Source organism: Rhamphochromis longiceps, linkage group LG4, assembly GCF_057381845.1.
Source record: "Rhamphochromis longiceps isolate RC_006_pf linkage group LG4, R_longiceps_female_GT1.1, whole genome shotgun sequence".
NCBI lineage: Eukaryota > Metazoa > Chordata > Actinopteri > Cichliformes > Cichlidae > Rhamphochromis > Rhamphochromis longiceps.
This window is the reverse complement of record NC_140560.1, coordinates 36876533-36945451: the sequence shown is the minus strand read 5'-3', so window position 1 is coordinate 36945451 and position 68919 is coordinate 36876533. Positions and strand designations below refer to the sequence as shown.

General features: G+C 44.6%; 6 protein-coding genes, 1 long non-coding RNA gene and 1 pseudogene across 14 annotated transcripts; 4 read left to right on the top strand and 4 right to left on the bottom strand.

Moving 5' to 3' along the window:
* The first annotated feature begins 5677 nt into the window (after window positions 1-5677).
* On the top strand, window positions 5678-14635 carry ubald2 (UBA-like domain containing 2). Its single transcript, XM_085404802.1, has 3 exons — window positions 5678-5944; window positions 11428-11484; window positions 13617-14635. The coding sequence occupies exons 1-3, from the start codon at window positions 5825-5827 to the stop codon at window positions 13962-13964; spliced, it is 525 nt and encodes a 174-aa protein (XP_085260928.1). The 5' UTR covers window positions 5678-5824; the 3' UTR covers window positions 13965-14635.
* Window positions 14636-19235: 4600 nt separating this feature from the next.
* On the bottom strand, window positions 19236-36574 carry LOC146672274 (glutamine-rich protein 2). 6 transcript variants are annotated; one of them, XM_085404801.1, is made up of 20 exons: window positions 36048-36574; window positions 32865-32945; window positions 31859-31936; window positions 31668-31730; window positions 30597-31005; window positions 29918-30006; window positions 29501-29808; window positions 28529-28610; window positions 27827-28111; window positions 27067-27189; window positions 25920-25988; window positions 25489-25653; window positions 22281-22399; window positions 21796-21861; window positions 21593-21694; window positions 21355-21519; window positions 20947-21094; window positions 20673-20784; window positions 20274-20384; window positions 19236-19986 (listed from the first exon to the last, which is right to left on the bottom strand). In XM_085404801.1, exons 1-20 carry the CDS (start codon window positions 36372-36374, stop codon window positions 19856-19858), a joined length of 3033 nt encoding a protein of 1010 aa, XP_085260927.1. In that variant the 5' UTR covers window positions 36375-36574; the 3' UTR covers window positions 19236-19855. The 6 variants fall into 6 exon arrangements, with proteins under 6 accessions (XP_085260927.1, XP_085260921.1, XP_085260923.1 ...); XM_085404795.1 differs by lacking the exons at window positions 21355-21519; window positions 28529-28610 and having other exon boundaries at window positions 29746-29808; XM_085404797.1 differs by lacking the exons at window positions 21355-21519; window positions 28529-28610 and having other exon boundaries at window positions 27842-28111; window positions 29746-29808.
* Window positions 36575-40073: 3499 nt separating this feature from the next.
* On the top strand, window positions 40074-43280 carry LOC146672273 (uncharacterized). 2 transcript variants are annotated; one of them, XR_014911542.1, is made up of 4 exons: window positions 40074-40211; window positions 40325-40605; window positions 40789-41217; window positions 41320-43280. It is a non-coding gene; the product is annotated as an uncharacterized LOC146672273 (long non-coding RNA). The 2 variants fall into 2 exon arrangements; XR_014911541.1 differs by having other exon boundaries at window positions 40325-41217.
* Window positions 40087-45536, bottom strand: mfsd11 (major facilitator superfamily domain containing 11). Its single transcript, XM_085404791.1, has 13 exons — window positions 45403-45536; window positions 45266-45321; window positions 44447-44554; window positions 44284-44363; window positions 44099-44195; window positions 43525-43583; window positions 43257-43416; window positions 41513-41556; window positions 41361-41426; window positions 41070-41195; window positions 40812-40986; window positions 40337-40472; window positions 40087-40250 (listed from the first exon to the last, which is right to left on the bottom strand). Exons 1-13 carry the CDS (start codon window positions 45496-45498, stop codon window positions 40089-40091), a joined length of 1365 nt encoding a protein of 454 aa, XP_085260917.1. The 5' UTR covers window positions 45499-45536; the 3' UTR covers window positions 40087-40088.
* Window positions 45537-48012: 2476 nt separating this feature from the next.
* On the top strand, window positions 48013-52406 carry srsf2b (serine and arginine rich splicing factor 2b). 2 transcript variants are annotated; one of them, XM_085404792.1, is made up of 3 exons: window positions 48013-48615; window positions 48944-49237; window positions 50580-52406. In XM_085404792.1, exons 1-2 carry the CDS (start codon window positions 48257-48259, stop codon window positions 49233-49235), a joined length of 651 nt encoding a protein of 216 aa, XP_085260918.1. In that variant the 5' UTR covers window positions 48013-48256; the 3' UTR covers window positions 49236-49237; window positions 50580-52406. The 2 variants fall into 2 exon arrangements, with proteins under 2 accessions (XP_085260918.1, XP_085260919.1); XM_085404793.1 differs by having other exon boundaries at window positions 48024-48615; window positions 48956-49237.
* Window positions 52407-54130: 1724 nt separating this feature from the next.
* Window positions 54131-55855, top strand: eif1 (eukaryotic translation initiation factor 1). The gene is made up of 4 exons (XM_085404794.1): window positions 54131-54316; window positions 54941-55104; window positions 55201-55302; window positions 55383-55855. The coding sequence occupies exons 1-4, from the start codon at window positions 54286-54288 to the stop codon at window positions 55425-55427; spliced, it is 342 nt and encodes a 113-aa protein (XP_085260920.1). The 5' UTR covers window positions 54131-54285; the 3' UTR covers window positions 55428-55855.
* Window positions 55856-58756: 2901 nt separating this feature from the next.
* On the bottom strand, window positions 58757-59831 carry LOC146672269 (uncharacterized; annotated as a pseudogene).
* A 1646-nt stretch (window positions 59832-61477) lies between these two features.
* LOC146672268 (serine protease 27-like) lies at window positions 61478-67190 on the bottom strand. The gene is made up of 6 exons (XM_085404822.1): window positions 66834-67190; window positions 64035-64055; window positions 63648-63810; window positions 63205-63473; window positions 62189-62331; window positions 61478-62102 (listed from the first exon to the last, which is right to left on the bottom strand). The coding sequence occupies exons 1-6, from the start codon at window positions 66961-66963 to the stop codon at window positions 61881-61883; spliced, it is 948 nt and encodes a 315-aa protein (XP_085260948.1). The 5' UTR covers window positions 66964-67190; the 3' UTR covers window positions 61478-61880.
* Between the last annotated feature and the right edge of the window lie 1729 nt (window positions 67191-68919).

Sequence of the window (68919 nt, the reverse complement as noted above, 5' to 3'; positions counted from 1 at the left end):
CTCATTTTTCTGTGGATGGTTGCAGTAACTGCTTTGAGCTGTGATCACACAGAGCGCAGTGAAGGTGGGAACTGTGCAGTAAAACTAAAGGATGAATCACCTCGTTTAAAAGGTGAGTTTGCTGTTCAGGGTGTAACTGAGTATTTCTGCAGTACTTGAGCACTTCCATCAATAATCATTGTGTTTTTGTAAATACTGAGCTGTGCAGACGGCTGTTAACCATTGACTCTCACAGACCCCCCCGCTCTTGCTGTGGTGGTGAGATGACCCCCAGCTGAACTTTTCTAACATTCAGCAGCAGCTCAGACGGGAACCATGAAGCACGAGCAGCTCCAGGAAGCAAGAAAAAGAAAAAAAGCAATGGTACAGAAAGCTTGATGTTCCCGTTTCATCAGAGACGACGGTGCATCGGGGGCCCTGCACGTCTCCAGCAGGCGGATAAAAGTGCATCTCGTCCTGCTGGATGAAATCCAAATGTGCTTTTGTTTTACTGCTCAGGTTCATTTTTAACATCCGCTCAGAGACAAACCCTCACCTATGAGCAAACATCCCCCACCGAGAATATAAGACAAGATAAGATAAGATAAGATAAGATAAGATAAGATAAGATAAGATAAGATAAGATAAGATAAGATAAGATAAAACTTTATTAATCCCTCGGGTGGGTTCCTCTGGGAAATTCGGTTTCCAAAAGCACAGCACCGACAGAAGTTACAGAGTTACAGAAGATTATACACACACACACACACACACACACACACACACACACACACACACACACACACACACACACACACACACACACACACACACACATACATATATAAATACAGAGACATATATAAATAAAATATACGAAGGGGATAAATAGAATAAATAGGAATAAAAATAAAAATACAAGTGAATTGCACATTTCAAGTATGGAGTCTATTGCACCGTTGACTATTTACAAAAAGTATTGCACAGTGAGGTGAAGAGGCACTACAGCTTAGTTGTTCCCCCCTCCTTTGATGAGTACAAGTTAAAGGTCAGGTCAGTTAGTGGCTGTGAGTCACTGAGAATTCAATAAATATGTTAACAGATGACAAATATTGCACCAGAGATAAATGCAGGTTAAAAAGTCTCCGCTCGCTGATAAAACATCACTTTTCACAACATTCGATTTAATTTCACTGCCCTGACGCCACTTCTGAAGAGAATTCCAAAGATCTGAGGAATATTTGCATTTGAAGGAATTATTCAGAGATAAGAACCGACACACTTTGTTTTGAACATGGTGTCGCCTCAGCCAGCGAATCAGGACACAAACAGCATGTTCACACAGTTCAAAGTGCTCCACAGATAAAAGACAGGCTGAGCACAACAAACACGAAACAAGCATCAGAAATAAAAATATTACAGAATAAGAGAATAAAAATAAAGAAAGGGACGTCGGCGTCTTTGCACTAAAATCATTTTTCGTGGACGCCCTGGCTCGATGTGCGCCAGGGGTCAGTTTGGGGACCAGCCTTGTTTCCTGTGTATATGCCCCCCTGTCTGTGTGTAATTGACACAATGAGGACTCACATGATCATCAGAGCTGAGTGCTCTTTGTCAAGTTTAAGACTGGACAGAAATAAAAGTTGAGGAATTCGGGCAGCAGCTGCAAACATCACACCACCAACTAACACGACCTGTCGTCTTTAAGTATCTCAAGGACACAAAGACTATCAGACCAGCGAAGCCTCCAGTGGGGGCCATCACAGTGGCTACATCCATCATTTATATACAGTCTTTGGACTAAATTATATGTATCCTCCCTCTCTGACATCACAGAGAGCCAAGATTAGAAAACACTGTGACCGACTGAGCGTTCAGAGCAGTCTGAATCCTGAGGATTACAGCACACACACTGACCTCATTAACTGAAACTTTGGCCATGTTTAATCTGCACATCCAGCTCCTGAACTGAGATACCTGACAGGTAATAAAGCAAAAGGAGAGCAGGTCCATCTGCTGTGATGTTCTCATGAGCAAACAGAACCACTAGACCTGCTGAAGCCTGTCAGGAGCTTTGTGTCCCTATAGTCTTCCTCTTTCCTCCAATAATACATAATAGATGCCCTCCTGTGCCACATGCTCCTTTACCTGCAGCAGGGCTGAATTATTCACCTGATGGCAGAAAGAGAGCCGGACAGCCTGCAGCCGAGAGCTGCTCTGCCCCGATAAGAAGATTATCAGTGTTCATCAGGAGAACCGTCACTGTGGGTCCTCTGGAGCTCAGCTCTGAGGGGACAGGCTGATAGTGTTTCGTGTCGAAGCCACGACGCTCATCCAAGCACAAACACTTGTTCCTTTTATCTGTAGCCCATCATGCAAAAGGCTTTTTAAATTTTAAAAGTGTTTGCAGAAAAATGCAGCATGTTACCAGTGGAAACCACAAACTGTATATCAAAGATGGATGTACCCCCTGTCAAGTCAAGTAGTCAAGTATTTATTTATTGTCATTGTCAAAGAACAATGAAATTGCGTTTGGGGCTTCCGTACAACCCGTAAAAAAAACCAAAAAAAAAAACAAAAACCCTTAAAACCCAAGTGTAAATATTTAACCCAGTGTGACTTCAGTGCAATGAGACAATCCTTAGCAACAACATGAGAACAAGACAGGTAATGTTCATAGGACATTCAGACAAAGACCTGAGAAACATGACAAAATGCAACAATGCAACCCGTTCAATATTATTGTACTGCGAGATATGATGGTTGTCTATTTAAGAAAGAGGGGGGGGGGGGGGGGGGGGGGAGAGAATAAAGATATGATGCACCAATGCAAACCAGTTCATTGCTATTAAGAAGTTGGATATGGTTATTGTCCGTGAGAGGGGGGCAGAGAGTTCAGGAGCCTCACAGCCTGTGGATACAGGCTGTTGGCCAGTCTGGATGTTCTGGCCTGTATAGACCTGTACCTTCTCCCTGAGGGCAGCAGATGGAAAAGGTGGCGCGCAGGGTGATGTTGGTCCCGCAGGATACTGTGCACCCTCCTCAGGCAGCGAGTGGGGAAGATATGTTGAGGAAGATAGACAATGTTGGATAACACCTCCCACCCACTCCATGACATGTTGGTCAGTCACAGGAGCTCGTTCAGTGAGAGACTGAGATTACCGAAAAGCACCACTGAACGACACAGGACATCATTCCTGCCTGTGGCCATCTCCCTGTACAACGCATCCACTTAACACACTGTTTGCTGCTACAACTACACATGTTTCTTTTCCAAATATTTATTTATAAGTGACTTATGTATGTATGTATGTATATATATGTATATATTGTACTATTCTTAGTTAGTGTATTGTCTGTCTTGTCTTAATGTTGGTTTAAAATGGAGCACTGTAACAAAAAATAATTTCCCCCAGGGATCAATAAAGTATTCTGATTCTGATTCTGATTCTGATATTGCTGATCTCTGGCAGAATTATTCTCTGGAACATGACTCTATGTTTGAAGTCTCTGTGTTAGAGTTTTAGCTGCAGCCATCTTGGTTTTTGAAGCCAGAAGTGACCATGTTTAGGTTAGATGTTGGAGTGCTAAGTTAGTGGTTAGTAAGATGCATCCACATATATCTGTGTAGGTTCTCAGTTATCCAGGTCACGGAAATCTAAGGAGCTTGGAAAGACTTTTTAAAATTCTGTGAAGACATTTTACCTGCTCAGTCATCCAGGTAAGTGAATCACTGTTGGTTCTGTTCATCTGGACGTAGCGAGACGGAAGAAGTCACTTGGATGAGTGACGAAACGTTTGAAAACTCTACATCCAGATGAACAGAATCAAACTTTGGGGATTTACTTACCTGGACGATTGATCATGAATCAAAACGGAATCTTTTGGGGTCTCAAGCAAAATGTATCTTCAGTGCTAAAACCAAATGGTGGAGGCGTTTAAAGTCTATGGGAGTTATCCCTTAAGAGGGTCGTTGACCCACTATTAGCATGAGCGAAGGTGTGAAAAAAGGGCGTGGGTCATTATCAACAGAGGTTTCGGGTGAATCCATTGTGAGACTTTCCCTCACACCATCATCATTGAGATCAACTGATGCAAAACGTGAGTGGAGGTTGAGGCACCTGGGAAGGGTCTCAAAACTGTTTTGTAGGTGGCAGACAGTTGGCGTTGTAACTTACAAATCCATCTTTGAACTGTTCACAGATGGAGATGCCACCATTTGGTTTTAGAAATGAAGAAGCTTCTCGGATGGGAAATCAAATGTCCTCACGAAAGCTACAGAAGTCCGGTCAGCTTTTTGACAGTGGATGTTGGAGGAACTACAGTCTGCCACCCTGGGGCCACACCATTTAAAAGTTTCTAGAAACGTCTCTGCAAGCTCATGTGGTGAAAAGGGGTCAGGATATCAATACAAAGATCAGTTTCATGTCCTTCTTTACATTCTCGCTGTCACGTTAGTGTTTAAATAGATTATGCTTCATCATTTATAAAGCAGCATGATTTATTTTTGATGTGCTCCTGAGATGTTAATTTTGGTTTATTGTCCAATAACAACAACAACTAAGATGTTTGTGAAGGCAAAATCAATTTCATTATTAGCTCCTTATTTCAGAAAAACATCAATGTAAGTCACGTTTATAGGATATGACATATTATATGGAGCATACACATTTAAGACATGTGTATGTGGTCAGAAAAAGAAAAAGTAGTGAAAAACTAGACATACATGAATAACAGACACGTACATATCAGTATTATTACTCATGCCCCCCCGACCCGGCCCCGGATAAAGCGGATGAAGATGGATGGATGAGTCTTATTATTGTTAATAGGCAAATTCAAGTTAGTTGGATTCCAACATGGATTTAATATTCTTTATATGAAAAATTTATTAATAAAAGCAATTAAATTATTTAAATCCTGGACTTTATGTACTAATAACAGAAAAATCTCTTACATCAAAACGTTTGTAAATTAACACATATCTTTAAAATACCCTGTAATTCTCATGAATATTCTGCATTACTGTGGAAACAAATTACTGAATAAATCGGTTGTGTTCGAAATGTGTTGTTTCATATTACTACAGTATATATTACAGTTTTGATAAATACAAAAGCAAACGCAAAGTAAACCTTCGTGTATTATGTAACACACTCCTTATAGTAGCCTATTTAATTTAAAATGTATTTTTGATATATCAGGTTTTTGTGGTGTATATGAGAAAAATATAGGCAGTCAGTTAAATAAATTATAAAATTAAATTTTAAAAATGTATTTAATTTATTATGTCTTTCTCGGGTTGACTCTATGAACGGGATATGTTTCAAAAAAATAAAAAAAAATATTTACAGTGTTTACACGTGTGAAGCTCGTGAGGAAGCAGCCAATCGGCTCTATGAGTTTACGGCAACTGGCCGATCGAACATTACGTCAGCGTAACGAACACAAATGAAAGCGCTTGTGTAACCCTACTCGACAAACACTGAGGGCGGCGTGGACGGTTTTCACTCACCCCTATTTAAGACTCCACCCACCGACACAGTCCTAACACTTAAAACCAGCGCACCGAAGAAATTTAAACTCGTTTCATCGATAGCCAATCAGCGCCTCTGTAGTACTCTCTCGCCGTGGAGTCGTCCAATCAGTGACGCGTTGCTCTTTGTTGTTGCGATGACATGAAAACATTGTTGTTGCTGCTGCGGAGACTCACGGACAGACGAGCAGGAAGGACGGAAGGTTCGCGGGGCTTCCTTCAGGTCCGGGTTTAGTTATTATCATTTTTTTTTATTTTTTAGAAAAAAAGGTGGCAGTTTTTGTCTGTAAAGGAGCCGCGGGAGCAGCCATGTCGGTCAATATGGAAGAACTGAGGCACCAAGTGATGATAAACCAGTTTGTTTTGACGGCTGGCTGCGCCGCGGATCAGGCGAAGCAGCTCCTCCAGGCGGCCCACTGGCAGTTCGAGGTGAGTGGGAGGTTTATTTACACGTTGAGTCCTTTTATTAACCCCCACGCGTGATTTGGTGTACAAAGAGGTGCCCGTGAACTCGCTGTGGTGATTGTTTTGAGGATTTCCCGTGCTGCCTCGCTGCCATGCGCTCCCGGGGCTAGCGTTAGCCGCCTAGCCGCGCTGAGGACGTGGTGTTCGATGCTTTTTGTTTACATTCTCCGTCGCCTCGCCGTTAAGCTAGCTGCTGTTAGCCGGGCAGAGCGGTAGTGCGCTCGGGTTGGACCAGGGCTGTGTAAGGCTAGAGTAGAGCGGTGTTTATTTTGGCGTGGAGATGCTGATAAGATAAGATGCGCTGTTTTTCATCCGCTCGCATTACTCACAGATCATAAACTACAGGTCAGGCTTGTTTACCGTCAGAGCTCGCGGGGTGATCTGATGGATCAGCCCCTCCCTGCCCAGCTCAAAAACAATCGTTTCATCACGTTTCCTGTGTGAGTTTCTGGAAGCACAGCGAGCGGCTCTCTGCGTGTTTGTGTCCGCTTCACGGAGCGGATAAAGAGGTCAGACCGTGCGTGCTCCCCGCTAAGCGCCCTGACATTGATCCCGGTGCTTCTCGGTTATATATAGACCGATTAAGATGCATTATCCTTCCAGCTGTTCCTATACACGGACCTCCGTGTGCCATTAACACCTATTAGAAGTTGAAGCTGGCTGGTGGAGGTCAGTTTGAGCTGTTTCTTCGCAGTTTTCCCAACGTGGCGCTCGTGTCTCTAACTATGATTAAAAGCCGAGAAGTCCTCCTCTAACAGGGCGAGGCAGGCCAGCGGATAACAGAAGACGAGCCTTTAGCTGCTCGTTGTGTTTAGTGGGAGTCATAAAATGCGTGGTTGAGCTGCTGGTTCTCCTCTTTTTCCCCTCTCATGAAGAAAGTGGGTCCCATGATATTAATCTGATACGCGTGCCGGGGACGTGACTGTTTACTGGGCCTGTGATGGTCAGGCTAATAATTCAACAAAGCGTACAGTGTAAATACACAGGCCAGCTGTAAGTCATTACAGAAGGCTCTGTGCTCACTGGAAAATGAAAAGTAGCCACTATTGATCAGATTTTGTTGAACAACAAACTTGGAAATTTCTATGAAGTGACAGTCAGGCTCCCTCTGCTCCTCACTGGTTTCCTCTTTCATTGCTAAACAGGCCTGAGCTTGTTTCCTTCATGTGCTGCAGCACAGAGCGCTGTATTTTCGCCAGCTTATGAAGAAAACACACTCGCACTCGTGTTTGAAATCCTCCTCAGCCTCTCTCTAACCACCGATCACAGATTGTGGATCGGATTAAGATTTGGGGATTTTCCTTTTCATGGATCCAAAATGTTAATTGAATGATCTCAGACTGGATCGCTGGAAGAAGCCTGACATTTTTATTTTGGCCCACCTTTAAAAAGCAGAAATGCACAGACTGTGCTGAGCCTGATAAGGCAGGATTGGCAGTCCATCAGCCATTCCTGAAAAGTTGTTTCACTACGGTTCTGTGCTGCGTCACCTCACAGCAATTTGTGAACGTTATTCTTATTCAATGAAATAAATAAAGGATAAAAAAAAAGATTTAGGTGTACCCAGGTCCTGTTTACAACTTCTGCTCCCATCTGTCTGCGTTTGTGTGGATGATTTCTCCTTGACCACCTCCCAGAACATCTGACATTTCATCAAACGCACCCATCCGCAGCATTGACCTGCTGAACAGCTAACGGTCACCTGAGCTTCCACACCTCTGTCTGTTGCAGCCAGGTGCTGCACCGGGAGGGGAGGAGGCGGTGGTGATGTTTGGAGTACTGTCAGGAGTTGGGGTTATGACTCTGATTGGCTGACTTGTTTATTTGGAAAAAGTGCTGTGCACTGCTACTTTGTGTGACTGGAAACTGGGATTAAGGAGTGTTGTTGTGTCTCTGGGGTGAGTCACTAACCTTCACGTTACCTGGACAACATAATACAGCTGAATCCTGGAAGACAACGCTGAGGGAGAAGCACGGGTTAGAGGCGCAACCTTGGTGTGAAGGATGTGGGCGTTCCTCGCGTCTGAGATGCCGGACTTGCAGTCAGACCTCAGTCCCACGCTAACATGTCCCCACAGCAGGCTGTTATTTTGTTTTGGTGTTTGCTGAATGAAGAGAATCGAGCTGCAGTTCCTCTAACGTCCACTGGAGGCTCCAGCAGTTAGTCAGTCCCCATAGACTCCCATGTTAGAGCATTCCAGCAGAAATCAACAGGTTTACAGCCTGATACACAAACTCGTTCAGTCTCTGTGGACAATTTCCTCTTTTAGAACAATCGTCCAGGTGTTTACGTTCACGCTGGATGTCCTGCTGACTCACAGGTCAAAAATAATCTGTATTTATCTTGCCTGTGTCACTTGCCTCTCACTGACATCATACAGACCCAAGAGTAGAAGTTTCAAAGTTTACATTTATGGGGAAAGATTGAATGATGTTAAGGAACCGCGTGACCACAGACCTTCAGCCGGCTGTGAAGAGACTAGGGCTGCCACAAACGATTATTTTGATAGTTGACTAGTCACCGATTATTTATGCGATTAGTCGACTAATCAGATCATCATCCATTGGACGTAAAACGTACAGCTTATTGCACCAGCAGCATCTGCTCTTATATAACTATCATTAGCTTACAGCTTTAAGTGTTTCAGGTCTGTGCTAACTAAAAATAAAGACAAGATGATAGTTTATTGAATTTTAATGAAATTTGCAGATTGTTTCGGTAAAGTTTAATAAACTCCTTGCTATCTAAAATATAACAGGACACCAGAGTAAATTCTCGAGCATCTCACACTTCTGATAATCAGCTGTCTGCTTGAGGTTTATTCAGCTGTGTAAAAACTATAACTTTAATCTCAGCCAAACCGATTTACTCAGGAACAAATAAAATACAAAAAAAAAAAAAAAGCCAAACAACAACATTTTTAAGTTATCTAAGTGACTCATATATCATGTTTAACCTGAGTCGCGAAAGACGGCGGTGGGTTTGAAAACAATTTGCCGGGAGTCCGGTGTTCTCACGGCGCTAGTGACCTAGCCCCCGGCTAGCTATCGAGCTAGTGGGTAACAGACGTCTCCGAAAACGTCGGAGCGCTTTTGAAAATATGCGGTGTCTTGATAAACTGAGCAGATATTTGAGGTTTACACAGCTACATTCTCGCCTGAAAATATGTTAAACGTTTATTTTGTGACCCAGAAAGAATTAATATTAAAACTAACTAGCTGCCGCCATTGTTGGAAACTAAGCTGGGCTTATTAGCTATGAATTCTGGGACACAGCTGCTTCTTCTTCGGGGTTTAACGGCAGCTGGCATCCTTGTACATGCAGTGCTGCCATCTTCTGTTTCAGTCCGTTATTACACTCTTAAATCCTGCTACTTATTCCTGCGTCTTTTGGGATCTTACAAAGCTTCAAATGACGCGTCGACTATTAAATCAGTCGTCGACGATTTTGATAGTCGATTAATCGTGGCAGCCCTAGAAGAGACGCACGGACCTTAAATAATCCTGAGATTTAACCTGTGGACGAGTAACTGGAGTAACGAAGTTGGTGGAAGAAGTTTGTTTGAGGGGAAAGAAAGCTTTTGAAAACAGACCCGAGCGCTGAGTGACGTTGGCAGGTCCAGATGAGTGTTTTGTGTTGATTATCATGTTGATGATGCTGACTGTGTTTGTACAGTGTTGACTCGTTCTGAGCGAACACAGTGACACGTGAGGAGCCTGAAGCAGGAAATGTGTTCATGCTGTTTTTGTAAAATTACTACAATGACAGTGAAAATAGCTGCTGATTAACTTCCTGTCGAACCGCCCGGTTTGCCCCTTTGCTGAAAGAGGAAGTTTCTTTTTCTGTTGGAGCTTCTGTTTTTTTTTGTCCTTGGTCATGAGGCACTAGAGTGAAAGTAAAAGCCGTCACGCCGCCGTGAACCGTTTTCCCTCTGCAAGGACTTTTAAAGACACTCGCAGGTTACGGAGTTTCCTGCAACAAACCAGAAAATTAAACGAGACGAGACAAAGAGCGGCTCTTTGCACAATAGCGGCCGAGCACTTTCGCTCTTTGAGATGGGTGTCACGTTGTACGGCAGACATTCCTGCGCCACCGCTGTTGTTAAACAACCACGGCTGGGGGGAGGGGGAGGGAAGGGCACGGCATTCATTCAAGTGTTGGGAACAAAAAAGAAGAAACTGAGCTGCAAAACAAGCTCACGCTCCCTGTTCAGACCACAGGAGCTCTGCAGTCCCACAGTTATTGCAGACATTGAACTCAGCAAACACCACATTCAGTGATTTTTATCTGTTATGCACGGTTAAATATTGTGCTGGTTTTAATGTTCCTGCACGTCGAAGATGCTGGGAACAGTGGAGCTCCGAGGCGTTCGAGTCCTTAGTGCAGAAACTGGCTGTCTCAGTTTTAAGTGTTGGGAATGGAAAGTCTAAAGTGGTCCCCTCCTGGTCAGTTCCCACCTGTGGGATGACTCCACCCCCCGCAACATTGCTGGGGGGGGGTCCCTTGGGTCCTCGGGAAATGTTTTGTAGCGTTGGGTCGGCCCGGTGTTTCTCCTTCTGCAATCACAGCGTGCGTTTGAGTTCACAACAAAGACGACAAAGAGACAAAGTACGTGAAGCCAACTCGTTTCCCTGTTTGCACAATCAGGAGACGCACTGTTTACATTTCAGGCTGCTGTGAGGGAAAGCTGGAAAAGTTCGACAAGTGCTCGTGTTTTGTCTTCTGAAAACTTGCAGACCTTCAGAGATACGAGCGTTTGAGTCAGTCCAACCCAGCTCAATGTCACACAGGACGAAACAGGAGACGCTGATGAGACTCTTTGTTTCTTACTTCACTGCCAGTGTTTCTGCGCCACAGCTGCTTAAATCCGAACACTTTCAGCGTGTTTCTGCAAACATGAAACTAAACGTCTTTTTGGGTTTTGTGAGGTTGTCTCTGGCGGTTAATGCCCCGAGACAGGAAATGAAAAATGATGTGACACATGAGTCCATGATCATAAATAAGTCAGTCCTTTTATAACTGATCAGTTTTCCTGTTTCAGTGATTATTGGGTATGTTATCAAAGCTTCCAGGCGCGATGACCTCGGCTGCTTCAGGTGGTTTGGCTGTGAAATAAGCTCGTTTTCGTTCCGTGGCTTTAAAAATGTTGTCAGCTCTGCAGGAAGCTGCAGATCATTTCTTCAGAAACAGAAAGTCTGGTTTTTGTTCGCCTCCCTCGAGGTTTCACTCCCAGCAGCTCTGCAGAAAAAAGAGTCTCTGCGGTCTGATGACTCAGTTTCAGGTCCCAGCGTGGAGATGATACGTTTAGCCCTTTGTGTTAACGATGGTGAAAGGTGGGGGTATGGGGCGGCCCTTCCTGTCTGAGGTTTTGGGGGAAATGAATGCGTCCTGCTTGCTCTCCATGTGGAAACGTAACTCGTCCTTCTGCCTCTCTTTCTGTCTGCAGACGGCCTTGAGCTCCTTCTTCCAGGAGGCCAACGTCCCCGGGCATCACCACCAGATGGTAAGTGCGTGAAAACGTTACTAAACACAACGATTTTATGAAAGTCTTCTGTGGTTGTGGTTGGATGGTTCAGCGTGGCGATCCACAGGCTGCCGTTCAGACATCAGGAAGCAGTTCGATGGTCCACGCCATTCCTTCTTCCTGCATCTGCCGGTTGGTTTAGTCACAGAGAGCAGCAGAAGGTGGAGGGCGAGCTGCTCGCACAGACGCTGTGTTTGTGTTTGAGCGCTGTTAGGACGACGGGCGTGTGCAGCCATAATAACTGTTTAATCTCCAACTGCAGCCCTGTAATTTAATAATTACCAGCTTATAAAGAGAAAATGTGCAGACCTGCGTCACAGTGAGCAGACAGGTGTGTGTGTGTGTGTGTGTGTGTGTGTGCGCGCGCGTGTGTGCGCGTGTGTGTGCGCGTGTGTGCGCGTGTGTGTGCGCGTGTGTGCGTGTGTGTGTGTGTGTGTGTGTGTGTGTGCGCGTGTGTCTTCTCATTAAATCTCCTGCCTCTGCCTCCCTGGATCTGATCCTCGGTCGTGCTGGGACGCCTGCAGCAGGCGTGTTTTGTTTTCATTCCTCCTCCTCTGGTTTGTGTGCACGCGTTGGGAGGGGGGGGCATGTTGAGGCAGCAGGCTGCTTTGTTGTTATTTTGGGTGACATCATCTTCATCATCTGCACTGAAGCAACTCAGCGCTCTGAGCGAGCATCAGCTGCCCAACTTCCTCCCGGGGTGCACAGGAGGAGGAGGGAGCAGCGATGTGGAGCCTTTATTGTGAAAGTAATGAGTTTGTTTGAGGCTCAGAAAATGGCAGAGTTTGGACTTTTTGCCGTAAGAACAAATATTGACAAATTTAGTGGAATATTTTAGAAAAATGTAAAAAATATTTTGAGTACAAACAGTTTTTCGGAGTATGGGGGAAATGGGAATCCACATGTGTGTCTGTAAAGTGGTGAACTATTAAAGATAACACTGAAGTCTTGAGGAAATAAAAAGCTCCGCGGGAACCAGCCGAGCGGCTTCTTCTCCTTCTTAGACGCCTCGGAGATTAATGAGAGAGCGTGTGTGCACGTGCAGCAGCGCCTCAGAGAGTTAATAAGAACCAATCAATCCTGTTCCTGAGGATCATTTTTGACTCGTAAGTAAAAGTTTGATTATTTGGCTCTGTGTGAGGTCACGTGGCGCCCGGCAAGCTGGTGTTGTTCTTGGTCCAACGTCATCGGTGCGATGCATCAACACGCAGCACACCACAGAACCGGTTCTCCGAGGCTCACGGGAAATCTACAGAGGCGAGGCCGTTTGTAACGAACACGCCGATCAGGCCTGAACAGCAGCAGGAAAATGCCCGCAGGTTTACCGCCTCTGCACGCCGTGCACCTCAGCGCTGAAACAACACACCCGGCTGTTTACGTCGGGAAGGAGGCCTTTCGCCGGCTCAACGTGAACATGTGAGAAGGCGGAGCTCCAACAGGCAGCGTAAAAGTCACTGTGGTCATCCCGCTGTTGTTTTGGTGACACAGATCTGTGGCTGCAGGCGCAACTCTGTTTGTTTCGGTGTGCTCCGAATTGACGTCGCTAAACATCACCTCATGAGATGGGCGTGTCGCACGCCGTAAAAGGAAGGGGAAGGGCTAAAAGGTCTGCACCTGAGACTCGGGTTCAACCATCTGTACCACATATGGAGGGTAATTAATGTCAGTTTTATCTCGGGCGCTGGTGGAGACTCCAGGAAGTTCCTGCGACCTGCCAACAGACGGTTATTGCCCCCCCAGTAAACCATAAACATAAAAAAATATATAAATATGGGTGCAGCCAGCGTGTCGTCGTGGCTCGGGTTTTGGTTCCACCGTGTTGGTTTATTGTCTGCAGACTCGCAGCTGCTGACCTCATTAGAACGAAGCTGTTTAATAATCTTATTTTCATTGAGCAGCATGTGTGGCTCCGCCTCCAGCAGCCTTAGAAAGTCTGGGTCATCCAATGGCCCTCTTGACTTTCCTTCGCTGTGTGTGTGTGTGTGTGTGTGTGTGTGTGTGTGTTCAGGTTTTTCTTCTTCTGACTTCACATTAAAGCATTTGAAGTTTTACAACAAGTCCTCCAGGCTTTTATTTTGAAACCATCCTCCCTCTCTCTCCTCTTCCTGCAGATGTGCACTCCCAGAAACACCCCCGCCACGCCACCCAACTTCCCCGATGCCATCACCATGTTCTCCAAACTGCGGGCGTCCGAGTGTGGCTCCGGCAGTGGGCCCTCCCAGGTGTCCATGGCGTGCTCTCCACCGACTCACTCCTCCACGGCGGGATTCGGCTCCTTCTGGGCGTCCTCGCCACCCAGCCACCAGCCGGCCTGGCTGCCCCCGTCATCGCCCACGGGCCACCACATGCATCACAATCACTACCACCACATGCAACAGACTCCTATGTGGCCCCCCGTCTCCCAGCCCAACGGCTCCCAGCAGCCCCCTGTTGTATCGGCACTTCATGGACAGAGATGAGGCTGAGCGGGCGGGCTGAGTGAGCTCGGGCAGGGCGGGAGGGTCTGGGGTTTTAGGGGCGGGAGGGGGGAGGATTTCTTGTTTCTCGTTTCTCTGAACTGAACACGAGCAGTTTGGCTTTGCTGCGAGCCGGAGGGCGACACTGGAGGGTCTCCGAGGACACTGAGAAACTGAACCCAGCCACGCTCTGAGCAGAACCCCAACAGAGCACTTACCGAGGATCGGAGCCATGAGATGTGATTTTTAGAGACTCTCTTTTCATTTGTCAGAAAAAAATCAGACAGGAAGTCGACAATAAACCAGCAGACCAAGAGGAGGACGAATCAGACGTGTGTGTGTTTGGAGTACAGATGTGCATCAACAGGTCAGCTACAAAGTTTCCGCCCGGGCTGCAGACACTAACGTGATGTCAGAGACGATCCCAGTTTGTGCTTCTCACTGAGTGCCGAGTTGTTTAAGGAGGTTTTTCTGAGCTGGATGGAAAAATGTTGAGTTTGCTGCACACCTGCCAGATGTGAACACAGCTGGAAGTGAGAAACTGTGCCTGAGGCAGAAAATTTAAAATAAATGTAATCTTGTTTATGTCCAATGATTCTTTTTTTTTTTTTTTGTCGTTCTCTTTGCTTCACGATTCCTCGTTTCCACCTCCTGAATCTACAGATTTTTAATTCCACTTACAAATAAATAAAACTAAACACCTGCTCTGATTCTTTCACATCTGCTGATGTGATGAAATAAACCGCAGATATGAGAAGGTTGGACAGAACGTGACGTCCTCAGTCTTCATCTGACAGTCAAAGCGTTACCTTTGTGCACAGCTGAGGTTCTTTCAGAATGATTCAGGCTTTTCTTTACTATTTAAATCAAAAATTGGACTTAAATCATCAAGTTTGTGTTTTGTCATGGAAACTGTAACACCATCATAGACTGTATATAAAAGATGGACATCACCCATTAATTTGAAACGTCCTGTTTTAAAACATTCAGTTGGCGACTTTTACTGAGTGACTTTGACCATAAACTTATCAGGAAAGTACAGCTGAGGTCAGAGGTCAAGTGAGCAGTAAGTAAAAGAGTCGCCCCCTGTTGGGCATTAGCAGGAATGCATCATTTTCAATGTTCATGCCCAGAAGCCACATCAGTCTTTCATGAGCAGTGCGTGCAAGTGCTTCGGGGCACAAATTAAAAAAACAAAACCTAAATATCTCCTCCTTTTTTAAAACATTTTTTTCGTATCTTTGTTTGGATTGAGATCTTTATTGTGCAGCAGATTTGATATTTTTTCATTGCACTGATCTAGATGCACCGATGTAGACGAGCTCAGTAATGTTCGCCAACGTCTGTGGGTGGGGTCAGCTGTGATGATGAGCTGAGTGCGGCGAATAAATGACAGAAGAAGAAGAAGAAGGTCAAAAATGAGCTGCTGATGTGAAGCCGGATTAGAGAGCAGAACTCGAGCGTCCACTTTTCTGGGTTGTAAATAAAAAGATTCCAGTTGAACTTCTGAGAGCGCTTCTATTTTTTTTTTAATGTCGGCTCCTCCGCCATGTGTCTGCGAGAGGTTAAAGGTCGACTCGGCAATTTCCACACAACCTTTCAGACAACCAAACGCTCCTACCTCCACCTGTGTGAGTGGGCGGGGCCCCGCGCTCGCTCTGAATGTACTCCGCAGGACTTCCTGTTTGACAAGTCCTGCATGCGTCACGGCGAGTAAAATAAAGTTGCGTTTACGTCACGAGGAAGAGGAGTGAGGAGTTTTCAGGTTTTGTTCTGACAATCAGCCGTTCGTGAACAGCGTTTATTCGCTGTAGGAGGGGCGTGTCGGTCTCTGACATCGGAGACTCTCAGATTTAAATGATGCGAGGGAACTCGAGCGCTGTGAGCTAACAGGCTAAACGCTCAGCTTTACGGCAACGCCTGCACGCTGTCAGACTTTAATGTGACGTAACGCTGTCCAAACGCTGTTTACGCCAAATTCCTTTTTACAAAGCGAGGACACTTTCAGCAGAACGTCGCGGCGCTGAAATGGTGGGAAAATTGTTGCCTGGGTTAATGCGATGGTGTCAGGTTGTAGCTGTTCGTCTCTGCAGAAATCCAACCCTCTGAGGAGCCCACGCGTTAACCCTGAAACTGAACTTTATGAAGAGATTTGCTTAAAATGAACTAAGAACAGATTCTTAATCAATCGTTAACAGTTTAATCGACACTGGTTCGATTGTTGGAGCCTCGATCGGCTCCACTGGTGGAAGCGTAACCGAGTATTTAGAGTTAAAGATGTAAATGTAACAGTCTTACAGCTGAATCGTTGGAAAAGTTTAAGCGTGAAACATTTGGACTGAAGATCAACTAATGATCGGCTGATCGATCCCTTTTAAAGTTTAATGATTTCCAGTCCATCATGTCAGTAAACGCAAGTTTGGCTTTAAAAAACTTGGAAAATCAGATTTTTTCCAAGTACAAAATTTCACATTTGCGACTGAACCCACCAAAGCTTTGGTTTATGGGCTCAGTCGTTGGTGGATCGCACAGCCGCCGCCAGCTTTTCCACAGTGAAACGCGGAGGTCAGTGGACGCCTTTCAGGGTCCAAGTTTTTAAAGAGACCTTTTCCTAAAAGTCTTATCTCTGATGATGCGTTCGCTGACCTCAGGGCAAATTTTTTCCAGTCTGAACTCGTTCTGGAGGAGTTGAGGCAAATGAGGAGCGGCTGGAAGGTGACCTCCCGCCTGGTTTGTTGTTGCCGACGATCCGCGGGGTTCGGAGGCTCTGTTTGAGATTCCCGCAGCGTGGATTAACCGGCCTGTCCACTCTGCTCCTACTCTTGTTTTTGCAACATATTTTAGGCCTTTCAAATCCAGCCGAGGACTTTACAAACTGATCGAAGGGTCATTAAAAGATGTTTTTAGCTCTGGTCACTTCCTCACAGACTCTGATCCACGACTCTGTTTTAGAGATTTCGCTCATGAACTTTTTTTTCACTTCCTTTGTTTAAATTTGTATTTATATGTTTAATAAAACAACTTCTGATGTGTACTTCCTCTGGGCTCTTCTGTCTTTCTTGGCAGTGTTTAGTCACGCCACACCTATTTTAGTTTTACTGTAAGAGCGAAAGAAAGACGGTTGTACTTCTTTGCATTTGAGTTTGAGGAAGGATGTGGTCGGGCCGGGTGTCAAACTGAAGAGTCAGTAAGAACCAAAGTAACGTGGATTAATGAGCCGCTGCTGAAAGTGAAGCGAACGCAGCTATGTGACACATGTAAATAAGGAAGGATACGCCATTACACGAACGGGACGAGATTTCAGGAACTTTTTACTGTTTGAGCGGCTCCAGTCTGACGAGTTCACAGCGTCCTCCGCTTGACTGATGTGAACTTTAAAGGCCTGCTTGGCCACATTTAATAACCCTGCTGGGCTCTTAGCCAGGCATCAGCCATAACCTTCAAATGATCAGTTATAAAATACATTTTTCCACATTATATCATCATGAAGCAGTCAGCCTACAGTGACCACAGTCTGCTCACACTGGTGCTGAAGACAAAATATTCACAGCATATTCTCAGTGGGTTTGGTGGAGAAGAGGACTGAATAGATGGTGGAACGGTGAAGGTGGAGTTTAAACACCTGGAGACCAGGTGGAGACGAGTGACGGGGTGGCAGCAGGAGGGAAAGGGCAGGTTGGTGTGAGACCGATGATGGCCGATGTTAGTTTCTCTCACGTTACACTGGCGACACGTGTTTATATTAAATGCTGCCAATGAAAATAAACGTATGTAAAAGAAATCTCAGTTGGCTTCCAGCACCCCGACTGAACGGAAACAGAACATCAGGGGCCACAACCAGGCTTGAGTGAGCTGAACGCCAGCATGTCCGTGTACGAACACTGACCCGGCTTCCTGAATCACACTGAACGTGCTGACACCTGAACTCAGCTTCTGATGCCACAGCCTCACCTGACAGCGCCTTTGATACGACGCCTGGATTTAAAGCCCAGTTAGTCACTCATGTGACTGGTAGTTTAAAAAGAAAGCACGAAAAAGTCAAAGTCAGTCTGCGTTAAAAGCTTCTGCACAGAGACTTTAATGCATGAAGGGAGTAAAAGTTTGGTTTCAGACACGATGTGTGTAAAACATCACTGAGGGGAAAGAAAAATCTGACCCTCATAAAGACTTTATGTTTACATTGTGTATTTACAGTGTTTTTTATTCAGGTCCTGATCTATAAACTTGGGGAGTTTTCCAGGACGGGAAAACAGTTTAGAGTTCCCAGGTTTTCCAGGCTGCCTGGAGTTGGACTGAAGCACAGACCTAATGTGTTGAAAGACAGGAAGCTTCAGGAGTTGTAACTGCACCTCTCCCTCCTGCTTTTGTATTTACTAGAAACTTTTAAAACCGCTCTTAAAACTCACCTCTTTTCATTGGCTTTTAGAAAGGTTTAATTTATTTGTTTTATATATTTTTATTTTATTTTTATCAGCGAGGTGTTATTACGAAATTGTGTTCTATTGTATTTTTATCTGTATTTACTGTACAGCACTTTGGTCAGCCTTGGTTGTTTTTAAATGTGCTCTATAAATAAACTTGACTTGACTTACTCATCAGCGTGTCCTTCCTGCTCGCGGCCTCGTGTTCCTGTTAACAGGAAGTACTTTTGCTGCTGGTAGTGATGATGTAATTCCCCACATGATGCAACAGCTGAGTCCTGAATGTGTGAATGATTGTGTATAGTGTAAAGCGCTATACAAATACACACCATTTACCATCCTCGGCTCGCTGACAGATCAACACGACAACAACACAACTCTTCTCTGGCCCACGAGGCTTTATGAGAGCTCTGCATGTTTAGATCAGTGTTTCTGATCCTTCTCACTATATATACACATATATATATATATATATACATATACACATATATACACATACATATACATATATATATATATATATATATATATATATATACACATATATACACATACATATACATATATATATATATATATATATATATATATATATATATACATACATATATATATATATATATATATATATATATATATACATACATATACATATATACATATACATATACATATACATATATATACATATACATATACATATATATATATACATATACATATATATATATATGTACATATACATATATATATATACATATACATATACATATACATATATATACATATACATATACATATACATATATATATATATGTACATATATATATATATATATATATATATCTACACACAAGGTTTTCTGAGGAGCTTTGAAAGAAAAGCGTCTGGACGTCTAAGTTTCCAGAAGCTTCTTCAGTTCTAAGAGCGACCGGTGGAGAGTCCCAGACTTTAAGTCCTATGGGACTGTCCCCATCTAATCACACGAGCTAAGGTGAGTAAATGGGTGTGGAGGTGAAAGAAAGGTAAAATAATTCTATACCTCCCCTGACCTTCTTGAAGCCTTTTAAAGACTATTGATTATTTCAGTAATCAATAGTTGATCAGGTGGTTTGATTAAGAGGGAATCCTCTGTTTTTCAAATAAACATACAAAGACCATGTTCAGACAGACTCGGTGACGTTTTACTGTGAATTACATCAAAAGGATCCTTTAAGATAAAACGTTAAACGTGGCTCACTTATGATAAATAACATCTGTTTGATGTTTAATATCTGATGTTCTAAAAAGTGATTAAATTCACACTAAAGTTTATTATCTGTTAACAACAATATTCAAAGTGAAAAAATAAGTACAGAGCCACATCACGGGGGGTTCTGGGATGTGTAGTCTGGTCGATAAGCAGGAGGAGGTTACCCGAACCTCTGTCTGCACTCGCAAACTAAACACAACATGGAGGCAGACGCTGCCCCCTACAGGTTGAGGGGCTCGTTGCTTGGAGGCTCTGCGGTGCTGTCAGCCGCAGCTGAACCCTGAGCGATGGAGCTCTGAGACGCACAGCCCAGAGCCGAGACGGGCCAATCACGACCGGAGCAGCTGGATGCTGGAGAGGAAGGAGAGGAGGAGGAGCCAGGTTTGTGTTTGCAGGACATTTAGACATCAGATGAATAAGCAACAGACACTCAGGCGCTCTGCTGTCGACACAGAAGGATTCACTTCAGTTTAAACTTTAAAGGTGGAGCAGAAACAACAGACACTCCCAGACCTCCCTCACCCCGGCCACCTCCTCCTGCTACTCTCCGGGGGAAGAGATCGAGGTGTTCCTCACCTTCTTAGCTTCTTTTGTTTTAACTGGTACTGATGACACCTTTACCTGCGTGAATGACTCACCCGAGCGGCTGCACGCTGCGCTCCTGGGACTGCAGGGCGGATGAAGAGGAGTGCTGGGTCCCACCTCCGGAGAGGCAGCAGGCTTGGCTTTGTCCTTACTCTTATACACGCCTGCAGACACGGAGCAGGTGGAACATGTGACCAAAGCGAAGAAGAACAAGCACTGCAAACCTGGAGTCACCATGACAACCAGGTGTCATTGTTGTGTGTTCACAGCAGCGCTGTCAGGCTGCTTCTTTTGGAATTTTTAACTTGAACTCCGTGCAAACGTCTGCTGGAGTCGAGCTTCAGGTGTTTGCTGGGGGTTGTGTTGTGTAGCCTGTGTGTTATTCAGATGTGAGTATTTTTCCCTCGGAGCGTGACGCAGCGTTAGTGACGTGTGATGGATTCAGAGTTTACCGTCTCTGGTGGGGATCGTTGGCAGTTTAGTTTCTGAGTTCCTGCAGGCCGGGACGTTCAGGCGCCCTTTGTAAATGCGCCCGTCCAGTCCAACGATATCCACCTCCTCCGACTGACCCACCCACCCACACACACCCACACACACACACACACACACACACACACACACACACACACACACACACACACACACACACACACACACACACTGTGAAACCTCAAACAGACCTTTAAGACCTCGCTGCAGTTTCAGGCCCGTTTTCCTCAGACGTACCTGCATCGCACCGTCCACCTCACCGTGGAGTTTTGTGTACTGCGGGCCGCCACGGCGCTGGCTGCCTGCAGCGTTGGTGTGGTGACTCCCGCCGCAGCTCCGCGCCGCAGCCAGGTGACCGTAATCCGTCAGCTCAGATATGCGCTCGCTGCCCGAGGCGTGAGGACAGAGAAATGGAACGGTGATCAACACAGAAATCACAGATCTGCTCACTGACCTCTAATGACGTCATCATCATGTACGTGCTGATTTTCTGTAGCTTCACCTCAGAAACGCTGCAGAACGGTAACGGCAGCACTGAGGTTCAAACTCAGTGATCGAGTGAACGCATGAAATTACAGTCTTGCTCTTTCCACGTTAACCCTGTAGCAACCGCAGACTTTAAGCTCCACCCCTGCCCTGACTCACTGCTGGCCTTGCGCTGTGTTCGTGCCATCGCCGTGCTGCGGCCGTCCCTGCATCTCTACGCTCTCTATCTGCCTGCACGCGGTGACGCGGCTCCTCTGAAGCCGCTCCCTGCTCCTGCACGCCTTAGCTGCCTCGTACCTGCAGCGGTTGGTGCCTGGCTGCTGGCTGAGGCGGTGACAGGGGCTCATCAGAACAGAAGACACTGAGGAGCCTCACCATGTGTGTGCAGGTAACTCACCTCCGGTAGTGCTGGCGTAACTGCTCCATGGTGTAAACGGTGAACGGCCGGATGGACTTGTGCGAGGGGAATGCAGGAAACGAGGGCAGCGTCACCAGATGCCTTTAACCCTCAAAGAAAAGGTACAAATGTAGGAGAGGGGAGGAGTTCAGACAGCAGCTCAGAGGTTTGGGTCACGTACTCTGTGAGAGGCGTTCACTCACGGTCCGGGCGTGTGCTTCACGATGGGCCGGTCGCAGGAGAGGCAGTGGAATCTCTCCACGAGCTGTCTGGAAATAAACACAAGAACAAATCTTCAGTGCTTCTCAGCCCTTCACCTGCTGCACATATTTAAAATGTTCTGAAGACATTCATAAAAAATGCTCCTCCTTCTTTGTTACCTCACGTGTCTGATTCAGACGAAATCTGAACAAACACTGTCTGCAGATGTTTCAGTCAGACGCTAATTATGGAACATTTAGCAACAAATGACATTCAGACCAAAGCCAATAATGTTAACAATAATAATAATGTTAGGGACATATATCGTCTGTCAGAGCAGCTGTGCGTGACTGACAGGTCAAAATAATCCTTCAATTCATCCTATCTCTGTTAGCCCCTCCCTAAAAGCCCTCTTTCTCCTGATTGGATCTCCTGGAAGCACCTGTGATCGTGAGCTGTACTGCGTGTAAGAGTGCAGTGTTCTCACTTCCTGATCCCGGCGGCGTCCTCGTACTCCGGCGCCGCCTGAGCCTGCAGCTTCTCGTGGATGCTCCTCCAGCGATCCTCCAGCTGCTTCTTCACAGAGTCCAGCTCGATCCGGTTCAGCTGCAGAGGGACCAGATCAGAACCATCAGATCAGAACCATGACTCTTATTTTAAAATCAATTCTAGAAAACTTCTAGCATTCATAGTTTCCAGTAAATTATAAAAATATTTCCACCTTCTTTTGGTTTTCTTAATAAAAACAACAACACCTTGACTTTGAGGTCACTGAGATTCAGATCTTTTTTTTTGTCCCGTTTGGATCTTTAGCCGTCAGAATCGTTGTCTGAAGGCCAAGAAAGATGCCAAGAGGATTTACTTTACCAAGTGGATCATCATGGCCTTGCCATATTGGTCCATTTGATTGACCTTTATTATAATTATGTATTTATTTTATTTTATTTTCAGTTGTTACAGACGGGACAGACATGACTGAGGGATAGGACAGGGAGAAAGAATGAAAGAAAGAGAGGGAGAGAAAGAAAACCAGAGGAGAGAAGAGACGGTGAGAAAGGGGGGAAGAAAGAAAAAGAAACAAAACAGCTGGATCACCTGTATGGAGAAAAAAAACCAGAAGAGAAAACAAACAACAAAGAGCAACATAATAAGGGAGGGGAGACAGGAGGACAAAGGAGGGGGGAACAACTACGCTGTAGTGCCTCTTCACCTCACTGTGCAATACTTTTGTTAATAGTCAACGGTGCAATAGACTCCATACTTGAAATGTGCAATTCACTTGTATTTTTATTTTTATTCCTATTTATTCTATTTATCCCCTTCGTATATTTTATTTATATATGTCTCTGTATTTATGTGTGTGTGTGTGTGTGTGTGTGTGTGTGTGTGTGTGTGTGTGTGTGTGTGTGTGTGTGTGTGTATAATATTCTGTTACTCTGTAACTTCTGTCGGTGCTGTGCTTTTGGAAACCGAATTTCCCAGAGGAACCCACCCGAGGGATTAATAAAGTTTTATCTTATCTTAATAAATACAGCACCATCACAATAAACTAGCTAACAGTAGATACTAAATATTACATGTTATTGTGCAAGATGGACACTGACATTTACTTAAAATTTTTGAGGCAACACTTTTACACTTAAAAATATTGAGTAGATTGGAAACCGGTCAAACCTGTTCAATATACTTGATCAATTGAATAACTAAAGCTTAAACATATTAAGTTGAAATGAATAATTGTAGTTTTACACAAACATGAAAAAATTGAGTAAATAACACTGACATGCTTGGTCATGTAACTGTAAATATAGATGTCAGTTAATCCAAAGTTTTGTTCCATTTACTTCATATTGTAAACTGAACGTGATCAAAATTGTACTTAATATTAAATATGGTAACTGGCCTGTATTTGTACAGCGCTTTACTTTGTCCCTATGGACCCCAAAGTGCTTCACACTACATCCACACATTCACAAGCTACACTGTAGCCACAGCCACCCTGGGGCGCACTGACAGAGGCGAGGCTGCCGGACACTGGCGCCACCGGGCCCTCTGACCACCACCAGTAGGCGACCGAGACTGTTGGTGCCGGGGCTCGAACTGGCAACCTTCTGATTACAAGATTCAAATATTCAAATATGAATGTTATTGTATTTCACTGGTAGTCTAAGTCTGAAAAACCAGACAAACTAATATGTAGTTGTGTTTTTCATAATACATGTATGAAAGATGACCACATGTTAGACATTTTTCCAAACAAAATTTAATTTTCATAAACATGGCAAAAAATCAAAATAAACAAGCACTAAAAAGACAAGAGCCTTTCCCCTTTCAGCTCAAAGCCTCACATACCTGAAGGATGAATGTCAAACCAGGAGCACAAACACAAACGCTCAGAGTATTTAAAAAACACAATGAACGAAACAATGGAAAAGGCTCATGGTACTCAATTACTCTACGTTATCATGTTTTACTTTTCAGTTGTAGTTGCTGACAATAAATAATATTGATTTGAATAATTAATGATTTTAGTACAAGATACTGATGAGTATAGATACATATTTCTCAAATATTTTGATTAAATGTTAAACAAAAATATTAAGCACATGTAAAGAAGGTATTCTGTGAACCACATACTGAATTTTTTGTCTGAGATAAATGTAAATAAATACCTTAATTTAACACAAACACATACGTTAATGTTTTAGACATTTATTTCAACTTATCAAACTCAAATAATTACTAAAAGGATATTCATAGATTTGATCAGGCTCATCTAACTTATATTTATAGTGATGTTTACTAAAAGCCTCTGAATTACTTTTTAGAGTGCAGCGCACAATGTGCTTTGAGGCAGCAGCCAAGAAAGGTGTAGTTTGTGTCTGCGAACACCTGTGTGGATCAGCATGCTTGTATTCCAAAGGTTTTCCATGCAACGATCTGCTAGGGAGTGTGGGGAGCCATAGCCCCGTCCCCCAGGGCATGAACCAGGTATGGAGGAGATCCAGGCCCCAGACATCCAGAGGCCCCCAGAGTACAAGGACCCAAGGAGGACCACCAGGGGGGCAACCGTGCCACCCTCCTGGGAAGAGCTGAGGAGAGCCCCAAACAAGAGGTCACCCAGCAGCCACGGAGCAGAGGCCAGAGGTGTTGCAGTGACGTGCCCGCGGGCTCTGCCAGCAGTGAGCTGAGCCAGAGAGGACTGAGCTTCAGGCCCAGAGGCCTGAGGGCACCCCACCCCCTGGAAGGGGCCCAGCCGGGCCACAGGCGCCAGGCCCCGCCAATCAGCCACCAGGAGTGAGTCGGTACATACATGAGCGCCCAGCCCCAGCCCCAGACACCAAGAACCACCAACACACCAACGTCTGAGGGCATCAGCCACCAGCAGGGAGTGTGGTGAGGGGAGATGGTTCCCAGAGAGGCGGAGTCTGAGACCCAAGCTGACATATAGACACAGTCTGAGATCTTTAACAGATGCTCCTGTGGTGTTAATTTGAAAACCCTACATCACACATGTGACGCCCCGGATCAGCCTGTTATGACCGAAGCGTAAAATCTCCAATACTGCAGCTTCTGTCACAGCTGTAGCAGAGACGTCGTCACGATTTAAAGACAAAATATGTTTTTAAATTTAAACCCATTACCCTTCCCTCTGATCTCGGATCAGTTTGAGTTTGCAGGCGTGGCTCTCCTACCTTACACTCCATCTCGGTGGAGAGCTTGCCCATGAGTTTGTGCCAGTCCTGCTCCTGACTCGTCACCTTGTTCAGCAGCTCGTGGAACATCCCGCTCAGCTGCTCCGTCACCGAGTCGAGCTGCAGCCGGCTCACTTTCCCCTCCAGGGCCGATTTGTCTGCTCTCTACGGGCACAGAGGGAGAATCGGGAGGTCAACGGCGAGAAGGCGGAGGCCGACAGGTGTCCTGAAACAGTCGCCTCACACACGTCTCAATCAATCAATCAATCAATCAATCAATCAATCAATCAATCAATCAATCAAGGCTTTATTCGCCACATGCAGGTTGCCCTGCAGTGAAATGGAGGGACAGATCACACCCAAACATCTGAAACTAAAGCAGGTGAGTCTGACTCCTCCCACAGGTGGGAGGTTAAAATGAGCCAACTCACGATTTCACTCTCGACCATCTGCTTGTCGGCCTTGTTCACCTCCAGCTCCTCCGTCGTCTTGTAGAGCTCCTGCAGAGACGAGAGTCCGTCAGCTCGTCTCCTCAGCTGTTCAATTCAACTTTTACATTTTTAGAAGAATGACAATAAAGACAAAATATGTACGGATGAAAAACTCTTTGGATAAAAGCAGTTTCGGGAGCAACCTGCAGTTTGAATCTTAAATGACTGTTTCAAGAACTCTTTCTTGCTGTCACGTGTCGCACACGGCGCAGCACCTCCTACCTCTGCGGTTTGTTCTGGTGGAGATGTTTGAGTGGAGCAGTAAGTAACACCGTGGTCTCACACTGGTTTCTTTTTGGTGCATTTACACCTTCAATTAAAAGTAAAAAGTGTCATCACAGTTCATATTAAGATGCTGGTTTTCTACACCGTTATATTTGTGCCACAAAACCAGCCAATCACAGACTTGGATGCACAAAAATCTGATTGGTTGTTTTGGTCTCCAATCAGCTCAAAATGACGAAATGCAATATCCCAGAATCCATGTCGTCCAGACATATCTTAAAGTTTATTTTGTGACCCAGACAGAGTAATATTTCAAACTCTGCCACTGCCTCGCTTGAGTTCTGGACGACATGGATTCTGGGATATTGCATTTCGTCATTTTGAGCTGATTGGAGACCAAAACAACCAATCAGATTTTTGTGCATCCAAGTCTGTGATTGGCTGGTTTTGTGGCACAAATATAACGGTGTAGAGAAAGAGTTGAGCGCGCACGGGCAGAAATGTTGAGAGCACGAGCGACACATTGCGAGCGAGCGCAAAAACTGAGCGAGAGGGGCTGCTGTGTGTGTGTGTGTGTGTGTGTGTGTGTGTGTGTGTGTGTGTGTGTGTGTGTGTGTGTGTGTGGATAATAGCAAACACTGAAATACATCTTTTGCACGCAGGAATGAATTTTGTTCACTCAAATTTAGCTTTTCTTTGCTCAAAATTTCTCCTCAAAATGCAACACTTGCACCTGCAAATGTTTTTTAAGTGCGCTCATAATAGTGGCACAAAAATAACGCCATCGTTTTTTTCCTGTTGTGTGATGCTGTGGTAGCTGAGACTGAATGACGTGCGACGAGGAACGCGCTGCATGTTTTACCTCGATGTGTCTCTGCTTGCGTTTGCTGTCTTCGTGCAGCGATCTCATCGTCTCGTTTAGCTTCTTACAGTCGGCCTGAAGCTGCAGCATCGCCTGCTGCACGCCGTTCACCAGCTCCACGTTCTGACACACACACACACACACACACACACACACACACACACACACACACACACACACACACACACACACACAGAAGGAATCAGAGATCTTCCTGCAGACAGCTTAACCCCGGTGTATTCTGTGTATATCGGAGCAGTGACGTTTAGTTTCCAGACGAGGTTCCAGGACTTTGACCTCCCCTTTAACATCATCTCCTGGAGCACCTCTGGGCCACTTCCACCACTGCTGCTATTTTTAGATCACTTCCTGGCAGTCCATCCAGACCTCGTACCCTGCACGCTCTGCGGTTTCATCAAAAACCTCAAACCCTGCAGACTTTTGATGCGTCTGCAACAATCTGCAGTTTACGGCATCTCAGGTGAGGACCGCATCGCTCACAGTGTTGAGCGTCACAAATCTGTCCACCAGGAAGAGCCAGCTAGAACTTCCTGTGGTGTCTGAGGAAGAACATCATGAGGAAAGTTGTGAGATTTTTAGCCACCTACAGTACTTAGACTGTGAGTTATGGAGAGATCTAAAAACAGCAGCCAAGGTAGGAGCAGCTTGGACGTGACCTTAAAAGGTAAAAATCAAAGTCAGGTGTTTTCAGCACTCTCTTAAACCCAGCGTGCAGATCTGAAATGTTCCCTAGCTTCACCCTGCTCTGGCTTGCCTCTCGGTCCTGCGGCGGCCCTTCTCTGGCTCCGCCCTGCTGCTGGATCAGTCTGTTCACCGCGTCCTGCAGCTGCTGGTAGTGCTCGAACAGAAAGCTGAGCTTCTCTCCAATGTTTGTTGTTCTGGCATTCAGAGCTGACCACTCTTCGCTCTGACGGACGCTCGGACCACCACTCTCCGCCTGCACGGCCTCATCGCATAGACTCGTGGACAGCTGAGATGTGAAGGACAAGATTGTGTCCTCCAGCGTTCCCCGCAGGTCGTCCAGCTGAGGTCGGAGGGCAAAGAACTGAGATTAGGCTGATGCATGTCGCCTGAAACACCAGGGCATCTTTGACTGTTTCTCTGTTTCCTCTGCTCGTGCTTTGTCTGGAATGTTTTCAGACTCACAATGTCATTCGAGACTTTTTTTACAGTGTGGAAATCTACATGATGTCTCCTGCATGACATTCAGGAAACAGACGCCACCTACAGGTAAACACCTGACACCGAAAACTAAAGACGCGGCTCCTTGACCAAAACAAACAACTTTTCTGATATTTTTTCTGATTGTTTTTTCCAAATGTGCCAAGCATAACAAAACTCCTAAATTATGACTTTGCTATTTACACGTGTGCTGCTGTTCCGTTCCCTCCCTGTAGGTGGCGCCAGTTTGCCTCCTGAGCTTCAGCACTTCCTGCCTGACCTGACGTTGTAGCTGTTGGTCTGCCGCTTTCTCCTCACACTGAGTCTGCTTCACGTCCTCCTCCAGCCACTGCACACGCGTCCTGGACACGAGGGCGCCATCATGAAAGCACAACGACTAAAGTGACCCGGGTGAATAAAACTCCTGACAAGTTTCGAAAGACTAAAAGGAGCCCTGATTCAGCGCGTTTAACGAGTTTCTCTCTGCAAGTTGGATCATTCTCTTCCAGGCAGCTCAAAAAATGATGTCAGAAGAAGAAGTGGCCAGAAATGCACGCAATGATGCTACAAACTGCATCCCACTAGTGTTTCCTCTGTGACAGGAAAGACTGATCGTGTTTACACGTGAACATGAAACCGACCTGATAACAAAGTCGGTGAATTCTTGTGAATTCATTATAAAATAACAGTTTTAGGTCTAGTTTCTGTCAGGCGCCATCATCGTTGTCACCACAACACCGCCCTCGTTTAGGCTGTAAAAAAATCTGTTTTATTTATAAAGCTCCAAATCCCAACAACAGTCGCCTCGAGGCGCTGCAGGAGTGCTGGTTCAGGAGCTCTTGGGTGATGAACTCGGTCTTAAAGGACACTGACATTTAACAACTCCGGCTGCAAAGGACGAAATAACTGCTGGTGATGCGAAGTGGGCGGGGCCAGAGTTAAACGCATACACAGATCCTCTCGCCTCCGTAGCTGCGACTGCCTTCGTGTTGCAGGGGCAGTTTGAGTAACATCCTCAGTTACATCACGTTCACGCTTCTCTCACTGCCCTCAGCTTCAAGCCAAGACTTCGAAATTTTTCAAACTTTTTTCTCCTAAATTTGCCATTTTTTCTCTAAACAGTTAAAGCGAGCTTAAAATAGCTGAGCTGGTGTTACTACAGGAAGCTGTATATGTATATTCATGGTCAGGGCTCCTTTTAAAACTTCTGTCGGGTGATGTAAAACTGGCTCTCCCTCCTGTGTGTCTTTACCTGAGGTGGGATATTTGCTCTCTGAGCTCTCGGTAACCTTCGCTGTCTGAACCCACTCTTCTGCAAACCTCTGACTCCGCCCTCTCCGAAGCTTCCTTTTGCTCCAGCCTCTCTGAATCTGCCTTTGACTTCACCCTCTCTGACACTTCTGGCTCCGCCCTCTCCGAAGCTTCTGACTCCGCCCTCTCTGAAGCTTCTGACTCCGCCCTCTCTGACACTTGTAACTCCGCCCTCTCGATAGTTACCTCGGAGGCGCTTTCTTTGTGTGGGCTCATCAGGCTCATGAGCATGTCCTCCAAGGCGTCCAGCTTCAGACGGACAAATTTAACCATCAGAGCAGACAGACAGGAAGTGACACGGCAGCGTTTGTGCTGATGTTTGAGGAGGAGAGGGTTGTTCCGGTTGGTTCTTACTCACCTTTCCTCGGTCGCTCATCAGGCGGTCTATCAAACCTCTCTGCTCATTTAGCTGATCCATCAGGTTACTGAACGCGTCTCCATGGGAACCTAAATGTTCAACATAACATCAGCATCGCAGTCTGGGAGCAGAAATCAGATGCTCTAAAAGTGCTGAAATTCTCATTCATTCCATGAAGTTTGAGCTGTAATATGTACAAATAATAGTTACAGGATAAATTACAGTAATTACTGTAAATACCTATAAAAGTTTACTTGAACTTTTACCACTGGGGGCAGTGTTTTACCAGGAGGGGTGTTACATTTTTGGGATGTGTGTGTTCTTTATACCCGCTCCCTCAAGAAGTGCTCTCGCTGACGTACTAGGTTAAAGAAAGACTGCACCACCTTGTGGTACAATTAGGCATTACACACAAGTGTGGCCACACAACAACAGATGTTTCGGGCACAAACTCATAGCAGCTGTTTCTTCACATTCTGCTGATAGATTTTTGGGAGGCTAAGACATTTTTAAACAAAATAATTTGTAAAAACATTTAAGAAAGATAAAATAAAATCAAAGGTTGGTGCAGCTCTAATATATTCTTCATGCTATGACTTCAGATCTCACACTGTGATCTGAACACTTTAAATGAGAGCTGTGTTCATGAGAGACTTTCTAACAGCTTGTATGGCGTCACCTTTGGTGGCGATGAGCTCTCTGAGCTGAGCCAGCTGACTCTGGTCTGCCTTTCCTTTCTCTAACACCGCTACGTGAGCTTCCACCTGGACGAGCCTCTCCTGCAGCTGGCTCACACTCCTCAGGGCCTCCACTGCCTCTGTGGATGGTGTGGAGCAGTTGGAATCTGAAGCTGGAGGTTTACCAGCAGAGTCTGCTTTAACACCAGCCTGTGGAGGCGGCCCTGACTGGACCGAAGAGCACTCGGATTTATTTGGAGAACTTGGAGCTGCTGGTCCAACGGTGACCTTGTTGGGGTGGGAGGAGGGAGGTGTGCTGCTTTGAGGAGGTTCGGTGAGGTCACTGCCGGAAGGCGAGGAGGTTTGTTTGGCTGCCACGAGCTGATTATCGACCCCTGAATCTCCAGGCTCCTGTGAGGAAGTCCGAGACAAACACTCTGAAACTGCAGACAAATATCAACACTGTACTCGAATCCATACCGCTGGTCAGGAACACAGCAGGGAAGGGCAGCCAATCAGAATCAAGCTGATTTAGTGGGAGTGGAGCTAAAAGAGCTTGTTTCAGGGAAAACTCTGGAGCTGCACCAAAGCTCGGGTGAGATTAAGAAGGATTATTATGAACCTCTTAATCACACAAAGCAGAGGCCAAGCATAAAAACATGGAGCTGGGAGTGAGCCGCAGAGGTTCTTCAATAATAAACAGACGGGTGAAGATCAAATTAACCCCAAAACAGAGACGTGTGATATGGATGGTTCGAATAAAAACAGCAGAGCTGGGATCTTTATTTTTTTCTCTTTGATGCCAAAGAGATCAGATTCCCATGAACATCTGCCCCAACTTAATCTAAATTTGATTAAAGAACCTTCTTTAAAAGCAAAATTTCATGTCACATCCGCCTGTTTGGCTTGTTGCCTCTTGTTTCTTGATAAATAATCACCTGCTGAGGCCTCAGCTCGGCTCTGCACACAAACATGGCTGCTTTCCTTGACACTAAAATAACTTTAGGACTCTAAACATCTGGCTGTAAGCTCGTCTGTTTCTGATGAAACACAAGTTTCTGTTTCTTTCTCACCTTCTGGAATTTTTCTGTCTCGCCCTCTCTGTTGCCGGGTAGAACTGCGTCCCTCAGAGATTTCTGTAACAACAGTGAAATCACGAGGTTTGGGCATGTCCTCATTAAACTGTCAGAATTACATTATTACACAGAAGCCAGTAGCCAACAGTTTAAACAGTGTCACATCCTCCCCTCAGACAAACCCTCACCACAGTTTCCTCCAGAGCGTCCACACGGTGGCAGCAGCTCTCCACCCGAGCGGCCGTCCCCAAAGCGTCACCGACCATCTGAACACAGGACAGAGGGAGAGATCAGAACATCCCACGAATCCACATCCAGCATCAGCTGAGCTCCATCGCCGAGGCCTGAGGGCGAGAAGACGCTGAAAATACGGCGTGGCTCAGAATCAGCGTGTTTCCCTGCAGAGCCACTAAAAGTCAAACATACATGAAATATTTGCTATGATGATGAGCTCTTTTCTTCAGCTGAACATTGACTGAGACTTTTGGACAGCAGAGAAACTTTCTGTGGTTCAGATTCATAAATCTATCCAGTCAGACCAGAACTTTTTTTCTGACAGTTTCTATTTATTGTTTTATTTCTAGTTGCAGGTTTCTATTATACTTTTTGTTTATGGAGCTTTATTATTCTGCGTATTTCATTTTTTCTGTTAAACTGGGCTCCTTTATTGTGTGTCATGTTTTACCACATTAAAATGTTTCATTTTGTTTATTTGAGTGATGCCGTTATAAGATGTGTCTAATATTACTTCTGTAGTAAATAAAGTATATCTAAATAAGTATAAAGTAGAAATAAAGTATATCAGGCTCTTTGAGTTTTCTGACTGACTGTTTGATTTCTGATTATTGAAAGTAGAAGCACTTCCATAAAACCTGGATCAGAGTTTCATAGAATAAGTTTGAAAAATTAAACATAATTAAAAATGTTTAATGAATTTGGCCCGATCTCACTCCAGATGGTCCTGCGGGCTGAAGAGGAGCGGGACCATCTGGTTTGTGGTCAGCAGCGTCCGTACGTGGAGCTTCATCAGAGCAGCTTGGAATCGGTGCAGGTGACAGAATCTGTCCCAGCGTTTGTGATTTTTTGTTTTTGCTCTAATTGACTGTAATCATTTGAAAACGTTTCAGTGTTATTTCTTTGTGCTGTTTGATCGGTCGTGGTGTTTGCGGTGTGTTTCGCTGTGCACGGCCCGACCTCGTGTTGCTGCCAGAGCTCCTCCATCTGCTCCTTCAGACGCTCGTTCTGCTCGTTCAGGTCCAGGATCAGCCTCGTCGACTGCAGACACAGCACACAGCTTCGAATCAGTACGCCGCACATTTTCACTACAAAAAAACTGCTTCTCATCCTGGAGGTGTGTAAAAGGTGACGCCTGGTGGTTTTCTGCTCACCGATTGGCAGAGGAGTTGTCACAGGAAGTCAGATGTGTGGGTGGGGGCGTGTCTGTTCTGCTGTTTCACTGATCTGGGAGATTTTTAAAACTGGTTTTTCTTTCTTATCTCGCATCTGGTCCTGCGATTTGTGCTGATGTATGGATTAGATATAGATTATGGATGATCTGGATGAATACTGGCGCTGTCACAGCAGCGGTTGCTGATGCCTGGGTTAGTGGTACAAGATGCTGGACTCATTTTCTGTGGATGTCCATGTGTGGCAGTGACGTACATTATGAAATAACTGCTGTAGTACAATAATTGTCCAATAATGAGAGAAATCATCAGAATAGGGAAGCTGATGTGCTCTGATGTTGTTATTTTTTTAATTTAATTTGATGGATGTAGCGTGAAGTGCGTTGGGTTGATGATCGGCTCTTTGACCTGCGGGTCATTTACACTTCCTGTGGGGGTGGCGTGAGGTGTGTTGCAGAGCAAACGGACACGGTTCGATCTGTCCTTTCACGCCGAAGCAAAGGAAATTCCTGAGCTGTGTGCGAGCTGCTGTTTAACTTGTGTCAAATGTGCCGAGTGATGCATGGCGACCCCCCACGGCTCGGGCCTCAGTGACTCAGAGCTGGTTAATGAGTGCAGCCTCACCTTGTGTCCGGGGTCATTGGGACGGTTCGAACACTTTAAAACAAATCACATTCCCATACAGCTAATCCGGATTCTTCATTACGCTTTGGGAAAACTCTCCCGCTGCTTGGTTCGCTTTCAGCACCAAAGCTACCTGCTCAGCTTTACGACGCTCATGCTTTGGTATAAAACACAGACTCTGATTCGCTGCTTTCTGGGATGACTTTTGGCTAACAAGGCTGCTGTGCAGTCCAACAAGTCTGAGCTCCAGTTTGGGTGAAATTTGAGGATTTTAATTGGATGTTACCGAGCACTGATCAGCAGGTATCCAAGTCAGTGTGATGCTCCTGTGCAGTCTCCCACGCTGCTCGCTCTGGAACAAATATGGTCTCTTCTGGCAAAAATGAGACCAAAACCAGCAGGTCACATTAGCTTTGTCCATCATTTATCTACAGTCTATGTTATGGCTGGTGGCGGCCTTTAACTCAGCACAACCAAAATGTTCAGAAAGCAAAAACTCAATCAGTAAATGGAGAACATTATGAAATCATCATTAGATGAAGTCCTATCACTTGCATATCCAAAATATTCATAACCGCTTCTCTAAATAACGAGAACCTGCTGATGTCTCTCAAACTGATTTAGGAAAAAGACTCGCCAACATGGCGGAACAGTTCTGTGAGGGCTCCGAGCTCCGTCTGTGTTCTGGTTACACTCCAGCCTCATTCAGATCAGTCACTCATTAACTAGAACCCCCCCCAACCCCGATGCACCAAAAGCCATGTTCAGGTAAACAGCTGTCTGTCAGATTAATGGGTGATGCCTGCCGTCCGGCCTTTCACATGGAGAACACACTGAGGTCATGCAGCCGGATGAAGAGGGCGCGCCAGCAGAAACAGCAGCTGACCCGGGCCGAGCCCACAGAGGACATGAATGATTCAGCCGCACCTCCGTGCACCTGCTCGGTGTCCCGCTCTTCACCTGAGAGCTATTCATCCCCTGACAACCAGAGGCATCTCTGCAGGGGACTAATTACCCCCTATCACGCAGAGAGGAGAGTGCAAGGCGGAGGAGGAGGGGAAGGGGGAGGCAGCAACGTGTGAACCACAAACACCTCCGACCTTTAACGTCCTCCACGCTGCATGACGTTTTTAAGATCAAAATGTTGCTGGGCGGCCTGATGATGATGTATGTGCTCATCTGCCGGCGGCAGCTCTGCAGAAACCTGAACGGGGACACTCCGGGGTCATTTGAGATGTCAGGGTGGCGCCCATCTCCCATTGTGCTCTGCTCTATCATCAGCGGCTTAGTAATATGCTGAAATGTTCACCACTGCAAGCCAGACATGGAAGAAGAGAAGAAGTCGCTGGGCCACGGTCAGGGGCAGCGTCATATAGTTATCTACAGTGTGTCGTCTTTACTGACGCTTTATTGTTTCTTTATTCTCACTTTGTGCAGGAAAACAATACCTATTCACTAAAAACAAACAAATGTAGTCTTTTAGCTCGTCTCTGAACATTACTGCATCACCCACCACATCAGGCAACAGCATTGGCACTGATGTTCGGTGTCTCGAAAAACAAGGATTTCTTTCTTTTTAAGATGCAAAAAAGGCGACAAAACCACCAAAGAAATCAGGCGCACGCACGTTTACAGGTGTCAGCGCAGTTAAAGCGGCCCAGAGCGCAAAAATGTGATGATTGTTTAATACATGGTACCAACAGGCAGACCACGACAGTAGTGTGGTGTCACCACATCATACTGCCTGTTAATCACTGTTACACGTCCACGCTGCAGATGTTAATAAAGTTGCGTTCTCAGCACTGCCAGAAAAGGAGCATAAACTGAGGAACTGTTGTTTTTTAAGCAGACAGTAATTTCTAACAATTCATCAAACACAGGACAGTGACTGCAGGTTATGGGTGTTACACTGGTGCCCAGCACACTGTGGGAACCATGGTTATTACTGGGTGGCCATTGGTTGTGAGGTCACTGAGGTCAACCTCGGTAATTTGATTTATTGGAAACGGGCACCAAACCTTTCTTTACTTCGAAAACTCTGTGTTCAGGTGGTTGGGATGACACATGACGAACGATAACTGGTTTGTTTAAGAGTGAATCAGAGCCACTGAGTGGGTGACTTTGCCTTCCTGCTCATTTAACTTCAGGTGAAGGAATATTTCTGTTTTATTATTTTGTTTTGTTTATGAACACAGTGTCATCGAGCACAAGGTTTCTCCATTTAAATGTATGAAGTGTATGAATTTATATTTAATCTTCCACTGATTGTATATCATCATACAGATTCTGATGTATTTCTCAGTGATCACAGGTGGTTTTTCTTTAAGGTGGTCTTTGAGTACTTCACCTTAGAGAGGCCGTCCTCACATGTCTGGATGCGGGAAAGGAGGTTCAGCTGGTCGGGGACCGGGCCCGGGCATGAGGGAGTCGCTGCCCGATTCTGGAAGTCTGTGTCCGGCTGAACCTCCACCTGAACCTCCTTCTCTGCCGCCGTGAGATCAGGGCTCCAATAACCCGGAGAGGAGTCCCTCCACCGGGTCTTCACCTCCCGGAGATTCAGCTGTTTCAGCATGGCGAGGAGCAGCGAGTGGAGGGCGCCGAAGTTCACGGAGGACTTCTGGGGGGTCCCGATGGATAGGTTCAGCAGGTCGTACAGACTCACCTCCTCCGACATGTTTGACGGACCGTTAAACCGTTACCGTGAAGCTAACGTTAGCTCAAACCTTAGCTACTCAAGACCCGGTATTTATAATAAAAACAATTACAAGTGTCAGTGGTCTTTCCCTAGAGTCGGTTTTCCGGTGTTTCAGCCAGACATCCCACCAGCGGCGGTAATCTCGGGTTTGTGCTGGAATCTCGTCACGTTCAACAGAAAACAGCAACCCCCACTTAACAAGCTAGCCATATTTGCCGGATGCACAAACGCTGACCTCTCAAAATAAAGTTTGAATACAAACTAAAACCCGTATTGTGGAAACAAAAATCTTAATCATGCTAACATGACCGGTTTTATTATGTAAATATGCAGATTAGCGCCACGTCTTTCGGCTCTGTTGTGAATCTTGCCAGCAATATTTACCAGTTATACTTTTATTGTTAAGACGGTAACCGGATGTGGTGTTGACCGTTTACTCTTACTTGACGTCGCGTCGCGCGGCAGTCCCACGTTGGAAAGCTCGTAGCGTTGATTGTTGCCAGGCAACAAGCAGCCCTAAGGCTGTGTTGAGGAAAAGCGGATTTCTGAGAGCTCTCGAATGGAAACGAAAGCACGTCCGGGACTATTTTAGGATGAGTTTATTTTTTTTAATCGTTTTTAGTTTACACTTCACTTTTATCTTCAGTTTCCAGCTTTACTTCGCTTCCACGGAGAAACTGATTGTTGAGTTTTTGGTTTGTTGAAAATGAGATTTAATCACTTGCATCAGGTTTTCGTATTCTTTTATGTGGCATGGGTAGGATTTGTCAGGGGAGCTATTTAATGAGTACCATAATAAAATGAACAATAAAAGGACATATTTGAAGGCAAATAACTCGCAGCCAAAGTCTCTATAAGTAGAGAAGAAAAACACAGACTCACATCATCACCGTCTGCTCTGAAATCACTGTGAAAATCATTCATATCACAGAGCTGATATAGCTCACAGATGTCTTATTCTTTTAGATTTTTTTCTTGAGTTTCAGTTTCCATCACCCTTGGAAACACATCAGCTCTCTCCCAGAACAGTTTGTGTATCAGGCAGTAAGCATGATTATTGCTGCTGCAGAGGTTTAACACAGGAGTCTGCGGGGACTGACTTACTGCTGGAGCCTCCTGTGGACATTAGAGGAACTTCTCTTTGGTTTAGCGTCACACACACAAATAACTCAAAAGTCAGTGAGGATCCAGGTGTGTTTGAAGTGACCGACGGCTCTGTTCAGATCATCTCGTGTTTCCGTCTTTAAAGCTGTGGAGCTCTCCATGTAAACACAATGAATGCAGAAAACAGTATTTTATTGACAAGAAAAACATGCAGGCAGAAGTTTGGGTGTCATTTTTAATTACATTCAAGTATAAAATCATCATCTTGGTACATTTCCCTTATTTATCCTTTGATTGCGTTCACTGCAGTAGCAACATGAACCAAAGTTGAGCAAACCCGACTCCCAGCAATAAATTAACTACAATAGTGTACGGCCATTCGTTGTTTGACACTTGGAACAGGAAAAAAAAGAAACTACAGCATGTCTGAAGTTGCTCCTCGTCACCATGGCAACATTACAAAAAGCATTAAGGCTCAAATGTCACGCTGTGTCTGTTTGGTGTCACATCAGTTTAAACCAGAGTGAAACTGTGAATCTGCACTGAGCAGCAGCCCAGACAGGCTTGACCTCAATAAAGATACCTTCTGTGATTACCCTGTGCACGCTGCAGACACTAGGTGGCAGTGTTTTCACGTGTTGAGCTACAGTCCACCATCATAAGTGAGAATAGATCATGATGATTTAACTGGTTAAAGGCTATACCAACTCACTGCACCATCTAACAGAACATCACAACTGCTTCGACTCATTTTGTGGCACTTTAACTATTTTTAAACAAGAATTTATCATTTGACTAAACCTGAACCAAAGGAACGATTAAGTTCAGTTCAAGACGGGCAGAGGGGAGTCAGATGACGAGTAGAAAGATGAACGAGGGCACAGTTTGTTATATTTGTGTTCTTTTAGTTTAATCATATTTTTAATCCCGATCATTAATATTAAATGGGGAAATTTTGAAGTTCATTTGGTTGAGTTAAAATGTGGTTTAAGGAAGTGAGCTGCACATGTAGGCATGACCACTCTACATACAGTCAGTGTAAAAAGTCTGCATTTCCTTAGACCACATTAATAAGTGCATGTCCTCTTATTATTGGCCATTTCATTTTTTTTTTTATTTCTAGAGTAAAAGCTGTTAAAAACAATCAGTTTTGGTGATTTTATTTTAGTGGAAGGACAGATTTTTCACCCCTATATGCAGGAAAACCCTGGATATCTCCCCATGATTGTTTCTCATGTTTTTGGTGGCACCTCCATCGTCACGTTTACCAAAAGTTATTCAAACTAAGTCAAATAGCACCCCCTAGTGGGCAAAAACTGCACAGGGTGCCTTTACGAGGAAGGGAAAAACAGTTCAGTGGATGTTGCATTATGGGATTTGTAGGAACAAGCATTTTTCCCTCTCTTTTTACTGTAGACACCTACCCGTGTGAGCCACCAAATGTTAGAGATACCAAATCACTGAGACGCCCCTTCAGGTCAAAGTCTGTGTAGCTTCAACTCTGTCCGCCACTATCAGCGCAGAAAAAAAACAAAAAACCCCAAAAACCCTGACTTTATTTTCTTTTTGTTAAACACGAAGAGGTGAGAAAAGCAGCAAAGATGAGGAAGAAAAAAAACAAAAACTTTTTCCTGTCCTTAGAGGCACGAACAGAACATCGTCTGCTCTGCAGTCTGAGCCGAGCGCCGTCAGCCACGCCTGATTCGGAGTTGCTTCCTGGACCGCAGAGATGCACTTTGACGACACGGATCTCATTACAGCGAAACCAGTCGTGTAAAAGAACAGAAGACGAGGGGTGAACGTGGATCTGACACCAGAAGAAGTGACTTCTTTTTGTTTCTCTTTAAATAAAAACGGCTTAATTTTAAAGCCGAACAGCCGAGAACAGTAAAACTGCCTCATGTGGCGTGAATTGCAGTCTGTGACCGCTTCACTCCAACATTAGAAGGAAGAAAATATTTATGAGACACCCATGAGTGACAACCCTTCAGTATTTGGCTGTAACCAGAGCTGGATTTGTGCAGATAGAGTATAGACGTTTAACTTAAACCTTTTTCTTCTTGTCAACAAATCCAGAAAAAACCCTACAAATATGTTTAACCTTTTAAAACTGCTCAGTGATTGGCTCAGTGATCTGGACGCCATTTTCCCCCTCAGGTGGGTGTGGTTTCCGTGGAGCTCTCCTGTATGTTTCTAACAGATGACCGAGGGCTTTTCACAGAATTTGTTGTCAAGATGGAAGTTGGTCCACTGAAGGAGGACTAACAGCGTGACGCCAACACGAGCAGTGGGATTATTACTCTCTTTGCCTTGAATAGAGTTTATTTACAGACCGAGTGCACAAGAAGGAGGAGTCTGGTTATGAAACTAAACGAGGTATATGAGGCGTGCACACCACCGTCACACATGCCGTTTGATTTAATTGGGTAAATGCTGAGATCAGGAGGAGCGTTTGGTCCCGGGTTCAGAATCTAAATGTACCACAGCTAGCATCAGTCTGTGGGCCGGTCGTCCCTGGGCGAGGTTTTTTTCCTTTCCAGCAGTGGAGAGCGAAAAAACTCCAGCTGTGCCCTCGTCATCCGGCCCGGCTCAGATACTGTCGTAGTCCGACTGCCGCCTGCTGGAGCTGGCCATGTGCTCCACCTTAAAGAAGGTTATCGTGCCCAGAAACCCCACCACGACCAGGATGAGCAGCTGCCAGTGCAACAGCAGGTAGTTACTGTAGTAGAAGGCCAGAGCGGCCATGATGGACTGCACAGGAAATGACAAACACAGGTTAATTCAAAATAAAACTCAGCTGTAAAACAATACACTCTCCTGTTCAGTGTTTGTGTCACCTGGATGAACTTGAAGACGGCAAAGGCGGGGGCGCTGTTGTCGTGGAACATGAAGCCGATGATGCTGAGGAGCTGCGTGTTGAAGCAGCTGTCACCCAGACCGAGCAGGAAGCTGCAGAACAAGGCCACGCCCACGCTGAGGCACACAAATGGTAACGTTAACCCGACAGCATCGTTTAAATAAGTTTAGAAAACCAAAGTCTGAACACAGTCAGAGGGCTCGTAACGGAGGCTCCGGGGAAAGAGAACAAGGCTTTTATTGTGAAAAGGTAACAACCATTCATTTGCATTATTTCAGTCATTTCGATTTTATTTTAAATGCACACACATTTATCAATAATCATATATTAAAATCTTTTTATATTTTTTCATCAACATCTCTCCTTTTTTATTAGTTTGATAACAAATTATTTTTTTAAAAGTCAATTTTGTCGTTATGACTCACACCTCAGCGCCTCACGTGATTTTTCTTTACCTGGGGGTGATGAAGGCCTCCAGATCTGTTCCTTCTTCCGGGGCCAGCGGAGCGTCGCTGGCGATGTTGAGGAAAATCAGGTAGAAGGCGATGATGTGGGTGACGAACCCGAGCAGAACGATGGGGTTCCTCCCAAAGCCGATGCGTTTGTTCAGTATCCCGAACACGCTACCACCTGACGGAGAGACCCGACACTCAGCTCGTCTCCTTGTTCTCGCCCTGCGGCGTTTTCCCTTCAGACGAATGAAGATGACTCACCTAATATCTCGCCCACGCCGATGCAGATCCCAGAGATCCCGATCAAACTCTTCGCATCCTGGCCGAACCTCATCATGGCGCCAATGCACGTGCCGTACACGCCGCTGTAGAAGGTCAGCTCCAAACCTGACGGAGCCGCAGGCATCGGGTCAGTTCGAGGGGCTTCAGTATCAGTCGTGTTTAAATGTGCACTGAGCAGCTTTTTTGCATTCAGTTATTTTCATAACACATATCTGATTGTGACTTAAAGGAGGAGACCGTCCTCTCCTCGCCCAGCTCGTCTCCACCCACCTGTGTATCCGATGGAGACGCCCAGCAGCAGCATTTCTCTGGTGATGAACAGCTTACACGCTTTGACTGCAGACAGGACGGCAGAGGTTAACACGCCGCTCGGGACGTTTCAGCTACAGCGAGAAAGCGAGGGTATTTTTTCAGAAACTCACCAAACGCGTCGAGCGCCTGAGAGCAGAGGTGAGAGCATCCCGAGCTGCAGAGAGGAGAGAGAGGGGGAGGTCCATCATGCTCATTTAAACAGTCACCGTGAAAGTTTCGGCCCCTCGACCTTCTAAGGTTCATATTTATATTTGAGCCCTCCTTCCTGAGCCGCCTTGGTATCCCGGAGACGGTGTCCCAAGAAATGCACAAAAGACCACAAAGGATGGTGTTTACAGTTAAAGGTCGCCCGTCTCATTTCCACAGTCCCTCTGAAATAATTATCCTTCCTCCCGTGGACCAGAGAACCACGGCACCCATCCAGCTTTTAAGGGGAAAGAAAGAAAAAGAATTTTCCTGAACATTAACAATCTACTTCCCATAATACACGGAGCTCTTATTTAAAACGCATCTCAATTTTAATTTTGAATGTACTTGTAACTCACGCAGCACACTGATCACCTGAATTATTAATGACTGAGAAAAAGTTTCCATACCCTCATTTTTCTCATTTTCTTTAAATTACGAATCATTTCACTGTTTGAGATCAGAGCTTCGTGTCTAAGTGAAGTGAAGCCATCCCAGGCCGTGTTTGAACGTGCAGCCAATCTGTGTGATTGGACAGTGATGAGCCAATGAGCTTGCAGTTTCACAGTCGGACCCGCCCACTCCACATCACAGCCTGTTTGTGTTTTAAACCACAACGACAGCAGTGAAAACGCTCAAAGCTTCCATATATTTGTCAGTGAGTGTAACATCGGGAGATGTGTTTCTGTAGCAGCCGTAAACACGTGAACGCTCGCCGGGTGGAGCAGGTGAGGCTGATGCAGAGGTGGGGTCTGAATCCACACCGGGGTCATTTCCCGCTAGCATCTACTCGACTCAGCTCTATTGCATTTCACTCATTTTCCATTCCAACTGGGTCATTAAGGCAAAGTGGGCAGAAAGTCCTGTGCCCTCATTTCAATGAGACACGAGCAACAATGGAGGACATCGAGCTAAGGGTCCACCTGCTGCTCGCTCTGCAGCTTTTTCCCAGGATGAAACACGAGAGCCCACGAAGGCGGCGGGCAGCGCGTGCACACACTTCCTTCACTGCTGGATTTTTTTTTCTTTTTTAAAAATGGAGCTTTGATGGCCCACTGATGACTCCTCTAGTCACGTCCCTCCCTGACCAATCAGTGGCTGAGCAGGCATTATAAAAAAAAAAAAATCCTGGTACCAGGAAGTCGAAGTAGGTCATAGTGAAAAAGAAAAAAAAGAAACGAAAAAGAAACGGTGTTACTGCGCGTCTTTCCCTGCCGCCTGTCCACCGTTCTGTCACAATAAAGTCTTAAAAAGCTGAATTATTTAAAATAAAACTGAATTTTGTTGAAATGCATCATTTCCAGGTCTTTAATAACAAAAAGCAACACGCAGAGACATCTCCATCTTTTCCTGAACTCAGTCACCCAAATGACATCCGTTCCATTCTTGAGCGATGGCCCTACGCCTGCAGACCACAGTCTGCATGTTGTAGCTGTTTTCTGTCAGCAGGGGGCAGTGAAGAGGCGCTCTAACAGAGCTGAAGGTTGAAACAACGAGAGTCCCGCTGCAGCGGCGTGTGCAGTCTCTCGTGATCTTTGAGCGTTTTTGGGGTTTTTTTTGCTCTGTTGTTGCTCCTCGTCCTGTTCCATCCAATCAGCGCCTGACCCACGAGGCTGCACACGCCTCTGCGTACACAGACACAAACCATAATGTCACCTGAGTGCTCACCTGGTTGCGGTGTTGTCGCAGGGTTCCTCCTGCAGCAGCGGCTCAGTCGCCTCAGCAGAGGAAGAGCATTCAGAATCAGGCTTCCTGAGGAGGAAGAAGAGGAAGCAGCCGACCAGGCTTATCACCGTCAGAGAGATGAACACCGTCTGCCGGTCCTTGTCTGAGAGGAACAGCATGAGTCAGACGCTTTTCATGAGACGACCACACAGGAAGTTAATGCTATAAAAGTGTGAGGCAGAGAGCTCAAAGAAAACGGCTGGATTCAGACCTGTGATGTGGACGTGTCCGTGCCAGGCGCAGTAGATGTAGAGGTTTCCAAAGAACAAGCTGCAGAGAGAGGGAGGGAGGGAGGATGTTTAAAAAGGCGTGCACAGAAATCATCATGTGACTGAACTTCCCACAGAGCGTCATGAGTTTCAGAATCCACCGTTCCTGTTCACGTGAGCCACTCACGGTGAGAGCTGTTCACGAGCACCACAGTATCATATTTACCAGCATGCTGCACTGAACATGCTCTGCCATAAAGCTCGCCATCGTTACCGTGGTTCCCGTACAGCTGGGTGACCTCTGACCTGTTCATAGTGACAGTAAGGCTTATATCCAATCAGATTTCTTATTACAGGCACAACAGTCGCCCCCGGCTGGACATCAGGCAGACCCCAAACCTACATCCATCTTTTATATACAGTCTATGGTCTGCCTGCTGACGTGGTAATTAGCAGAATCTGAAACGTTCTGAGGTTTATGGGAAAGTACGGCAGTGGTTTGGCTGTTAGACCGAACTGGGGACAACATGGAGTCATCGACGCTTATATCCTGACTATGTACTCCTGAAGGTTTACCTGAACTGCAGCAGCGCCCAGAATATACCACTGTTTCTTCCAATGGTGCTGTCCGTGGAGTTGATGGTGAGGACGTTCCCCTGAGCTGTCCACAGCACTAGAGTGCAGAAATCAAAATGTCAGATATGTGCACAGACCAAGCCTCTTTTCCAAATATCAGGGCTAGAGGGATGCTGCTGCTTTACCTGCTGCTGCTATTCCAACCAGCACGGACGCCGTGTAGAAGCTCCAGGTGTACGGGTAGATGAACATGGCGATGTACAGGCTGTGGAAGACGACAGTGCATGAATTAGGAGGTTTGCTTTCTATTGAAGGGGTGGAAAAGAGTGGATGCGAGTGTGCAGGTACCTGTACAAAAGCCCGCTGAAGAACATGGAGAGCTGGGGCCCGATGACCGCCACCACCGACGGGGCGATGAGGTTGGATGCAGAGAAAACGCCATAGATGATGGCCATGCTGCGAGAGGTAGAGCACAGTCAGGCACCTCGCTTTAATTGATGGATTTTTAAAATTTGAAGCCACGCGAAGTGCACAAAACCAAACTTTAAACCACCAGCACAGAAGAAAAACGAGCGGTTTAGGTTCCTGCTGACGGCCTTGCAGTGCTTTCCACCAATCAGCTGTTTTCAAGGCTGTGCCTCTGTTAACGTTACGTACTAACGAAGCCCTCTACTTCATCTAAATGCTCTTGAACTCTTTGGTCACAGAACACTGACAAACTCCGGATGATCTGCTTGATCCACTCATACGGCATCATGGGAAATGTGGTTGTAATCACATGGTTGGTAGTTAACAACTTCCTTCATTAGCTTGTTTTTTTTGGTGAAAGTTGTTTTTTGAGCCTTCTGCAGACATCTGAACGCTTTTCTGTTTTTTTTCTGCTGCTGGCACCGAATTGAAATGAGTATAGATTTAAAACAACAACAACAAAAACAGTGAAACGTCTCCGTTTTAAACTTTAATGTGACGTCTTTTCACTGTTTAAAATCAGCTGGAAGCTTTAAATAATTGACGGTGATTATGGTCTCCTCACTTCTTGGTTTCTGGAAGGTTCCTGAAAACTCTGACGGTTCAATAAGATTAACCTTAGATTGAATTAACCCCTCAGCGCTTTCTGGCCGCAACTGATTCGATTTGAGAAAGTGCCACCAGCCGACACTTGTTTACCTCGTGTATCCGCTCCCGTGGAACTCGGTGCTGTTGAAGCTCTTGATCACTGTTTGCTGTTAAGATAAAGAAAAAATGACTTATAATATGTAAAGTTTACTTAATTTTGACAGAAGTGCGGTCAGTGACAAACTTACCTCTATATTGCCACATGTCTGAAAGGCTGTGAACATGAACATAAAGCCGAAACCGAGGATGATGATGTTTAAAAGCTTCTTCCCTTCTGGACTCATTCTGGAGGTTATCTGAACTCCCAGAGGAAGTAAAAACCAAAAATAATAATAATAATAATAATAATAATAATAATAATCTACTGTTGGTGTGAAGAGCTCATCTGAGAATAGAAACAAAAGAAGTACATGTCAGAATATGTCTCTATGAAGCTTTAATCAGTCAACAGCAATAAAACTAAGCGACATTTAAATCCCGCCTGTTTTACCGCAAACACCCATTTTCTGCGTTTGTTTGATAAAGAATTAAGATAAAAAGCAACACTGCCTTCAAAGCAGTGTAGTGTGACTGATGTGATGTACGCCGAATTATAAAGAAGACCGTCTGGGGTGAATGAACACAGCTGTGTGCTCTCACTTGTGTGCTATCTTATTTTTATAGGAAAGAGCGTTTAATTTAGACATTTCTAAACGAGATTCGGTCTGCTGCTCGTTGCTAGAAATGCATAATGCGGAAATGCTCCAGACTATTTCCAATGACAAGAGACTATTTTTAGTTTTTTAAGTGTCACGCTTACAGAGCAGTTGTGCCCGGAAAATTAGCCGTGATCAGCTCACCAAATCTGCCGACGCTGCTGAGCTAACCTGCCCGCTTTTCTCCTCACTCAGTCGGTCAGCTCTTCGTGGGAACCCCCGCAGCCATTTATTATCACCGTTCGGATCCTAAACCAACTTTAACACCATGTTTCCGCCGTGGAAAGCTGGTTCCCGGAGCCCTTTCACAGCACCGATAAACAGGACTGACCTGAAACTAAAACGAGAGTCATGTGAGTGAAATCAGCTGACAGGCTAACAGGCGCTGCTACAAGGAAACGGCTAAAAACTTGCACATGCGCAGAAAGAAACTCACGCAACCCGCTCTTGTGGAACCCGCGAGCTAGGCGTTTCTCTTGGTTTCCGTTTCCGTTTTATTTCTTTTTAATATTACATCTATTATATTTAAACCGTCTGGGTTTCCTGTTCTGTAGGGGAGCTCTCGAGTTCGTCCAGAAGAATGATTAGGCGTCTGAGGAGCTGTAGAATAAAATGTTCGTAAAATACTTATATTTATACTTATATTATTTTTCTCACACACACACACACGCACACGCACGCACACACGCACGAAAAAACTGTATGTTTGCAACGTGGACATCACATTGTCCAGTTTACGACATCCGCCATCTTGATTTGGGGCATGAAGCCAGCAGTAGGTTGTGGCGGTTGAAGGTGTGGCATCATCAGCACCTACTGCTTTTTCTACACACAGGTAAGCTTCTGCTGTGGGCTAACCGCGCTTCTGAGTTTTTGTTGTTGTTGTTTTAATTTTTTAATATAGATCTTTATTCGAAGAAAGAACAAAGTGCAAACTCATTAACTTAAAATAAATACAATACAGTCATACTTATCAGAGCTTAAACACAAAAGAGACAAGTGCGTGAGTGGGAGCAGAAAACGAGGAAAATAGCAAAAACTGAAGAAGCTTTTGTATCAAGCATGAATGAATGAACTAATGTTTAGTTTAGTGAAGTTCTAACTGTGTCTTTAATTAGAAGTCTGATAGTGTTAAAACATAATTTCATTAGGGCTTATTAAATTAAAGTTGTGGACGTCCATCATAAAGGTGAGGAAATAAGGAAATAAGGTTTTCTGTTTAGAAATTTACATTTATGAATGTGAAAATAAAAAAAAGTTATATCCATCAAAGCTAAGCTTTTTTTTTTTTTTTTTTAATGAAACAGTTTTAATGACATTGTTATCAGAGTCAGACACTTTCAAAATGCACCTAGCCCAACTTCTCAATAGTTACACTGGCTTTTGTATTTATTAATTTCAGGGTTGTTGATTTTTTAAATTTTTACTCAAATACACAATTTATTATATTAGCTCAAACTATTACAAAAGTAATAAATATACATATAAATGTTGTAACTAATATATATCAAAGAGGACTGTCTCTGGGTTACGTCTGGTGTCAGCGCAGGACTTTGTAGTCTCACTGTTTTGTTTCTTCTTTACAGGCTTCAGTAACAGGGCTGCATGTATGTTGTGGGATACTTACAGCCTGTGATTACTGTTATATAAAAGATGTTGATAAACAGTTATAAGAGAGATATCAACACAATTAAAGGTGAACTTTAACTTATTTTGTTATTTTTTTATGCACTTTGCTTTTCTGGAAGTTGGGATAAGAGAGATAAGAGAAAATGCCATTCTGGAAGTTCTCAGGAATTATTTTGTGTTTTAGACAACAGTTTGAAATCAAATTTTCAACAACATAATTCACTACATAAATAATAATGGATTGGATTTATATAGCGCTTTTCAAGGCACCCAAAGCGCTTTATAATAACACTATTCATTCACTCTCGCATTCACACACTGGTGGGGGCAGCTACAGTTGTAGCTTTCCACTAAAAGGGTTGTTAAGTTATCAGAGAGAACATAACATCGTAGAATGACCCAATAAAAACATCTTGTTTTGTTTCCTCGTGTTTAGTGTAAAGACTGCAATCACCGCACCGTGGCGCTCGGGAGCGGATTACACTCCGTTTGTTTTCCGCGTGGAAGAAGAAGCTCTAGTCGCTGCTGGCTCGGCGCGGTTCGGAGAAATTTGTGGCGTGCTCTGTGTTTTTGGCGGCAGTAAACTGAGCCAGATCCGCGAGATTCTGCTTAAATCGCTCCGTTCTGTCTCTGCGTAGCGTTTTGAGCCGCGCAGGCGCAATCTGTGTTACTTTCCGGACTGTTCTGGGAGCTTCCCGGGCCTCTCGCGCCAGGCAGCATGAGTTACGGCAGGCCTCCGCCGGACGTCGACGGCATGACTTCCCTCAAAGTGGACAATCTAACGTACCGGACCTCTCCCGAAGCCCTCCGCCGGGTGTTTGAGAAGTACGGCCGGGTAGGGGACGTCTACATCCCGCGAGACCGCTACACCAAGGAAAGCCGGGGCTTCGCGTTTGTTCGGTTCCACGACAAACGGGACGCCGAAGACGCGATGGACGCCATGGACGGCGCGCTGCTGGACGGGCGGGAGCTGCGGGTCCAGATGGCCCGGTACGGCAGACCCCCCGACTCCCATTACGGCGGAGGACGGCGAGGAGGAGGACCGAGCCGGAGGTACAGCGGACGGCGGAGCAGAAGGTAAGGAGAGGCCGGATCTCTGGTGTGCAGAGCGAGCGTGACTGAATGTGGATCATTTACTTTCCCCACAACACTGTAATTAAGACTCCCACCATTTATCAATGATTGCATTTAATTATCCAGAAATTTGAGTTATTTGATTAAAATAAAGACCGGAAGTTTTCTTCAGACCAGCTGATTGGAGGCTCAGAGCTAACCAGGAGAACCAGATGGCTCCTGACTGCCAGCTCTGCTCACTGTAGCTCCAGCCCTGCAGCTCATGTTCTCCTCAGTTCAGATCCAGCTGTTTTTTTCTTTGACTGTAACTCAACCCACTGAATGTATCCAGCTGTTCCCCCAGCCCGAGACGCAGGAGACGGAGCAGATCCCGCAGCAGGAGCCGCACGCCTTCTCGAAGCCGGTCCCGCTACAGCAGATCCAGGTCCCGGTCCTACTCCAGGTCCAAGTCCCGCTCTCCCAGGACCAAGAAGACCAAGGCGCGCTCTCCTTCCAGGTCTAGGTCCCGGTCCCGATCCAGGTCCAGGTCCAGAAGCCGCACCCCTTCCTCCAAGAGAGGGTCCAGGTCGAGATCTAAAAGCCAGCCAAAGTCAGCAGCAGAAAATGGAAATGAAACCTCGTAGAGGTGAGTTTAAACGTTAGCGGCCATTTTATTAGATACACACATTTTTCCCTCAGATGATCAGCAGGGGATTTTTTTTCCCCAGTCTAACAAAAGTTTCTAAACTTTTCAGTAATAGAAGTTGTGTATTTAAAAAAACAAAATGTGGAATTCTCTCCTCCCCAAGCTGCGGTATCCTGTTTGCTAAGGTGGTGTTTGAGCTGAGCTGAGGCAGATTGAGCAGGTACAAGGTGTGTGGCGAGCTGCAGCAACAGGGTGGAGGCAGTCAGTGTTGGTTTGGTGGTGTTGAGGTATGTGTGTCTGCTGTTCTGACTGCGCACAAAGGAGCGGCGGTTTGTGGTGCTCGAAGGGTTGCATCACTTCCTCTTAGCTCCACCTCATTTGAATTTGTGCACATTAGATAGAGAAGGGTGACTTTACATGAGCTGGCCTCTCCAGGTGTATCTGGTGACTCTTGCTCTTATTTTGAAAGTTCGTGTGCTCATCCACACAGTCAGGGGCTCGCTGGAGAGTCAGATGTTTGTACTTGACGGTGCGCACGCCCACGCCTTCTGCAGTAGTATTCATGTTTTACTCCTGCGCAGATACTTCAAACACTTAGCTGTGCAGGCGACGCATGCTTGTGCTTGCAAAAGGAACTGCGCCACACTTGTGACCTGAACTTCATGCCATGCATATTAAAGCAATAATCGGCTCCCGTGGACGCTCGTTAACTGGTCCATCCTCTCCTGTTGCTGGCAGTCCTCATCATCCTCTGCAGACTCAGAGAACTCGATGATTTTCCAGCTGCTGCAGGTTTTGTTTGAGCAGAAGAAGAATTAGGTAACAGCAGCTGTGGTCTGAAGCGGTGCCATTGAAGTTTGCAGAGCTCGAGATAGCGGCCTGAGCAGGACGTCCTGCAGGGAAGTAAAATGAGATGTGAAGCACCAGAGCCAGCTGGTTCCAGCTGCCTGCAAGAAGGAGTAAAACCAGCTGCTGTGGTCCAAAGCAGTCCAGAATATTCAGAGCTCATGCAGCTGAGCAACAACGACCGCGAGCTGGTCCACAAGCAGGTGCCGAACTTTCAAAATAAGAGCAAGGGCTTCCTCCACATGTGTGCTGTGTTTTTCTCAGATGGGCATAAAGTAGCTAACCCTAAAATAAGTCGCCAAATATTTCTGCGTGATCACAGCCAGAGAGTAAAATGAGAGTTCGATGAACAGAAGGCGATCACGATCTCTGCTCCAGTGATCTGGATTTTACGTGTAAATTTGCATGTTTCTGATCAGCCTCGTATAAAATGCTTCTTTCTGTGTCAGCTGGTACTTTCTTTAACTTTTATTCCTGACGTTTCTTTGATTCACAGTTTCGGTTAAAGACGTGTGACCTCCCGGACCGGCTCCCACGCAAGCACCAGAGTCCAGCTGTGAAAGGTTATTTTGTCTTCTGTGCTTTGGTTCGTTTCCTTTTTTTCGCTGATTTATTGTGATTTTGTTTCCTTTTCATGTCCCGATTACGGTTTAAATGGTGTGTTCAGACCTGGATTTAAAAATGAAAGCTCATAAGATAGAATGTTCCACTCCTCTCATATTATCATCTCCTCTCTGGCCTGTATCACAAAGGTGTCATAACTGCAACACAGTCACATGTGTGAACTGATGAATTGTGTACTATTATTACAGACAAAACTCAGGCCTGATGGGTGAATCGCCTCAGTTTCTAATATTAATAAACCTTCTATAATAATACATCTGATGTTTTTCGTTGAGTTTGGACACAAAGGTCTGTCCTTTGTGTCCAAACTGTCCTTTATGATAACAGAAAACCTAATTTAAGCTTGAAATTAGCTGTAATCTCCCTTTGTGATACAGGCCCACAAAATAATGCTTAAAGGATAATTTATGTGTAGATCTTCTTGGGGGTGGGGCTACGGGAAAGCGTTTATACCTGAGCAAACACTGAGCTCCCTGCAGGTCCAGATTCAAACCCAGAGCTGCAGTCAGAACCACCACAGTCCAGTGATCGCTCTTTAAATCAGCATCTGAATTCACTGTTAAAACACCAAAGACTCACAAAGCAGGTTAAAGTGTCTGTGAGTTAAAATTCCAGTTTTTGTGAACGGAGCCTGGTGTAGTGTGGAAAGACGGCGTCCATTTCCACGACGAGCGCAGCGTGTTTGGTTCGGCAGTTTCACTTCCTGATGCAATTCCAGAGATGGCTGTGTTCACAGCTGTATGTGGACTTAGTCTGCGTGGGGGTGTGGCCTGCTGTTACACGCAGCAGGTGACACCTCAGATGAGCTCACCTTAAAGAAATACAGTGATTTAAATCAGCAGAAGGAAAACGGTGAAGTCCTTTACTGCGTTTCCTGGAAGCTGCAGCAGCTCCTGAGCGACACACAAAATACTTTTTTTTTTAATTACTTAATGTTTTCTTTATTTTAACCTTCGTGTACATCGCTTTGTGACTGCCTGTCTGCGAAAAGCGCTTAATAGATAAACTTTACCTACTTATCAACAAAATCAACATTTATATTGATGAGACGGCTTTAATGAAAATACGAGTCACACACAAGTCATTTTAAGTGTTCCAAAGGAAAGAACGGATCGGGAGCTTCTTCAGAAGCTGCAGGGAAGCTCAGGCCGTCCAGCGCTGCTCCTTAAATCCCCAAATCTCTGAAAAAGTGACGGAAATCCGCCCGAACCAAGCCAGAATTATACTTTAAGCATCCATTTGTTTTCTGTCGCACCTCCATCTGCTTTTCTTGTCTGATAAAGTGACATGAAACACTTTTACCCTGTAGAACTGTAGCTTCTTATTTTCAGTGTGTTTATTTAGCTTTTTCATTGAATTTCCGCATTTAAAAAAACACAAACTAGACATTTGTGCAGCTCAGTGTTTGTCAGGTTATTCCAACCTTTTCAGGACAGACACACACTGACTCCTTTGTTCTTTTTTTAATGCTAACCCTGCTCGTGTGTTTCTTTGTGCACTAGGCGCAGTTGTGTAGCAGTTGAGTTTTGCTGGTTAGCTGTTAAGGTGGCGTGTTGTGCCGACGTGTCCGTGTTCTCCTGATTGGTCCTGTGACCGCGGCGCTAACGACTGCTTCAGTCTCGGCTTCTGTACAAAGACACGGTTTTTCTCTTGTACACAAATGTGACTTTCAATAAAGATTTGATGTTTTGTGTATAAAGTTGTCCTCTCATCATTCGGCTGTACGTGTGGTGTGGAGATTTCACACAGGAGTCATCCTCACTGTCGTTTTAGTTTCCAAAGGAATCCAAACAAGTCAAAGTTATGGATGTGAATTTCTGCACAGCAAAGACGAAGACTTGGATAAAAACTGCAAGACATTTTAAGTAACTATTGTAAGTGTGGTATTTTGTCCCAGCATCATCCCAACAGTTGGGAAATTCCAGAGTTGTAGCAGCTGGAACATGAAATACGGCCTGTGACTAAATCTCTTAAATAGATGGGTTACTAATAAAGGAATAGGTATGTCTAAAATGTTTTTCTTTTCAACATGAACAATGCACTAACACGGCTCTATTGTTGATGGATTCATTTACATCATCGTAAATTGTTCAAATGGGATCAGTCCGGGCGGGTGAATGACCACCTCCGGTGCGATTGTTCAGCAGGATGCTGGTAGAAACTGTTGGCTGTAGGAGAATATGCAGAAGAGGAAAAATGAAGGAGGGGCACAGTAGGCCAATCCTCACCTCCTCCAGTCCACCTGTTCACAGGTGACTGAGCCACAGGTTGGCTCTGATGTGTCAGCTGAGTGAGTGTTAGATCAAAGAACTATAGGATACTATACTACTGACTTTTGGATATCTTCTCCTTTTTGGCTTTATAAAAAAATAAAATTTGAATTTCAGTGCAGTTTAAGTAAAACGAGAGAAAGTATGGAAGGAGGGTCAAACTATTACATTCACAAACTTGAATACCTGAGAATCCATACTCTGAGGAGGGAGACACAGTAGTCTGATTTATCCAGTCATACAGAAAAAGACAACAATGGATGGAGTGAAAGAAACAACATATACGAATGTTACAACCAACCAAACGAGACCGAGCTGATGTAGGTTTTGTTTAAGTTCACTTCCCACCCCTGTGTCGAGTAGATTTCCCAGCTCTTAGATCAGTTAAGTGCACTTTATTAATGGATTGGATTTATATAGCGCTTTTCAAGGCACCCAAAGCGCTTTACAATGCCACTATTCATTCACTCTCACATTCACACACTGGTGGAGGCAGCTACGGTGTTATCCTTATGTTATCCTTTATTTATTTATTTTATTTTTAAATGAACAAATTATAATCAGAATTTTAATGAATGAATAATAAAGACACTACAACTTGAAATAATCTAAGAAATGTAATTCTATTTATTAACTATGACAATAAGATACAAAACAAAGGAAAAACATTTCTGATTAAATGAAATTGAAGTCACAACAAATATGAGAGAAATATTAAAGTTTTTAGAACTCAAAACCGTAAAAAATCATTTTATTTATTAAGCTAAACTGAAAAAAAGAGACTGGCCTCTCTTGGATTAATATAAGCACCTTGGGTGTATTCAACACAACTGCCTCATGTTTTAAAGTTAAGTGAGTTAATTTAACTCAATTGTTTAAGTTGCTGCCAAAACAAAACATCTGTGTACAACCAATGTCCACTTTCGAATTATATATTTGTGTGTGTGTGTGTATACGTTTTTAAATATAATTATATGTTTATTTGTAATTTTCCAGTTGCCAATTTGACTGAAATCTAACGACATGACGTCACCCTTCCGGTAAAGTTGAGAAAGAGTTCTGGGCGTGGCTGCCTGCGACGTGCCGTTCTTAGTCAAAGACGTGCTGACGCCAGTTTCGGGGCGGAGCTATAAAGGGTTGTTTTCCAGCACTGCCAACCTTACGCGATCTCCATTTTGTGAAAGCTGCCGAGGCCGAGCCGTGTGTCGTCCCCAAGAACCTCAGAAGACACGAACAAAAGAGTCTAAAGCAGCCGACGGACCGCTAGCTGACCAAGTTATTATCCGAAAGGAAAGCAAATCTTATCGTATGTCCGCTATCCAGAACCTCCAAACTTTTGGTGAGTGGTTTTTGATCGAAGAGAGCAGTCGCAGAGGGTGGGGGAAGGGCGAGAGCTCACGGTGCTAACGTCCAGCTTCAGCTTGGGGCCGAGGCTTATTTCCTGTGGCGTAGTTTCATTTACCTGCTTTTTACCTAACTAATTCGATCAAAATAAAGCGTGAAACTGGAGAAAATAAATGGGAAATGTCTGCCCGGATGTGTTAACTTTGTGGAAAAACGCTGTTTAGCGGCCTTGCTAACGTCAAAACGGCCGCCATTAGGCCCAAAAGCCGCTTCGAGCTACATATTTGTTTTCTTAGAAACCTTTGCCGCCTTTTTTTCTTCTTCTTTTGTTTATTTACTGGTGGCGTTAAAATATCGGATAAATGTCTCGGGTGTGATATACCGCGGGCTCGGTGGTGCCGCTGAAGTCACCCTGCCATGACTCTGCTGTTATTTGGCAATGGTTAAGAGCTTGCTAGCCCGACCTGCTGCATCTGTGCAGCTCTTCATTTGAAATATGAACCCCCAGTGGTAAACACGGGCAGGATTTGGCAGCAGGACAGCCAATCTGTATGTAAATCAGCCGGGTGAGCTGCCAGCCTTATGTGTTCATAATTCCATTGTGTTCTGCTCTTTCCAGACCCCTTTGCTGATGCAACTAAGGGTGATGACCGCCTCCCAGCCGGGACAGAGGACTACATCCACATAAGAATCCAACAGCGGAACGGGAGGAAGACCCTCACCACTGTCCAGGGCATCTCTGCCGACTATGACAAGAAGAAGCTAGTCAAGGCCTTCAAGAAGGTACAGCCACAGCGCTGCTTTGTTCTGAGTTTGGAGGTGGTTCTGGTTGTTGCTGCTGCAGCGTTTTTGCTGATTGACATGTTTTTGTCTCCACAGAAATTTGCCTGCAATGGGACAGTGATTGAGCACCCAGAGTATGGTGAAGTGATCCAGCTTCAGGGAGACCAGCGCAAGAATATCTGCCAGTTCCTCATTGAGGTAGGTCTTCGTCCAGATGTTGCCCCTGATGTTTGTTCTCAAAGTTGCTGAGTGTAATTGGATCCCTTTGTCTTCTGTAGATCGACTTGGCCAAGGAGGAGCAGCTCAAAGTCCACGGCTTCTAGGAGCTGCTCTCGACCCACCCCCCCTCTCCTCAAAGGCCATTAAACTCCCCACCCCCGCTACATCTCTACCCCCTCCTATGTGCTGCTGTTGCTCTTCCTCCCCCCTCCCCTCTTTGCAATCCCACCAGCTCCTGTTAGCTAACACGTGAATTACCTCTGAAACAAACATGGGACTCTGTAACACCACCGCCCCCCTACAACACCAGGGGGCAGGCTCACTCTCACAAAGACACACCACTGCAGCTCCACACAACATCAGGGATGAGTGGTGATGACCCTCCCACACACTTCCACCTCCTCGTCCCTTTTGTTTATTTCCTTTTAAATTTTTTCTTTTAGGTCTTGTGCCACAGTACGGCGGCACAGTCTCATGTAACGTTTTTGTTTTGTACTCTTAAGGTGTTTCAATAAAACGATGAGTCTCCATATTTTGGAGTCGAGTGGTGTCATGGGGAACGGGGTGGGGGCTGGGTGTGCAGGAGGGTCCCAGTGTTTGCAGGTCGGAGGAGGTGCTGAGGATGTCTGTTAAAAGCAGAAAGGGGTTTCTGTAGTTGGCCAGCTCCAGATCTTTACCTCCTCTCGTCCTGCCTCATAAGTTGCCATTGTTTACATCCATCTGAGTGGAGAGCATTTAAGTGACCATCTTCACCACCATCCAGCAGATTTGGGCTTCTTGTTGGGTGCATTTTCTTCTCTTTGCCAATCCAAGTATCACACTTTGACTGACGCGAGGCCTGTAAGGAAGGTGGAGTCTGTTCACTGTGATCAGATGGCAAAGTTACACCAGGGTGGGAAATTTAGTCCAAGCTGGTTTCATTTCTTTTGGGATTCATTAGTGAGGGTTTCCTGCTCTGGTCCTCAACCAGCTTTCTGGTTCAGCCCCACAGCAAATTTGGTACTGAACCTGTGGTTTATGGACACTTGAATCTATTAATTTCCTGCAATGCAATAATTTATAAACAAGTTCAGATGTAGTGATGCTGAAATAATAATGGTTTAAAACGAACACAAAGCCATGGCCAGGTCGCACTGTGCTACTGTGATGGAGTGTTTTGCAAGTTCCACATTTGGTTCAATAAAATTTCTGCAGTTGATAAGCCTGTCATGTGTGGGTGCTTTTACTACTTCAGTTTGCAGCAGCTCTGAGGTGGAGAACACATCTGTGGACATGTTTAATGTGTAAAATAAGGATATGCTACTTTGGTGCTTTATTTCTGTAACTGCACAGCTGTTTAAAGTAGACTCGTCAAAGTATTTAATAAAAACAAGCATATTTGCCTCGTGAAGCGTTTCAGCACATTCCCCGAACTTCGATACTGTCGACAGTGTTGCTGTTTTGCTCCATACTGACACCTGCTGGACCTTAAATGTCATTGCAGGCAACTTACTTGAGACTCTCAACTAGGGGTGGGTTTTTATAATCGATTCATCGATTAAAATCGATTCTGGCTTGGATAACGTAAAATCGATTCATTAAAATCCTGAATCGATTTTTTAATATAAATTTATTTTGTCCGAAATGCCAGAATCTCTGGTGACATCTCACAAAATTTCAAGAACCACCAAACAGTAAATGAGAGCAGGTACAGGGATTCTGCACATAGACTTAAACACACAGCGCGACCCGCGGATCAGAATCAGTGAGATGTCGCCTTTCTCACAGTCGGGGCTGAAAGCCGACAGCTCGCTGATCCGGGTCCGCGCTTTGTGTTCACGCCCTTTATGCGCTGATTCTAAAGCTGTTAGTTTGATCTCTCTCCAAACAATATTGACCGAACCAGCAGCAAAAGAAGATCCAAACGCTTCACATAAACATCGTCATGAATTCACTCTTTTACTGTTTTGCTTCCATTGCGATGCGCAGCTCTCTCTCTCTCGAACAGTTTCGCTTTCTTCATTATTCGCTTGCTTGTTACGCACAAGTCTACCGCTGTTTACAGGCTGTCGGCTGCTGTTTTTTTCCCTTTTACATTCTTCCGAAAAGAAAGCCTCATTTCTGCTGTTCAATACTGAACAAATTTAAACTTTTTAATATTATTCAAAATGCAAAATGCTTAGCCGTGTGTCTAATAAAACCGCTGTAACGTCAGAGGTAATGTTCATTAATTAATGGTTTTCTTTCGTTTTTGATGTACTGCAGAATATTTTTATAAAATCCCAGAACAGGAAAATCACCTTCATGTTTTTCTGTGTTTTATCTTCAGCTACTTTGACACAAAGGCATCTGCTGTGATGCTCACACCTTGGATAAAGTCTTGCGAGTGTCAGCTTCCTTTTTATAGATACAAAAATATGTAAATGTTCTGATCTGAATTATACTTCTGACTGTCAAAATTTCCCAGATTTAAATCGAATCGAATCGAATTAAATCGAATCGTGGATCGAATCGATTTGGGACCTTGTGAATCGGAATTGAATCGATTCTAGAAATCAGTGACGATACCCAGCCCTACCAACAGACACTGATTCAATGACCTAGTCATACTTGTATACACTGTAAGGTACTTTCCATGGAATCATTTTATATCTTTTACATTTCAAATGTTGTAGACATCTTTAAAATATGTTGCGAATGACATTAAGTGAAAATTTAAATGAAAGTATTGTGAATGTAATATTACCCATTTAAATGTAATTGACTGGAGAGTTTATTATAAATTTCTATTCAGAAAAATAAGTTGTTTTTACATTCAGCCTATTGCATTTTTTTGACACCATTTCCCCAGCTTTGGAAAACACGCTCACAGGGCACAGATGAAGCTGGGGTACAAAAACTGTAAAGCCAGGTGGGAAAGGTTCGGATAAGATGTCTTCCTATTCCTCCAGTACCTTAAAGGATCCTCTGATCTTGGAATGTTTCTCTCCGCCAAGTAGCGCTGGACCTCAGTAATGGAGTCTGCTGTTGGGTTGTTGGGTTGTCTGCCAACTTCTCCATTGAGCCGCTGCCACAGGTATAATAAAAAATGCATGGCTGTTTTAGTTTTTGTCATCTACCCCAAATTAGCACACATTAGTATCAAAATAAATGTACGAATAAACTGATAATACTGAACTTGCCTGGAACAGGTGACTGCTCTGATGAAGGTCCAGGCTGTGGCTCAGATGTTGTGCAGGCAATTACTGCAGCACACTCCACTTTCATGCGATTGACTTCCTCACTACACTTGGAGGAAATATGAAATCCGAGTGTTTTAAATCTGGGGTCTAAAAGTGTTGATAGGGTCAACACACTTAATGACTCCAGATTAGAAGCGGTGTCTGTGACACGACACCTCAGTTGGTCATGGAGATGGGTGGCTGTTTGTGTGTGTAGATGTAAAGAGTTCTGCTCAAGTGCACAATATAGCATTTTCATCATCATCACCTTTGATCCTGAACCTCTCCTCAGACAACTCCACTGTAGCCTGGTGGAAAGGGACCAACACAAGAAGTGCTTCTGTTACGATGTCACACTCATCAGCCGTAAGTGGAGTTAAATCTGTTGGAAGAGAAGCAACAGATTCCCAGCCTGCTTCTTTCTCATCATGAAGCCGTGACAGCATCTGATATGTGCTGTTCCAACGTGTTGGTACCTCGTTGATAAGTTTCAAGACGGGCCGTCCCACCTGCTGCTGCACTTGAGCAAGCTTTTCTTTGGCTGCAGTGCTGGATCTGAAGAATGATACGATCTGTCTAGATTTGTCTCTTATGGATGAAAGTTCAGGGATTTGATCACGTGATTTCTTGACTAATACATTGCGTTTGTGTGCAATGTGAACTGAAAGTCGAATTTGGAGAGTTCTTGTTGCTGCAGTCATGTTTGGTGCTGCGTTGGTCAGAAGACACCTTATTTGTGATGGCCCAGTCATCCATCATGACCGTTTTGAATTGGGCCAAATTGTCTGCAGTGTGACTTTGTGGAAAGTGTTTCACACCCAACACAGATGCGCACAACTGCATATTCTCATTAATGTAGAACCCGTCACTCTCCACAATACTAAGGGGTTGGCAGCCATTTATAATAAAATCCAGGACTGCCTGGTGCAGAACAGTCATCCTAGATGCTTGATTTCAAAATAATAGAACACATATTAATGAAAAATGACAATAAAGCTGTTCAGTGTCTGTATAGGCCGACCTGTGTTCATTCTCGGTGTGCTTGTCTCCTCATTTTCATGTTTGGCTCTGTAACGCCTAAACACTGAGGAGGTGCTTTTGTTTGTGTAAGAAAGCTCCGCAGAACAGATGCGACATTTAACCTGCATAACATGAAATAAATATTTTACACTGCAGGTCACGTTGCTGTTGTTCCTATTCTGATAGATTACACTGAAACAACGACAGACAAACAGTTACCTTATTTGCAGTGAAAAGATCAAAATGATCCCACACAGCAGAAATCTTTCTTTTTCTTTTGGGCTGCATTTTGTTATAGAGAGATATGTTTTTTTTAATCTTTGCGAGAGCCTTCTGTCACAGAGCACTTCTGACACTTGTCTCGACTCTCAATTTAAAACATTTAAAACTACAGGCTGAAGTCTTTCAGGTGTGTAAAACAGGCAGGTGTCACAATTCCTCTGATGGTGTAAAATTAACGAAAGGTCTGTGGCTGCTCCACACCGCTCCAGAGAATCATCCACTGGTGCTCCGTACTCCTCCAGCTGCTCATCACCGATGCGTCCAACCATGTAGTCAGAGTTTAAGCTGCATCTCTGCGGTTCATAAAAGAAGCCAGCACGGCGACACCGAGATCCAAAACTACGCTTCTCTTACAGTCGTGACACACCGAGGCTGCAGCTGTCAGCAGCTGTTTGTTGGTCAGTCACTGCTCTTAGTTTATCCACAGGAAACGAGTTTATGTTTGAAGGTCTCACTCTGCACATGCACGTATCTGCCAGGAGGGGGTGCTAAAAGATCTGCTTTCACACTGCACACAGTGTGTGTCATTTCCCTGAGGTCCACAGGACAAGCACTTTCAGCTTTTTAATTTCCCCAACATTTAGTAACATTTTGACAATAATCAAATAAAGTGTTATAACAAGCACAAAATCAGACCTGCTCTTTATTTCTTTATGTTAGGTGTCGTGATGATGTTGTGATAAGTGTAATTTGAATCTTCTTTCTCTTCTCTCCTTTGGTCACCTGCTGCTTTTGAGACTGTATGCTTCTGAGTTTTATTTATTTACTATAAATAATAAATAATGTTCAGCTGTAATGATGTAATACGTTAGCACTGCTGCCTGGGTTTGAATCCCCCATCTGGCTGGAGCCTTTCTCTATAAACCTCCATGACATTTACACCAGGATAAAGAAACAATAATATTATGAAGTGGTTACTGAAATCACGATAATGACAAGAAGAATCAGAGAAAGAGCTTGCATCCATGAGCTAATGAGAACATCGTCGTAACCAGGCGAGCAACACGGCGAGCGCTTGGTGTGTGTGCTGCTGACAAAGACAGTTCAGTTCAAACTCCAGCTCTCATTTCAAATCCACAAACATGTTAAATGATTCTACTTTTTTCATCTCAACAAAAGAAAGAAAAAACAACAAAAGGTTATTTGAATTTCTTTTATATTTCAAATCAGTCCAAGAGGGATGATCATTGCCGCTGTGTTCCCGAGATCCCCAAAATATATTTCTTTAACTCCAACTGATAAATATTAGAGGCGATTTTATGAAAGCAAATCGATTCAGTCCTGTGGGCACTGTGGTTGTGGTTGTTTTAGGGGTGGTGGTTGGCATTGGTGGCAGTCCTTTGCAGGTGACACTGAGGTCAGGGTTAGGGGTTTGTAGCTTAAACCTATTCGCTGGAACGTTGAAGACAATGTAATTACACAGCAAAGCAAGACACGAGTAGGCAAAGTTCTTCATGTTTCTCGTGCACGGGAGAGAACCGGACAGGCGCCGTTCCTTCGCTTGACCCCAGTCGCTCTCGTCCGCTCCCCCGTAACACTGCTCTTTTATTGAGGTTACATGAATATACATAGGTGCATTAACATATGACGTCTACATACAAACAAAGAGTACCTTGCCTGTGTGTGTGTGTGTGTGCGTGTGTGTGTGTGTGTGTGTGTGTGTGTGTGTGTGTGTGTGTGTGTGTGTGTGTGTGTGTGTGTGACCCCATGAACGACTTCCCTAAACCTGCTGGTCTGGAAGTCCAGCAGTTCATCTAAACAAAAGGCACTTAACCTAAAACAGACGTAGATACGTTAATCCATAAAACAATAAGAGAAGGTACGAGCTCTCCCACGCTCCCAGAGTGCTCTGGAATACACACAAAGTTTGCAGACTATTAAGGATCAAACCTCTACCAATCTACAACTAATTATAAAACTCTAAGAATATATAAGTAGATATTTCTAAGCACAAATGATAATCAACAATACAAAACCTGACACGTTTTGTGTGTGCGTGTGGGGAGGTTAGCCTGGGGCACCAAGCAGGCTAGGACCGTCCCTGGGAGGCAGTCCTCAGCAGGTGACACTGAGGTCACTGTTGGTCCCAGTGGACGTGAACGTCATGAAGCCCGGCTGGTTGGAGGAGATCTGGGTCCTGATCCAGGTCTGGTACTGGGATACTCTGGCGTAGACTCCTGGAAGATTCGGCCTGGCACAACCTTCCCCAAAACTGACGACTCCCGCCTGAATCCAGCGACCGCTCTGCTTGATCACCATTGGACCTCCTGAATCCCCCTTTGAGAGCAGAAACATTTACTGTTAGCTGAGGAGAAGAAACTGTAGAAGGTGAAAATGTGCCAAACACAGGTAACAACAATCACCTGACAGGAGTCCTTTCCTCCTGCACTTAACCCGGCACAGATCATGTTGCCAGTGATTGATCCCACTCCATAGTTACAGTTACACTTCCTGTTTCCCACAACAGGAACCTCCACCTCCATCAGGTTGGGTGAAGGAGCGGACGCTAAGGCAAAAAAGTATAAAGCAGAAAAAGTAAAGTAGATGAAAGGTCTCCCTCATTTGATACCAGGATTATTGTGTGGCTGTAATTCCTTCCGTATCAAAAATATTTTTCTTGTCTAGTGATATTTTAACACTGGGGAATGACGCTTTGGCTGTGAAATGGAGAAACAACACCAGTATTCACATGGCGAGACAAAAATTGGAAAGATTCTAACGTAAAATTGGCCAAAAAATGAGGTGAGTGGTCAGGTTGGATGCACTCCTTTTGCAGGCCTGTTGACTGCAGTGGCTTGTTTTATCTCAAACAGCTAACAGATCAACTGCAGAGGAATGGCTTATTTGAAGGTCTCTATCACGGTTCTGGGTCATTTTGACGCAGCATTTTCAGTTTCTTGCATTTTGGTATTATTCTCTATGATTTATGTTCTGATTCTCTGGTTGTGCTGTTTTGATTGTTATTATTCTATGTTTCAGTTTAATCCTGGCTATGAGTTTAGTTCTTGTTCTTGTTCCCTCGTGTTTAGTGTAGGTGTCATGTCTGTGCCTATTGTGTGCTTCCTGTTTTACTTTGAAAATCTGTGTCTCATGTCAGTGTTTCCAATTTTGCTTCCCTTGTCTCGTTAGGTCTAATTCCTCCCAGCTGTGCTTCCCTCCTGTCTCCAATTCCCGGATTACTCGACTGGGTACTTAAGCCCTTTTAAAACATTTAAAAAAACAATGTGTTCCCAGTCATCAAACTCAGATTTAGAACGTTTTAGCTTGCAGAAGAATTTTATTGCTTGAAGTATTTCTGAGCCATCTGAGAAAGCACACTTATTTCTTTCAGTGTGGAGATTTTTTACTCTAAAAGTAATCTGGTGTTTTTATGACCCACCTCCTTCTCTAGTACTTCCCCAGCCGGTGACCCAGCTGTTAACACCGCTGTAGAAGATGCTGTTTGAAGCTGCCAGGCAGACGGGAGAAATGTAGTTGTTGAAAGTCACCGGTGAGGAGAGCTGCAGGAGGCAGATGTCGTTGTCGTAGGTACCAGAGTTGTATTTTGGATGTTTGATGATCTTTGTTACAGTTCGAGATACTGCATTGGGATTGGATCCCTGTAGACTCTGAAGGCCCAGATTCACAGTCAGTCCTCTCAGGTTGGTGCTGAGATCATCAAGGAGCACAAAACAGCATGCAGTTATTACGATGGCTAAAAAGAAATATTATTGATTCCTACTCTGTTAAATATTTATCCTGTTACACCCTCACCCCCTGATTACAACCTTTTATAATCTCTTTAAATCTTGTTTAGAGTGCAGCTTCAGCCTCATCACTCACGTTTCAAAGCAGTGAGCAGCAGTCAGCACCCACTGACTGTTAATGAGGGATCCTCCACAGAAGTGGGACCCAGATCTTTGCAGACTGACCTGCCAGGGCCAGCTGCCAGCGCGGGCCGCCTGTCCTCCTACAATCCTGGTGTTGAGCTTTGGCTGACCACAAACTGAAGACCGACATTAAAACACAGAGTGAGCATTACTGTAGGAGCTGTAAACTCTCAGCACTACAAACTGCTGAGTGAGGACACAGTGATCCTGGACTAACAGCAGTAAAAAGTAATCTGATTTCAGGAGTTCACTGCGTTGCAAGTCTAGAGTCCAGTCAGAAACTAATATTCATCCTCATGATGTATTAAACATTACAAGTTAAAAGGAAACTTTATCTTACCATTCAGCTGTGACTCAGACTCTGAAAAACAGGAAAACATTTTGGTTAGTGTCACCTCAGCTATTTTGAGTCTTCAAACTGGACGTCTGGACTTTTGGTGCAATTCAAGCCTTTTGGAGCATTTTTAAAGACATCATCTGATCAATAACAGCGCTGCTGTGGTTTCAAGTCTTTGGTGTCTGGGAGTCCACGAACACATGATCTGCAGTTACATCATAAGTTTAAAGCTTATGGACGTGCTGCACATGATTACTACATGATTACAACGACCAAGAATTATTTTTAGGGGCTTGTTTATATTAAATAAAACATGATACAGAGCATCGCAGCACATTAAAAAGACAACAGCCTTAATTAACGCAGTGGACGATTGGACCCAAAAGTTGGGTTGATACGTCATCACTTATGTTACGATTCGATGTTGTCAGTGTTTTGTTTTAGGCGTGACTGTTATGGGTTTCCTGTTTTACTTTGAAGGTCTGTCTTATCTCAGTGTGTTCAGTTTAAGCTTCCTTGTCTCGTCAGTTCTGATTTGCCCCAGCTGTGTTTCCCTCCTGTTGTCCATTCCCTGATTGCTCGCTCTATGTATTTAAGCCCTGTGTTTCAGTTTGTCATGGTCGTGATCTCCCCCCGTGTTGTAAATAGTTTGTTGTATATAGATGTAAATAGTTGTCGATACTGTTTTTACTCGGTAGCTGTAGGGGTGAGAAGCCATTTTTCTTTGGGAACCTTTTCTCCTGTTTTTGGTTAGAGAGGCAGGTAAGACACCTGTAATATTTGTTTGGGGTTTTCTGTGAAGGTAAGCCAGCTGCATTTCATTTCTAGAGTTTTTGTTTGTTGTTTTGGCCATGCTCACCCTGATGCCTGCTACCTTTTGGGACTCAATAAACTGACTGGCTGTTGTGAAATCCGTGGTAGCTGTTTTTTGTTGGTTCGTCCTCCTTAAGAGCAGGGAGTGGGGGGGGGCATTTTTCCTTATTTTTGTTTTCCTTATGTCGCACACCGGTTCCCTGGGCTGGGGTGTAACACTTAACAGATAACAACGAGGGTAACGAAAAGTCTAAATATGGCCACATCTGACTTTATGAGCTATAAGAAGAATTATTTCCTTGGTACTTAAACCGATTCTGAAGTACAATTTCACTAACTTAGAGGGTAACCGTGGCAGATCGCCTCAAAACAAATTTCCCACGCGTGGGACTAATAAAGGTTATCTTATCTGGAAACAAGTGTAATCTCCACATTTCAACTTTTTTTCAAAATAGATTTTCTAATTTAATCTTGAAAATTCGACTTTATTCTTAAAATGATCAGTAATGTTTTTTCCTAATGTGGCCCTAATACTCTGTAATTAAGTTCTAACTACATAATTATATCTAATAAAGTGACTTCTTACATTCATGTATATTATATCCAATATAAGCATTAGAAATATCCTGTCTCAGAGTGATGCTGAAAAACTTTATGCATTTATTACTTCCAGGCTGGACGACTGTGATTCATTATTATCAGGAAGTCTTCAGTTAATCCAAAATGCTGCAGCCAGAGTCCTGACAGGGACTAGAAGGAGAGAGATTTCTCCTGTATTGGCTTCCCTTCATTGGCTCCCTGTCATGGGCTGGGACCCAGCATTTTCTGTTCATTTTGCATCATTGGCATGTACTGTAGAAGACATGCTAAGTTCTTGTTGTCTCTACCATTAGTTCGGATTTCAGTTGCCTTGTATTTTGACATTCTTTTATGTTAAGTCATCCAGTCCAGTCTTTAGTCCTTGTCGATCTAGATCCTGTTGTGTCGTCACCCCTTATGTTCCAGTCTGCCTTGTTCATGTTGTCAAGTCAGTATTACGTCTGCCTCCGTCATGTTTCCTGTTTTATTTTGAAAGAGTCTGGTGTTCTTTGTTCATTGTATTTAGTTTTACTTCCCCTGATCGCCCCTCGTGTGTATTTAGTGTGTGTGTACGTTTCTGTCTTTGTCAGAACGTCTGTGTCACCATGTCATAGCACTCATGGTAGTCACAGTAAACATAGTTATCATAGTTATCGTGTTTAGTTTTCCCAGTGTAGGTTGCAGTTTAGTTTGTCACCCAGTTTGTATTGTATTCATATTTATCAGCCAAAATAAAATGGCTTGGCTTTGGTTTAACTCTCCGCTCCGTCTCCTTCTGTGTGCGCACCTGGGCCCTCGTTCTCGCACAGTCAGCTCCGCTGGCCGTGACACTCCCGCTTAAATCCAGAATTGAATTCAAAATCCTGCTCCTCACATACAAGGTCTTAAATAATCGGGCCCCATCTTATCTTAATAACCTTGTAGTACCATATCACGCCCTGAAATGTTGGTGATTTGATGATATATAAATAAAACTGAATTTTCTTATCACAACAAAAACAACAGCTGAATGTCATCTACGAAGGACGTGAGCCACATATTTGAACTGTAATATCTCTTCTTGAGTATTAAGACTTAATATGTTAACATTATAAAAACATTATAAGTCTCAAGTTCTTAATATGAATTGGAATAAAATTTAAACACGGAATCAAAGCTAAAATAAAATAAAGCAGCTGTGACACAGACGCTGATTGATGGAGAGCAGTTCAGCCTCTCAGCTGCTTCCAAACCAAACAGATCGTCACATTAATCTGTGTTTTAGCTTTCATCACCAAGATAAAGATGAAGCTAAAGCACAACACCAGTCCTCCTTTTCCTGCAGTGCCACTTTAAAGTGAAGCGCTGTGCTCCTGAGTGTTTTCACCCTCTGAGTCGTTCCTGATGCAGGTGTGTGCAGAGAGCTCTTACCTTGGGTCAGGAGCATCAGCCCAGCAGCCAAACACATCACTTTGTAGAAAGCCATCGCTGTAAGATCCATACCTCCAGACCTGCTGAGGCATAAATAACCTTCCTCTCTCCTCCTCCTCTGTGTCTGCATTAAGCACACCTCTCTCAGACACCTGTCTGACGACACACCCAACGCCTCACTGCAGCTCACCTGATCCAGGAATTTCAGCTTCCAGGCAGCAATGTTGAACCTTTTTATTAATCCTTTCCAGCTCGATTTCTCTCCCAGTCAATCAGTACACGTCCTTTTCTCCTTCCTTGGTGTCCAGCCTCACATACGGTTCACTGTGAGCCTTTTCCTTTATCCTTGCCACCTCTCTCTTAGCAGCCAGCAGTCCGGTCTACTTCCTTCAGCTCCCTGACTCTCCCACTTTTTCTTTGCTAACCTCTTCCTTTGAATGCTTTCCTGTACTTCCTCATCCTAACACCAAGTCCTCTTCAGTACACCAAACACCTTCTTGGATGTTTCCCTCAGCGCTTTCCCAGCTATCTGGCAACTTTTCCCTTCCAACCAGAACCTGAACTCTGTGCTACATTCTGCCTTCTTTAACTTCCACCATTTCATCTTCATCTCTGTCTTTCGCGTCCTCTTCTTGATTTTTATAGTCATCCTACAGAGTGCCATCAAAATCTCCCCTGAGGCCACCGTGCAGTCTTACATCTCAGATTGCAGGTTCTGCGTAAGACACAATTTAATTGTCCAGCAGAATTACTGGACTTGAAAACCTGATGCTGAACAAACTGAACTTCACAATTTAGCATTTCTTCTTGATATTTCATTCTGCTTTTTCTAACCTAAATAATAAATATATTTATTATTTATAAATATTTATATTTATTCTGCTCTTAAAAATTTGAGCATGTGCGAGTCAAAAAACAGTGAACCTGTCTCTTATTATTCGGCTGTAACTCTGATAACAACCAATCACAGAGTGGAGACAGCTGTCAGCATTGTCAGCATTTTCTTTAAACTTAACTTAAACAGCAACACAATAACGTCAGAAGAACAATGACCCAACTCTTAATTTTGAAATTATGACTAATGACTGAGAATGTAAAGTTCAAATGTCAGCACTGAAGGTTTGTTTAAAGAAGCAGTTTCTGTTTGTGCTGCATGATTCACTCAGAGATTATAAAGGACAGAAACACAACAGATCTGTTCTGTGAAAGAAAAAGTCCTTTCTGTGCTTCATTTATCTGCACTGACAGCAGGACTTACACAATAGGGAGTGTCAACAATAACCCTGCTCAGGAATTAACTGGTCAGCCTGCATTAGGTTTCCTAGAATTAACAAATGAACTGCATCCACCGTCAGTGACATAACGTGGAATTACAGTCTCCTAGTTCTCACCCCCCCCCCTTTTTTTTTGTATATGAGGGGTGGGGGGCACACTGGTGGTCTAAATACTAGAGACTGCGGGCAATATTACATTTCCTCTGCACATGCTCAGTAAGCCTGTGGAAGTGAAGTGCAGTTATCTCACTTATGCAGAGATGCTCAAGGTTCAATCTAATTTTCTCATAAGGAAATTTGTTTTTGGATGTACAATATTTTTTTCTGCTGCCAAAACTTTGGATAACTGGGATTTTTATTTATTTATTTATTTTAATTCCGGAGGCCTTTGAAAGTGACAAACAAAGACTCACTGCAGGCTTGGACAGCTGATTGAAGGAGATGCTCTGTCCCCACTGCTGTTCTGCAAAGGCACGAAACCCCCTCAGTGAGATCGTTGACAAGACTGGCTACAGATACCGACAATAGAATCGAGCGATCATCATCAGTGTTTGAAGCCACGTTATGAACCAAATAAACTGTTCAGGTAAATTCACCCAGTCAGGGGATTGTAGCCTAGCTGACTGACTGGTTTTCTCCCAGGCTGACCATGAAAAACAGCGGCTGAGTGAAAGCCTTTATTTGTTAATGCTGGTGTGCGTCACATCTATTGTGTCTATAATGCCTCTGTTTTGCTACGCTGATGCAGATTTGACGTAGCTACGTCTTACGAGTTATTCACTACCTGAACAGTTTAGGTGGTTCATAATGTG

Coding starts and splice junctions, on each gene's coding strand:
- mfsd11 (XM_085404791.1), bottom strand. CDS start 45,498: ATGAGTCCAGAAGGGAAGAAGCTTTTAAACATCATCATCCTCGGTTTC. Junction 44,555..45,265: donor CACGGGAGCGGATACACGAG/GTAAACAAGTGT, acceptor TACCTCTCGCAG/CATGGCCATCATCTATGGCG. Junction 41,557..43,256: donor TGCGACAACACCGCAACCAG/GTGAGCACTCAG, acceptor TCCTCTCTGCAG/CTCGGGATGCTCTCACCTCT.
- LOC146672268 (XM_085404822.1), bottom strand. CDS start 66,963: ATGCAGACACAGAGGAGGAGGAGAGAGGAAGGTTATTTATGCCTCAGC. Junction 63,811..64,034: donor GTCTGAGTCACAGCTGAATG/GTAAGATAAAGT, acceptor GTCGGTCTTCAG/TTTGTGGTCAGCCAAAGCTC. Junction 62,332..63,204: donor GGGAAGTACTAGAGAAGGAG/GTGGGTCATAAA, acceptor TTTTTGCCTTAG/CGTCCGCTCCTTCACCCAAC.
- ubald2 (XM_085404802.1), top strand. CDS start 5,825: ATGTCGGTCAATATGGAAGAACTGAGGCACCAAGTGATGATAAACCAG. Junction 5,945..11,427: donor CGGCCCACTGGCAGTTCGAG/GTGAGTGGGAGG, acceptor TTCTGTCTGCAG/ACGGCCTTGAGCTCCTTCTT. Junction 11,485..13,616: donor CCGGGCATCACCACCAGATG/GTAAGTGCGTGA, acceptor CTCTTCCTGCAG/ATGTGCACTCCCAGAAACAC.
- LOC146672274 (XM_085404801.1), bottom strand. CDS start 36,374: ATGTCGGAGGAGGTGAGTCTGTACGACCTGCTGAACCTATCCATCGGG. Junction 21,862..22,280: donor GACGCCGCCGGGATCAGGAA/GTGAGAACACTG, acceptor GTTTATTTCCAG/ACAGCTCGTGGAGAGATTCC. Junction 20,785..20,946: donor AGGTGGACGGTGCGATGCAG/GTACGTCTGAGG, acceptor TGGGTGGGTCAG/TCGGAGGAGGTGGATATCGT.
- srsf2b (XM_085404792.1), top strand. CDS start 48,257: ATGAGTTACGGCAGGCCTCCGCCGGACGTCGACGGCATGACTTCCCTC. Junction 48,616..48,943: donor AGCGGACGGCGGAGCAGAAG/GTAAGGAGAGGC, acceptor GAATGTATCCAG/CTGTTCCCCCAGCCCGAGAC.
- eif1 (XM_085404794.1), top strand. CDS start 54,286: ATGTCCGCTATCCAGAACCTCCAAACTTTTG. Junction 54,317..54,940: donor CCAGAACCTCCAAACTTTTG/GTGAGTGGTTTT, acceptor TGCTCTTTCCAG/ACCCCTTTGCTGATGCAACT. Junction 55,105..55,200: donor TAGTCAAGGCCTTCAAGAAG/GTACAGCCACAG, acceptor TTGTCTCCACAG/AAATTTGCCTGCAATGGGAC.